This window comes from Harpia harpyja, chromosome 1, assembly GCF_026419915.1.
Source record: "Harpia harpyja isolate bHarHar1 chromosome 1, bHarHar1 primary haplotype, whole genome shotgun sequence".
Lineage (NCBI taxonomy): Eukaryota > Metazoa > Chordata > Aves > Accipitriformes > Accipitridae > Harpia > Harpia harpyja.
The window spans coordinates 72,925,215-72,997,303 of NC_068940.1; the positions used below are offsets into that span (position 1 = coordinate 72,925,215).

Here is a 72,089-nt window from a genome sequence, read left to right on the forward strand (position 1 = left end):
TTCTCTCTGACTCAATACTCCTCTCTCGTGGATGTGAGGGAGAGAGATCCTGTTCCTCCCTTGGTGGGGCTATTTCTAATTCTAGTCCCATTTCATCCTCCTTTGGCACCGTACATCTAATGCACCTCCTTCCAATATCACAAGCTGAACAACAACTCTTAACTTTCTTATTTTCTGAAGTCAATGTCATCACCAAATTGTCTCGACTAATTAACTTGCATTCTTTTTGTCAATCCGTTCTCTGCCTCAAATAAAAGAACAGATCCACATATGGCACTTCACTCCATTTACCCTCTCTCCTACAAAATAACATTAACTGTAATATAGTATTATAACTTAAAGTTCCATTTGTTGGCCATTTTTCTTGATCTTCCAAAACATACAAAGGCCACCAATGATTACAATATTCAATCATTTGATTTTTACGTAAATCATCATGTAATTCACTCCAATGTGCCAATAAACATCCCAATGGTGATGTTTTTGGTATCTTTTCATCAGTGGTTATATTTCCCATACTCTTACTCTTAAATAATTTGGCTAATGCCATTATGCTTATATATCAATTACCAAATACACCAGATATCAATTTTCAAAGTTCCAAATATTAATAACCAAATATTAAAAATATCAAATATCAAATACCAAATATCAAATACCAAATAAATGCAAATGACAATTGTCCCAGATACACAGATGTCCAACACAGCAATAGCTTTCGCTTATGACTTACAGGCAGACTTATCCCAGATACACAGATGTCCAACCCAGCAATAGCTTTCGCTTATGACTTACAGGCAGACGCCTAGGCTTCTCCACAGACGGGTACCCTCTGAGCCCCAACCCTGCGAAGCTTTCGCCGCGCCTTACGGGCAGGCTATCCGAACAGATTCCAGAGAAGAAGTGCCTTACCCTTTCTCCAGGGAACGTTGCGAGGAGCTTTGCGAGTCGAGAGCGATGGTTCCCCCCGAGAATCCCTCGGTGCCGGCTGGAGTTCGATCACCACTCGATCTCGTCCAGTCTCACTCGCAAGGTCCCATCTGGGTCGCCAAAACTGTTGCCGAAATCCGGAATAAAACTCCTTAACAGCAATGAGAAGTTAAGAAGCAGGCACTCCTTTATTGCAGCGCTGGGCACACGGGGGATCGCTCCACCTATCGTGTGCACCTGTCTTGTCTAACGATACAGTTAAATACACACCTGTTATACATATTCACTAGATTTCCGAGAAACATTATACATAATCATTAGTTTTCCGGGAAACTATTAACATATGTAAATGTCCTTTACGCAAGCGCAGTAAAGGTCTTTGGTGGTCTTCAGAAGCCCTCTGGTGGTCTTCCATAGTCTTCCTCACTTGTCCGCTTCTTGACCTCTCAGGTGATTCTGCGCAGTACGATTCTCACTATCATCTATATTAGTTTACATAAAAATGCATACTATGTCTATTCTTAAATTTAACCTTTATATTGATTGGTCCTTCAGTCACACCATTTTATTAATATTCTTATGTTAAAACAATCATTGGTTAATCTCTCTTAACTCTACTGATTAGAATCCTCGATACTCAGATCGAGATGGGAGGGGTAAGGGGTTTCCAAGCAGCAAACTGGTGTCCATGACGGTTTCCTTAGCTTCCTAGAACAAAACACTATAAACCAATAAATCTTTGTCAAAGTTTCTGTGGTTAACTGATTTTAGACAATACTTGTATTCTTATAGTCACATATAGTACATTTCTTAAAGTTCCTAAGTTCCTATGACTACATTTCAAACTTAACATTCCCATACCTAAAAGCAATCATTTTCTACTTCTTAATCAAACCAAACTCTTATATATATATAATTGGATTTTAATTTCTTTATCAGAATATTTTTAACACAGTCACATCAGATGCCTGAAAACTCTTCCAGGATAAACACTACCCTGATTGCATGGATGCAGTGAACAGAAGAACGCTCATTGCCAAGACTGTCTCAACAAGCGAACTGTGAGAGAAGGGACACTTCAGTTTCTATTTACTCAGTCAATCAGTGCAAAGAGTGAGGTGGGTTTCTTTACCCTCTCCTGGTTCAGGATTCCCCCTCGACCTTTGATTTTCAGGCTTCCTGAGAAAGAGGCTAATAGCAAAAATTCAGTATGAGCTAACGGTCTAAAACATTCTACAAATTATATGTCTTCTGGAACTCTTGGCACATCACTCCCTTTAAAAAAACAGTCTGCTTGCATCATACTCTGTGTATTACTATTTTTTTAACACTACTCCTACCAGGGACAGCTGAACAAAAGTAGGACGTATATTTCTCAGAAGTTCACCTCCTTCTGCTGCTTATTCCTCCACCTGAAGACAACTGTGACTAGATCATCATAACTACCTCTGCAGCAGATATGCCAAACAAGCACAGCAGATGAGGAATCAACAGCAGATATAACCTGTATAAAAAGAGATCCTGTTTTCATCATCAGGAACCATTTGTAAAAAAAGAAGAGGTATAAAAACAGCAGATAGGATTTTGGTAACCTCTCTCAAGGGACAAAGTCAGTCCCACTTTGAAGCAGATATCTGGGAGGCAGGGGGGTCCCATATAAATGCTGATGTAAATGCAACTTCCTGCCCAGCCTGATGACAATTTACCAGCGGGCAGTGTCTTATCTGGCAATTCTTCCCCCATGGCTGATTAGACATATAGACACTATACGCTAAATAGAATGTTTCCCCGACAGGATGAGACATCCGTGGATGTTTTCAGCCTTGTATCCAAACAAAGCTCGGTATCTTACTGATCACATGCCCATAACGTTCTGGCCACAAAAGACAGTTACTGCTTGCAGCAATGCATTTGACAACTAGTTAAGGACAACAGGCCTTTGTATAAAATAAATTAAGATGCTTTAAAACTGATTTAGAGATGTACTGAAAAAGACTTTACAATTGACAAAGCCTTTGCTGAAGTTATCCTTGCAGGCAGAACCTATTCCTTCGAGTGCTGCAGGTCTCTGCAAATGTCAAGCTGCCTTTGGTACAGAGCAAGTCATGCACGCAGCTTCCAATAAAGAGAAAAGGCCAGCCACTTTTTAAGCTTCCTAGGGCTGGAACTGTAGACACATCTCGACTGCATGCAGTTAACCTAGGTCTCCTTTCCTTACCATCTGCAAAAGAGGGATTCTGACCCAGGTTTCTAATTTACCCAATTCAAGGTACTCCAAGTTCACACATTTTTTCTTGATGAAACCAACCTACCTAATAGTGATGGCTTAAAGCAAAGTGATACATTAAAAAAAAAATATTACAAAAGACAGAGCCAAGTAGAACAGAAAAAGAGTTATCCAGGCCGTCTTCCACCCCGTAGTAGTTATACATACCTATGTCATTCCTGCCAGACAGTTGCCTCATCTCATTACACTACTGGAGGCTTCAAGCCTCCCTAAGCCATACATTCCAGTGCTTAACTATGCTGAACTAGAATGTTTCTTTCCCTAATGTCTAACCTTAACTTCCTTTGCTGTAAAAATCAACCCATTAAGCCCCAAAGGGCAGAAGTAGTAATAACTCCATTTTGTTCATCTCTGTTCTAGGCTTTTACCTCTTAGAAGACTTAAAACCCACCCTTTCTTTACCCAAGTCTTTTTTTCTAGCTTGCAGATCCTGGATTGTAGACCTTTGACTTTCTCATACTCCTCCCTGAACTGTCTCTGATGTGTTTTTATTCTTCCTTGATGCGTGATGTCCAAGTCTGGAAAAAGTACCTCCACCAAGAGGAAGGGTATCCCCATTATTTTACTGAAAAGACAGATAGCAGCATTGAGATATTTTAAGTCTCCAAAAATCCTGTCTTCTGCAATTGATTTACTATGAAGTTGCTTGGCATTTAAATTGCTGAAGCTAACCTAACCTGGTTTTGAGGCTACTAGGATAATCAGTGCATGGTCAAAAGACATGATTTTGCGTATTATTTAGAAGTGACCCAATCTTGCACAAACTTACGCAAATGAAAGTGAGTTACCATACTAAGATTTATCAAAACAATGGAAAAAGAAGAGATATTAAATGGTGGCTGACAATTCACGGATCATTCCAGAATTAACATAGCTCTTCTAATGGCACAGTTGAACCACTTCTTCACAGAGCCCCTCAGAAAAGAGACATGAGTGAATGAAATGAAAGCTGGGAAGCAGCAGTCCTAGAGGAATCTAAATACAAACACCAGAATGCATAGAGCCATGCACACATGTATAGGATAGTTTCATCTGGCCTGAACACTGGACAGACATGTGGCAGAAGGGGAGCCTGCATTTTACAAAAAACATTTGTTTCAGGGAAAAGTGCCACCTCTTAGTGTCACACTATGATTATATCGTTACTTTATCAAGCCTGTGCCTAGAGGCAATACCCCAGCACTTCAAGCTTATATGACATTTACCTTTAGCATAAGCTTGGAAGCTTAACAAGAACTGAGGATACTGATTTTATAATGTACACCCATAGGTACAAAGATGCTAGTCACGTATTTATATGCCCATAACTTGTTTCTCCTCACCACACTGGTTCCTCAAAAAGCAATAAACATCATTAGAGCAAATTCATTCTCCTGAATAATGCAAGTTCTGATATAGTAATGTATCTACCTACCTATCTATATAAAGACTGATCCTTCCTTTAGAGCTTTTCAAACTTCAAAATGAAGTTAGTAGGTGGCAGGTACTGTTGCTGGCATGGCACCTAAAGAGAGGGGACATTCCAAAACAAATCACACCACTTGAGGATTTTAAACTGAAAGTGAACCCACAGAGAGTAATAAAAAGATTACATTTTCTCTAATTAAATTAGAGACATCAACCATTCAAGGGCTTGACAGTACTTCTGTAGTAGCACTGACTTAACATTAAGCAAATGCTGATTGCTTCCTGCTTAAGTCAGCCCAAGATCGCTCTGTGTCTGTGTATTGATCTATGGTGGTAGGTCACCTTCAGCAAATGAACAAACGCATTTCAAAACAATTTGAACAAAATATAAATTTTAGGTTGAGGTAGCGGTCATTTGATAATCTGAATGGCTTAATCAGCAAGTGCTCCACTGAAGCACAGGAAGTTGTTTCACAGATTTAAGAGGTCAGAGGGACAGATTTACTACGTATACATAGGAACAATCAAACCTGCATTCTCTCTTACGACTGGGGTGAGAAAAGACAATTCTGCCACCTTACCATTGAGCTATTTACCTGATGACACACTAAAAAAAGAAACGAATAGACTTATGAATCATAAAATGATACTAACTGCAGTGGATGATGAAATTCATGACTCAGGCTACTAAGATTACCATGTTCCAAATTAAACTACTTGCATTTCTTTTATTTATTCCTTTGCAGCTAATATAATTTGTAGTTACCATCAATTAAATGACAGTCATAAATGGAACTTCTAAAAGATAAAAAATGAATCGTGATGTTGAGCCAAAAAGCAAATAGATATGTCAAAAGATTAACTTTATAAATGCCCTGAGGCATAGTATTAAGATATTAACACAACATGCCGGTCTGTCAGTATGCTCTGACTAGAAAATGTCTTACATTTTCAATAAAGCAATTTCAGCAGTTTGGCCCATCTAACAGCACTAACAGGTTGTTTCCTGCCACTGTGTTCTTGCAAAGAACTAAAGCAGTAACTTCTTGTAGAGTTAGGACCAGAAGGAAATAATACTGCCACTTACGCTTTGAAATAGTGTATAGGTGGTATGTATAGACACTATCAAGTACTCTTCAGATATACTGCGTAGAACAAGTTTCAGTGCACATTTCTTAAGCCTCCTATCAAAACCTGTCTTCTTTTAGACAGACTTTCACTGAAACAGAAATACCCAGGAAGCAAAAGGTAGTGTTCAAAAACCAAGTCATTGGTACCCAGTAGCTCCCCAAGTTCCCCACACTGTTTCTGTCTCCAGCAGTGGGAGCAGGTAACTGTAAGTAAGAGTGAAATTGTTTAAAGATTAGCTGCTTCCCTAGTAAAACAGTGGGACAAGATGCAAGCAGACAACCAGACAAGGCTGGAAGCCTATTACTAAGTTGGAGAAAAAAGGCTGCTCCATGACAAATCACTACAGCATACCCAAATGATGAGTGTCACAGTTATGCACATTAGCAGTCACGTTACTTGCAAATGGCACCATGAAGTAAGTAACAGTGTCTCCACGAGAACAGCAACACCAAACCATTCTCATCCTCTGCAACAGTGATGTTTGTAGAGATAATGTAAGGAATTAAGTAGTGAAATACAAAGGCTATTGAGTCATAGTGACTGAACTATAAGGCCCTGGTAGCAAAAGACATCCCAAGAATTTAACAGTTTTGCAGATACTTTACTGTAATACAACAAAGTCAAACTCTGGTTAACAAAATATTTCAAAAGAGTATTAGAAAAAGGCCATTAATGTAAACATACTGTCATCCAACAACAACAACTTTGAGATGTTTCTTTCTTTCATGTGATGTGTTGGAAACTGCATGCCTAGCTGCACCTGCAAGTCACATACATTTTCTCCTGCTCCTTCAGCATCCTACGTGACCGGGTACAAATGGCAGAGCCTGCCCAAACAAGCCTCAATTCTTCAGTGCTTTCCAGTATTACAAGAAGGAGGAGAAGCCTCCAGGAAGGTGATGACCACGCACGTCCTTTCAAGAGGAGAGGTTCACAGACCATCCTAGTCAAAAAACTTGCACTATGTTCTGCGTGAAACCATTGGAAAAAAGATGGCATACAAGAACTGTCAGAGGCTTGCCTCTCCCCCATTCCCTTGACAGAAGTTACTACTATCAAGAAGTATTTTGCATGGATAACAGTTGGGAGAGTTGAGCAGCCCTGTGGAGAAGGACTTGGGGGTACTGGTGGATGAAAAGCTGGACATGAGCCAGCAATGTGCACTCAGAGCCCAGAAGGCCAACTATATCCTGGGCTGCATCAAAAGAAGTGTGACCAGCAGGTCGAGGGAGGTGGTCCTGCCCCTCTACTCTGCTCTGGTGAGACCCCACCTGCTGTACTGCATCCAGCTCTGGAGCCCTCAGCACAGGAAAGACATGGACCTGTTGGAGCGGGTCCAAAGGAGGACCACAGAAACGATCAGAGGGATGGAACACCTCTCCTATGAGGAAAGGCTGAGAGAGTTGGAGTTGTTCAGCCTGGAGAAGAGAAGAACCTAGGGAGATCTTACTGAGGCTTTTCAATACTTAAAGGGGTCTTGTAAGAAAGGTGGTGACAGACTTTTTATAGGGCCTGTAGCAATAAGAGAAGTGATAACGGTTTTAAACTAAGGGAGAGCAGATTCATGCTAGATATAAAAGGATGAAATCTTTTATGACGAGGGTGGTGAAACACTGGAACAGATTGCCCGGAGAAGTGGTAGATACCCCATCCCTGGAAACATTCAAGGCCAGGTTGGACAGGGCTCTGAGCAACCTGATCTAGCTGAAGATGTCCCTGCTCATTGCAGGGGGGTTGGACTAGATGACATTTAAAGGTCCCTTCCAACCCAAACTATTTTATGGTTCTATGATAACTTGAAACATATCCAGACACTACAAATTCAATATGCAGGTACAAGAATTGATCATTTCACCAAAAAATTTACACAAAGTTGCAGAGAAAACAGGTAGCCACAGTAGCCAATTGTTGGGCCAATGGAGAAGTTAAAAACAGACCAACAAAAGGTTCCAACTAGGTTTTAGGAAAAAAAAATAAGAAAGAAAAAAAAACAACTTTACAGAGGAAAGGTGACAGCTGGAAGAACAAATGAACAACAGCTCCACCTCTTGCTGACAAGGACAGAGGATAAAAATTACAGGCAGATTGATGAGCTTACAACTGCACACCCACAACATGAACATTGGCAACAACCAGCTGTCCTGGTTTCAGCTGGGATAGAGTTAATTTTCTTTCTAGTAGCTGGTATAATGCTATGTTTTGGGTTCAGTATGAGAAGAATGTTGATAACACACTGATGTTTTCAGTTGTTGCTAAGTAGTGTTTATGCTAAGTCAAGGATTTTTCAGCTTCTCATGCCCAGCCAGCGAGAAGGCTGGAGGGGCACAAGGAGTTGGGAGGGGACACAGCCAGGGCACCTGACCCAAACTGGCCAATGGGGTATTCCATACCATGTGACATCATGTCCAGTATATAAACTGGGGGGAGTTGGCCAGGGATGGGGCAGATCGCTGCTTGGGAATTAACTGGGCATCAGTCTGTGAGTGGCAAGCAATTGTATTGTGCATCACTTGTTTTGTATATTCTAATTCTTTTATTATTATTGTCATTTTATTATCATTTTCTTCCTTTCTGTTCTATTAAACTGTTCTTATCTCAACCCATGAGTTTTCCTTTTTTTCCTCCTCGATTCTCTCCTCCGTCCCAGCGGGTGGGAGGGAAGTAAGTGAGCAGCTGCATGGTGCTTAGCTGCTGGTTAGGGTTAAAGTACGATACCAGCCTTCAAAAACAGGTTGGCATTGCTTTTGTGGAATCATCATTTTGACAGTTATCTTAAATTAAGAGAAGGAAGAAAAGTTGGTATGGAACAGATCTGCATTTCCCAACAGCAGACTTCAAATTTAAACAAAGTCCTATGGGGTTGGGAGGGGATTTTTTTTTCAAATAAACCCACTTCCAATTCCAACAGCCTCCGCCTGCATCTCCCGATATCGAGGTGTCCTGGGTTCAGCTGGGATAGAGTTAATTTTTACAGGAACCTGGGAGGTGGGGGGGCATAGCCGGGGCAGCCGACCTGAACTAGCCAAGGAGCTATTCCATACCATGTGACACCATGCTCGGTATATAAATGGGGAGCGGGCCGGGGGGAGGGCTCTCGACTTTCGGTGGGGGAAGTGGCGGAGCGTCGGGTTCCGGGTGGTGAGCGGTTGCACTGTGCATCACTCCTTTTGTGTACTCTTTTATTGGTACCGTTGTTGTTGTTGTTGTAACTTCTCTTTTTTTTGTGTGTTGTCCCAGTAAACTGCCCTTGTCTCAACTCTCGAGGTTCCGGGTTTTTTTTTTTCCTTTTCTCCCCTCCGATTCTCCTCCCTATCCCACCGGAGGGGGGCGGGAGGAGTGAGCGAGCGGCTGCGTGGTCCTTTGTTACCGGCTGGGCTGAAACCACGACACGAGGTCAGCAGGCTTTTACTTCCAAGTATTCATCCAGCTTTCATCACAGTAGCTGGACCAAAGCATCTTCAATCTATTTGTTCCAAAGGAATTCTCCTGGCTTCTCTCCTATGGAGACTGACCGATTCTGTAAATTGAAACCAATTCTGTAAACTGAAAGTGAGATACTTGTACACAAAGAAATCCTCTGCGTTGTGCTGGCTATACACACTTACACTGTAAGTGACTTTTATGCTGCACAAGGCTTCTTGCATGTTTGTTCAGTGTTTCAGCTGGTAGGACTTGCACAGCTTGCAGGCACCCTGCAATTTACCATGGTTCATGCAAACACAGCATAAAAATTTGAAGTGTGCTAATTACCACTTAAAATCCTTCTACTGAACCTCAAGACACCCACAAGACCAGCTACTGGGTACGTAACTCTTACATTCTCCTTCAAGAACTGCCCCTGTGTCTACTCTACTCCTGCCTTGGCAGGCCGAAGTGGGGCAGCAGGCAATAACTTAACCCACCACAGGGTACATAAGGCAACACTATTAAGAACTTGCATTTCACAGATTTTCAGGTTCCGGTAACACCACAACAGACTGTCTTCGAGAGCAACAGAAAAACATTACCAGAGCGAGGACAGGGAAACCGAAGAAAACTTCTCAAGAAGGTGGTTAGAAAGAAAAGCTGCAGCAATGCATGGAGGACTTGGTAAGTGATAGAGAGGACATTATTAATGTTCCCTCAGCCCTTGGAACTAACTACACGCAACCATGTACTGATTGCAAGGCCGTAACATGCACTTCAACAGCACAGGCATCCTAGGCCATATCTGGGAGAACACACAATCCAAGACACACCTAGTAAGGGCAAAACCTGCTCTTGAGTAATCTATGGGAATAATAACTTGCATCTCAAAGCCCCAGTGCTCACATGCACCATCTTCTTCCACTTCAAACAAGGACTCTTTCTCCAGAGCTGTCAAGTCTGCCAACATCCAGCATACTGACAGCAGGCAGTACAGCTCTTGCCTCTTCCAAAACACCATGCCATAGAGCTGAAAAAGGTCATGAAGAAGCCAGAGGACTGCTGAATTGACAGATTAAACTTGTAATATGATACTCCAGACATGAAAAACTTCTGGTCCACACTGGGACTGTCAAGATGAGACAGAACAGATCCAGTCTCCTTGACCACGCTACCAATCATTAAGATTGCAGGAAAGCTCAATAGCTGGAAGTTCACTAGTGAAGAAACGTGTGTCAGGGAGTTTTGGCAAACTTTCCCAGCTCTGCTGTACAGCAAGCAGAAGGGGGTCCTACCCATAGGCCTCAGGCAGCCAACTGGCTACTGGCAACACAGGGGGGTAACAAATGTAAGCCATCATCACGTCTTCACACAGCAGGGCAAATCTTTTTCTCCCCACCTATTGGTAACATACCTTGCAGCTGTAACACACAGATACCAGACAAAAGGGATAATAAAAAATATTTTTAAAAGTTCCAAGTCAAATGGTTTTAACTTACAAACATGCTTCTATGTGGTGTGATGTTGATGTACTGCAGCCCCTGAATTTAAAGCTGCCAAAACCCAATTCCAACACCTGAGCCCATGTGCCCCCACCCCAGTGTAGGCTGGCACTAGCAGAACAGAATTCCATGTCATAACAGCCAATCTGTCCACAACCCTAAAGGACAGGACAATCTGACAATTGTTTTCAGTATATCTAGCTACAGTGTGTCTGCTGTGAAAAACCCATGTTTCAAGACAACTGCTGCAGGAGCTACAAGTGAAGTGTGGCATGGTGCATAATCAGGATGAATTCATACCAATTTCCTTGTAAGCTGGGGAAATGAAGTGACTGCAGATGAAATAAATTTTTTCCCATTTAGTGGAAGTCCTTGAGGCAGTTGCCTGTCAAGGAATACAATGTAACCTGCAGGCACCATCAGGAAAAAAATTGTTAAAATACTAGTAAGCTAATAAGGACTCCGTTCTAGCAGAAAGCTACTTTGGAGTACAAAAAAACCCACCCTTCTCTAAACTACACAGGCAGAAGTGTTAAATACTAATGGAGTGACCAGCAGACTACGTGGAAAGATGTAGTTATGGATGTTAGGGTGGGCATGAAGATTAAGAGGCAGTGAACAGAACAGCAGGAGTCTCCAGAAGTGACCAGAGGTGCAGCATCCAGAAAGGAAGAGTAGTTCCTACAGCTCCGCCCAAACCCTGGAGACAGAAATGTTGATGTTCTCCCAATCTGCTGAAAGATTTCCCAAAGCAAGCCAGCCCTATCCCAAGTCTGCAGGCTGGGTTAGGTAGAACCAGAGGAAGTGGTTGTTGGCAGGTACGTGAAGAAAGTATTTCCTCTTAGGGGATTTTGTTACCAGATCTACAGCCTAGAAGGCAACTGTAGTAGCTGACTTGGGTATGATGTCCTGAGCAAAAGCCAAGACTGATACCAACACATGACTAGTGGACACCAAGGTGAGGAGTGCAGAGAGAACACAAGTCTGAAGAAGTAACAAAGGTAACAGTCCTCATAAAAGGAAGTTGTCAGCACCAAGACCTGGAACTGCAGGCTTACCTTTAGAGGCCGTAAGAAGATATGAATGTCTAGGCCCATGACAGCAACTGAAGTCCTTACTTCCCAGTGAAGCAATACTCAGCCCCTGAAGGTCCCGCATCAACACGGTCGGTACAAGGATACTGTTCACAACTGCAGAATGCTGGTACCAAGGAAGGGTGCAGCAAGTGAGGAAGGATACAGACCGTTCCTACAGGATCATTTCAACCTCCCTTCTCTATCCTCCAAGTACCCATCTTCTAGCCTGAAGAGATGCAGTTGAAAAAGGTGTGTCAAACTTAACAGCAGGCAGGCCACTACCAAGGGTTAGTATTCAGCTTTGGCAGGACAGCTGTGCAACATGACCCTGAACCAATCTATTTTCTTAAGGCCTCCAGCAACTAAGAAATGAAAAGAAAGCCACGGCTACAAAATTACAATAGGAAAGGTTGAAGTAGAAACAAACAGAACTGGTGACGCTAAGACTGTAATCAACATTTAATTCAAATGGAAAGGCTGTCTCATACCCTGACACTCATATATACCAAAAGGTTTCAAAGTTTTATTGCAGTCTGTTGGATTTTTTTAAATCCATCTCACATGCTACGTTCCACATGTAAAAATTGTATTACTTGCAGCTGGTGAAGAGATTTTTGAAGAGACTGCCATTTTTTTTTAATCAAGCATACACAGAGACTTCTGGTTTCAGAAAATCAAGAAGGTTAGCAATTTGGGGATTTAAGAAGTACACTTTAGGTTGCATGGACTCTGGAGCAGGAAAACTGGGCAAAATTTTATTCTAATATACATGACACAGCACAACACAACCCACCACGTTAGTCTTCTAACCTTTATTCAGTGTTTAACATTAAAATTAAAGTTAGCCTTTTATTAACAGTGAAAGACTGCAATCAGTATTTGGAAAGCATCCCGCAAAATTGCTAAACTGTTTATTTCCATTGACAAAAACCAAGATATTATTCTTCTGTGATTTCTGTCATGAAAATATTTATCACACTAACCAAAAATTCTACATAAAAAAATATTTTTAACAAAGGTTTTGCTATCATCGTTTACATACACGTTATAGAAATTAAAAAATATTTATCATTTAATGAAAAAAAGGATGAAGCATCTTACATGCTACTCCATATAAAACAACTAATTGGTTTAAGGATGGAAAACCAAGTCTAGTATCAGATGTGGATGTGCCAAGGTATCTCCTACCCACTGTGGACCGTATTATTGTACCTGGGGGCTCCCCAATTCCCCTGGTGCTGCTTCTTGCCCATTAGATACTGCATTTTTACATTCTTCATCCAACATGCAGCCTCAATAATTCCTCTACAAAATACTAGTCTGCCAACAGCGCTGTCCAAGAGCAACACCCAGAGGCTAAATATACCGCTACAGCAACTCTGCACTTTTTGACCTGTTTCTTTCCAAGAAGGAAAACCTTCATAAAGATAAGCAACAATTTCCTGTAAAAATAAAGAGCTGACAAAACTCCTTCAATGGTAACATTAACAGCGAAGTATTGCAGGCAAACAAACCCGCTCATGAAAATCACATCTTTATAGCTATTGCGAACAACATGTAAGAACAGATATATACACACACTTAGGTACAGCAAGCATTTGCAAAAACTACTGCTTGTATGTGTATAGTATTTTGGTTAGCAGCAGCGCTGCAAAGGAACAACTAGAAGGATGCCTGCTCTCTGGAAAGCCAATTGCGTTTTTCAAATGCAAAAAGACAGAAAAGAGGCAGGCTGCTCTCCATTTCCTTTACCAGTTGTCAAAGCAGTACTCCCCCCCCCCCCCCCCCCCTTATATCTTGAAGGCAGTTGCTGCGGGAACATGTTGGCTATTCAATAACAAAAAGACTCTAGCAAAAAGGTAATACCCTAGAGCATCTTTAAGAGGAACATGTTATCTGGAATCACAGCAAGAAGAGGGATAGAAAACTGGATATAAACCCAAGTCACTAAAGCTTCATCTTAAAGACCTCTGACATCTAACAAGACTATTCTCTGTAAATTTAAAGCCTATATAACGGACAGAGAATAAGGATGACAAACTAAGAACACAATCAGTAACACCACACTTATACCCCTAAACACTTGCTTAGAATAGCACGTACTTAGAAGAAAACACAGTGAAGATTATGTAATCACAAAACATGACTGCATCTGCCAAACCTTTTATTATTTTGAGATTCCAGATCCGGACAATGATTTCAAAACCAAACAAAACCAGACATCTCAATCAAACACCTGATGGAAAAGTTCATCATCTACTGAGTAGGGCTTGCTCCATTCTCCTCAGTTAATCACATTCTTCTTTCCATCTGTCTTCTCAGAATCATGTTCTTCACATGGCTTATACTCTTCACCTGGTTGTGGTGAAACTAGAACCGCATCAACTACAAGGAAGCAATCATGCCTCAGCACCTGCTCAGCTGTCAGTCTGTTACAGCAGAACAAATTCAGGAGAAGAGATTTAACTTTATCATCCTACAAACAGAGGGAGAATGATTTCATCAGTAAGCAAAACAAACTCAATTACAAATATCAACCAAGTATTTGATAAACACATCTTGTAAGTGCTTAGGGCCCAAAGTCCTCACAAAAGGTTGTACCATAGCATTCCAATGGTCAGCAACATTTGACAGTCATAGTGCTCATTAACAACAAAATAAAAGCAAGCATTCAGCACCAGCTCTGTCAACCTGGTGCCAGCAGATTTCACAGAAGATCATGAGTTATTATATTTTAAAATATCAATTCACTTAACTACCATAAATCAGAGAAATACTGCAGTTGGTCTTTCTACTGAGAAGGAACAGAACAGGTGCCATTCACCTTCTACAACTTCATCTTTTAACTTCTGTCACATTGCTTTATCTTTCTACAAGAGGACAGGAAAAAAAAAGAAAACCAAAGTAACGGGCTCTAAATCAACAGCAGCTCTTTTGCTATTAACCCACCACTTACACTTAGGCTCTTTGGATTTATCAGAAGGGACTACATGCCTAAATGCTTAGTACATTAACAGTGCTGGACTCCATACGCAAAACATAAAAAACACAGCTTCTACACATATTCATGAACATCAGCTGTTGAGTGAGGAAGAGCACACACTGTATTTTGGACAAGGAGACTGCAAGAAAGACAATCTCAAATGCTGATCTAGAAATCTAGATCACCAAAACTCAATGGGAGCAGAATCTTTCCGTAAGAAGGCTTGCTTGTTCAGAGTCTCCAAGCCAGCAACATCTCTGGCCAGGGTCAATAAAACAGCAAAGCACAAGATACCTGTACACCTCTCACCTATCCCCATTTCACCCAGACAGAAGAATCACTGTAATGCAAAGGAATGTACACAAGTAGTCATAAACTTGACAAGACAGAAACAAGCAGACAATTTCCAAGTCTTCCACTAATTATCAGAGTGACTCTGGAGAATTAGCTGCTCCCCAAATAATCTGAAATCTGGGGGAAAAGATGAGATCTGAAAACCATTGATCTTACACGGCATAAAGGATTGTTAAATGTTTATAAAAGTTTAAACGCTCAATGAAAAATCTCTACTTAAGAAGATCCAAATGTGCAATGAAATACAGGAGTGAATCATGTCTACACACTTCCTCTGCAAAATTAAAAGTGAAGAAAGCCTGAGCATTTAAAGAGCTTGAAAAGCTTTGTACTTGCACATTTGCATTTCATGATACTATCAAACGTCTGTCAACAACAAATATATCCCCTTCTCACCATCTTCTCGCACTAAGGAAACTGAAAATTGATTCCACAAGGAATACTGTTGTAGGACAACATTTCATCATATTAACTCCATTTCATTGTGTTTGCTCTTATTTACCTTTTTTTTAAAAAAAATACACAAAACTGGATGCTGAAACACACTGAACACTGAAGGTTGGCATGGCTAAATGAGTGGCTACAAGATCTTATCTCTAAACTATGCTTTTCCTCAACCTGACATTAATATCCCTGTTTTAAAGCTTAATGTTATTTTCCTGTGGCAATTTTACATTTGCTGAAAACAACAAGAATTTTATTAGTTGCAAGTGTGCAATTCCTCTGGGCACGAGACTGAGATGGGAGGGAAATTACCAGCCTGTCAAGAGCCTGCAGATGGGCATGGAGATTAATTCTGAATAAGCCGATTACAGATAAAGCACTTAAAAGCAAAACAGATTTTCCCCAAGAACTGGGACAAGGATTAACAGCCAGGGGTCTAAAAGATTCCCCAAGAAACAGCTGAAAGATATTTATTAGTATTACATTTCTCAGTAAAACCCTTATGTGTGTTCCTGTGCACTGCAGGCAGCACAGATTGCTTTCCAGCGGACTTTGGTGGTTGGTGCACGTGTGTGCACACACATCCAGGATGAATCCTTAAAAACTGCCAACTATGATGTATTGATTAGGATCGTATCATCTGACAAGGTCAAAATCAAATGCTGCTTCTTTTCATCAGGGACAAAAGTTAAAGAAATTTGCTCTTATTAAAAGCTGTAAAATGAATTAATCCCTGCTAAGAACAGTAATGGCTAAATTAATTAATTGTCCTTGAGATAAAGGCAGCTGTTTGCACTTCAGAAGATACCTGCTACAGAAGAACACAGAAGTATAATACCCTGAAACTGGCAGTTTAAACTTTGATTTGCATACTTCAGACCTTATTTATAAAACGTTATCACAGGAGAAATTTTATGGGAAACAGAAGTGAACTAACTCCTATTTTTGATGTCCCAAGAAATCTTTTCTATTTCCTTGAACAATTAAGTTTCTCTTATGCATGAGACAAAGTTAGGTTTTTCAGTATCTAAGGATTATTATGCATAATCCTGAATGCCACAGACGGTTCTGAATGAGGAAGACTGTTCTGTACAAGTTTTGTGGAATATATTTAAAACACCCTTGTTAGCCCTAATGGTGAATCATGAAGTACTGAATCTTGCTTGCTATAGTATTTTGCGTTTCATGACATTCACTTAATTTTTAATGTGAAACCAAGCAACTATAATGAATGATAAGAAACACTATTTACAGGATCACCTCCTTGCTCAAATGGTACATGTTTTATTCTTTCATTTTCCATGGTAGTGTTACACTGGCAATACTTTTGCAGAGGGATTTGGTACAGTCCCATGCTTCATCAGTAATGCTTTCATCACTGGAGAACACTGCTGAAATGAAGTTATTAAAAGGCATAGTGTAGAAGATAAGAGTCATCTAATAAAACAAGATTATTTACAGTACTGTGTTATGCAGTAATACACAAGCTACCCTGCCTGGACACTGGAACCACTACAGCTGTGTTAAGTCTGGTACTGTATCGTAACAGTTTCTTAACCTAAACACAGTAAACAGGATACACTAAGCTCATAATGAACACAATTCTAGTAATTTAGCCCCATGCTTTAATAGTTATCTCCGCAAAGCAGGCAAATCATCAATACACAAGTATAACCAATAAAGAGGGATTTATTATTTGCGTTTCTTTTTCCCTTGACAAAACAACCCAAATTTATCTGACCAACAGCACCTCTGCTGCTTTGTTTTCTACTCTTCTAGAAAACATGGGGATTAACCTCTGACTCTTCCCTATATTCCTTAGGAAATTCTATCCATAACCTAAGACTTCACTTAAGAGCTAAACAGTCACCCACTTGCAAGTTTTTTAATAGTGTAAGGCTTAATTTAAAGAGTTTCATGGCCTCCTCAAATCTAGATAGAGCAGTAAGCTCTCACTTAAAGTAAGATCAACAGAATAAGCATGATATGAGAAGTAGTCCATACAGATTAAAAAACACAAGGGCAATCCACTCAAGGGAGATGTGAGGGACACAGCACAAGAACAAAGCAGTCAGTAACTAGACGGGCAGAAGTACAGCAAAAAATTATGAAGCAGGAACTAGTCTGGGAAGGCTAATGATTTGAAAAAGGTCCATAAACCTCCCAGTGAATTTCTTTAAACTATGTATGGAGGCATCTCTTCTGTTATTCCAACTTTTATAAGGAGGAAAAGGAATCGCCTGTAGCAAAGGTAGAAGAGGTTGAAAGCAGGCAAGAAAAAAGGTCTTAACTCCTGGCCAGAAGGCTAAAAGCTTATGGGAAAGAGATTTACACAAGAAAATAAACCCAAGGAAAGACAAGCACTCAGGTAAATAAGGGACACAGAGAGAAGGCCATAAAATTATCTGCTTATGATTAATATGCAAGAGATAGGGAAGTTAGCAAAGGATAGACTTCAAAGTTGGAGACCTAAGTTGGGGAACATGAAGGCACGCAGCTCTACTTATTCTCAAAGAGTCACTGAGGCACTGGGCAAGGATAAGCTTCAAAAAAGGGACTGAAAATAGAGTTCAAGGTGACAACAGTTGCTGGCATACAGTAGACAGAGAACAACAGTTGAAAGAATGAAAGCAACAACACAAATTCATATCATGCAGGGTCCACTTTCATCTGTGCATTTGTTTCAGAGGCATAGGAAAGTTTGTTTCACACACAAAAAAAAAAAAAACCCAAACCAAAGAATAAAGGGCACAGTATGCTTTTACAACCACGTTTAATTGATTAAAATGGAATTTGGCTGGTTTATTAACGCTTAAGCACTGTGCAACCATTATGCAGAAAGACAGATGAACAAATTCAACTTCCCTGACTTCAGAAAAGATAGGTTCCCAATTCAAATACCTCCTTTGAGGCTGAATCTCAATGACTTATTCCCCAAGTCTGTAACTTGGTGTCATTCAATTAATAGTTATCTGTGAAGAAGTTGCTCCTCCTGAGGTCAGAGTTAAATATTTAAGAAAACTCTGGGGTTTTCTACCTTCTCAAACATCATTTTATTTATGCATGCTACTTAGGATTATCCAAATAGTCAATTAAGAACATTTTCTCAACCCAGCACTTACAATGAAATGTTTGACTTATAAAAAAAAAAAATTATTGATTAACCACCTCTAAACAAGAGCAGTCTAATCATCCTCATCCGACAATTAACATACCATGACAACCACATCTACCTCAGGTGTTCCATCTTCTTTTGTGCTGAACTCCTGGTTTTGAATGCAAAGCTGTAAATGAAAAGACACGTAATGCATAACACCAGTGGGGTTTTTTTCCTTTTAGTTTAACAAAACCAAACATCGGTCAAGGACGTGCCAGGTTTCACATGAAAATGGATTGTTACAGGAAAATGGCAGGGAAAGGCTTTCTTCCTAATTTCACAGTAGGAAAAAACATGCAAGGGGCTCAAGTTCCCCTTACGCAGAAAGAAGGGGGAAAAAAATTAGTATCAAAAGCAACTTTTAGAGGTAAAAAAAACCAGACTTTTAAAAATATGACTCAAAGTCCATGCCCAAGCTGTAAGTTTAATTATATATCCTCTTTAAGAAATGCTGAGGAGTACTCTAACACACAAATACGAACCCTGTACCCATAAACAAAGTAAAATTTCCCCAGTCTTTACTTTTGCCTAGAACCATGCCCCAGTACAGCATTTCCAAAACCCTGCCTGCAGGTTAAGCTGAAAATGCCTCTGCTCTGAACAACTGCATAGACAGCAAAACGAAACGTGTTTAGTTGGTAGTGGGCTGTTGTGACGCAGATCAACAGAGAACTTGGAAAACCACTGTCTCAATTTTAGAAGTGCCATTGCTGTTTAACAAGGGAGAATGGAATTTCACATGCTCAACATGAAACCGGCAACTGGTGAACATAATACTAACACTTGAGCTAGAATTTTCCATCAAATAATCAATACAACACCAAGTCCGAGCTGAAGATTAGTTGCATATGGATTAATTTGAAATTCAGCTGGCAAACTTGGATGAGGTTTCAGAAGCATGTCAAGCTTGCTGCATCCCAAATATTCTCTTCAAGCAGAGTCAGCCACTTGTAAAATGGTCTTTTTTTTTTTACTGTTGTTTTTTTTCTTTTTACTCACTTGTGCTTGTAAAAACCTTTTTTTCTAGAACAGATGAAGATCTGATTAGTGGTACTGAAAGTGTTCTAACTAAACCATACCACATTAATAAATTATAAACATCTACGATATTAAGCTACACTTTACTTCATCTATTTCAGTAGAAAAATTACTTAATTTTAAGCAACTGCTTCCTAAATTAGGAATAAAACATAACGAAAAGTGACTTTTATATGAACCAGCTTCATCTTCTCAGCACAGGTAACTGACAGTGGCTACCTATCAACTTGCAGTTTACATCTCTGTTAGGAAGTGTTTTTAAGATGCCACAGCACAGAAGGGATTACTGAAGCCATCACTGTGCAGCTGATGGAACTGCCAGTGTTTCCCAGGAAGACCCCCATGTACCTGGAGCTCCAACTGGTACTCATTGAACCAGTTCCAACATATCAAGTGCTCATGCAAAGTCACTGCCTGGGAACACCAGCACTTGCTGGGTAGCTTGTGGCTTTTCAGGTCTGGGAGATTTGAAGTTTTCCCATTCAGAACACATGGCACTGACACCCTGAGTTGGGGAGGCAGCAATACAGTGCCAGAAGACAAAAAGGAGATGGAGGAGATGCTATGCAACATACCACTTAACCAGGAAAGTAGATTGCTTTCTCCTCCCTGGCATAACACACACTAAGAAACAAAACACCTAATCTAAGCACTGTTGCCAGCAACAAAACATAGGACAGTCCCATCCTTGTCTTTGTCTTCCCCCTCTTGATTTGGGTAATTCCTCAAGGACAAGGTCACAAAAAAAAGAAGAAAAAAAGAAAAAGGCTCACAACAAATGAATAGGAAGTGCAGTAAGAACTGACAATCCACAGCATGAGGAACAAAAGCATAATTTTTGTTCCTATTACTATACAAATTACATTGTATATTTTACAGAAAAATGCACTGTGTTCTGCCCCTAATCGTAACTCCCATTCGTCCTACACTTACCACTCAGTTGATAATGTGAACACTTATTTCACCAAACTAGTTCAAAGCAGAAGCTGCAGATAACATTCATTGCTCTTTATAAGCCTGCTACAGTTCTGTAACATTGCTGGAAACTCTCCCACAAGCCATTACATACCCAGAACAGAAGGCAGCCATAAGCATACATGTCAGAGGCTGGAGAAGCTGGCTGGCCCATTTTCAGTTCAGGAGAAACTAAGCTCAGGGTACCGACAACCATAGTGTTTGCAGCAGCACGTTGTTCCTACGGGGAAAAAAATTGTACCCATAATTTCAAGCAAGATCAACAGCACACTGAAGCAGATGTGTCTCCCTCTCCCTTTTAACGTGTCAGACTTTACCATAGAGTTCTGTGCTCCATATTAGAACTATTAAGGCTTATAAGGTAGTAAAGAATACAAATTGCAAAACTTCTCAAACTGGGGGGGGGCGGATCACAAATATTGAAAGACATTTGGCACTATTTTGGAGAACTCTAGTTCTGAAGTTCAGTTCTGCCAGCTTTCCTATTTTCTCTTCTCTGCCTTTCTGGTCTTCACCTGAAAATAGCTGCTCCCTCCCTCCTGGTTTCCAGCATATTTTAGGACTGTCTACTGTCAAAATAAAAGCTAGATCCTGAGTTTCTATCCCCCTCCATGACAGCAGCCAGCACCAGCTATAGCCAGACTGGAGAAGTCCACTCTCCAGATCACCAAGAGTACTCAGTAACACACCAGTTACCAGCTCCACTTGTGCGTTTGTGATCATGCAGAAAGTACAAGCACTGAGCAGTACTGACACCCCTATAGAAAAGGCACAAACTGGATCCCGGCTGTGAACCATGGGTAGAACTTCCCTGCTCTATCACACGGGAGCTGCTCATTTCGGCACAGCTCATACCTGCAGGGAGCAATAAAGAGAGGGATAGTCTTCCTCAGCTTTTGCACTTTTCACAATGAAACCATGTGTGCTGAGTATGACTGTTCAGAAAATTCAGCTGTCAAAAATTTTTAAGGCATCTCTCTTTAGCATGTTGAAAATGGAAATTTCTTTCAAGGGAAGCACACCTTGCAGTCCAAACATTTGACACTCTTCATGAGATTAACAGATAATGCATTTCCAAAGCAGAAATAAAGGTTGTCAATGAAACTTACTTTTATATTATGTTTATTATATTAATATAATGGCATATTATTGTAATATATATTACTATGAAAAAATTAAATAAGCATAAAGCAGACCTCTAGCACAAAAAAGTTTTAGCTCAAATGAGTTTAGAAAGTCAAAAGGTTACTACAGAAGAGATACTATTATTGGAGACTTTGCTATGTAAACACAATGAAGAGTAAGAAAATAGCTTGTGTTCTTAAAGAATATTAGATTTTCCCCAAGAACAACTATGAAATTCTTTACTACAGAAACTGAGGACTAAATCAGAAGTACATATAAATTCAAGTATATGTAGACAACATGTAAAATCCTGTTAATTTACCAAATACCGCAACAGATTAAAACACACACTAGAACCCCATTACCTATCAAACAGAAAGGCAAAGACTTCATATAAGCTTGATGAGCCCTTCAAACATGAGTTCTTACCCTCACCTCCGATGATGTTGATTACCTTTAAATACACAAGACAGACAGCCAACAACTACTGCAACTTCTCTTTTTTGTTCCACTGTTTTGCTTAACCAGAGCCCACACTCAGCAATTCCTTTTTTCCCCTCCAAGATTAGATTGTGTATACAAAAATTTCAATGAGACTCAAACTGCCCAACCCTATTCAGAATATGAAACAGCAGTCTCACTGCTAAGCACAATAGATCTTTTAAATTGCACACTCAGCTGTCTGTTTTGATACATAATTCTGACTAAAAGTCACTAAAGGATTTTTTTTTTTTACCTCTGATTTCGTGAAATCAAAGTCTCCAACGACTCCTTGTTTTCGATTCACAGCAAAAACATTATTTCCATGCAGAGATCCATGCACTATATTAGCTCCATGCAATGTTTGTAGACCTTGGGCCACTCCTTTCATCACTTTTAACGCCTCCTAATGATGTAATTTGGGTGTTTATTACAAAGACAGATATGGAAAAAACAAAGCACAGTATCAAGTACGTTTCTATCCAGAACTAAGACTTTTTATTTTTAGGTTTGTACACATTCAGAATTCATGCTAATTCCATTTTATGAAGCATGGATTAAATCCTAGTAAGATTATTATGACTTGCACAGCCAGGCAGGGCAGGGGGGCGGGAGGAAAAGCCAGCAGTCACTGATTAACAAATCACTAACATGAAAAAATATGGGGGGGGGGGGGGGAACATGCAACTTGGACCTTTACAAGTAGGTCCAAGTCAGCAAACAGAAGCTTCAAGTCATCAAACAGAACTAGAGAAAAGACTGTACTGGCTTCTAGCTACTGCTTCTTTGAGAAGGGATGACTATCCAAACTGCCTATACACTGTGTGGGGAAGAGGGAAAAGAAAAGGAGGGGGATGAAGTGAGGGAGGAGAGAGGGGAAAAAAAAAAAAAAAAATTACACACACAGGAGTCCTCTAAAACTTCAATACAGAAAGACCTGCCCCTGAACATCTAACGTGTTCAACTCCAGTACTTTTAAAATGTACTGGTAATACAGCTGAGGCATTAATTTCAATAAATGAAAAAAGTGTATCCAAGCAAAATCTTTTAGAAAGTTATGAACTGCTGCCTGACCGGATGCTAAGAATGCCAGTCAAGCTATCCTGTGCAACCCTGTACAGTCACTGTCAGCCACCAAAGGAAGTACACTGGTGAAACACCATCAGCACCATAAGATACAGCAAAACAGCAGGAGTTCAGTTCAAAAACACATCAACTAAAATGCTGATAGTCTAAGTAGTTGTACTTACTTCTAAAGTTAAAGGTGTATCAGCCTGTAAAGCTCCCAGACTTGCTCCTGGGTAGTACGGGACCATTAAATATACCAAAGGATCAGACTTCAACAACAAAAAAGGAAAAATAGACTGTTTCAAATATCAGGAGTATTGGAATTTTAACATGCATTAGATGTGTGATAAATCAATTCATTATGCTAAGCAGGCAGTTTATCTAAACTCAGAAAGGAACTATTTTTCTCATTCAATACTCCAATTTAAAATATGTTAACACTTTAAGGTCCAACTGCAAGTTTTTCAGCTTAAACCAGAAATCAAGGTCATCTTAAACCAGAAATCAAGGTCATCAATTTGAATCTTGCCTTGCAGAAAAGAAGGAACAACAGTTGTAATAATCCAGATCTTTCCTTCTGTTGATCCCAAGCTCTGTGATACTTGGCAACTCTTTCTATCACTTTGGCTTCTGAGCTTACATCTACAGAGTAGCCCTTAAAAACAAAACAGATACCCAACCTATTACTCCTAATGCCTGTAACATCATAGCATTAAACTTTTTTTAATTAAAGAAATGCATATTGTTAGGTGCCATCAAATAACTTCCTCTTCTGCTTAACACAAAACTCAATTCCAACTGTCACAGACTGTTCCCATATTTTCTTATTAACTCTTAGAAAGGTTGTACCAACAAAACAGGGAGCATGTCTCTAATGTGAGATTTAAATAAGCCAAGTCAAAAACAACAAGAGTATTTACAACTATGCCTCTCATAATACTACATCCCCTCATTTCCCAGTTGCTAGCAGATTGGTAGAGAAGCAGAGCAAGGGAAAAGAAGCAGTTTCTGAAATGTCTCAGTGAAACCATCAGGAAGACAAACCAGCATCTGCAAAAAGAGACAGGATTAATGAGCACGATAAAAGGTCCACCAGATGCCAGAAAGGACAGACAGTAGAGGGGAAGCACTGTTCATTACAGCAGTCCTCAAAAGGGGGGGGGGGGGGGGTATTCAGTAAGCAACATGGAAGCAATCAAAGGAAAACAATGCTTCATGTTCTACAGGCCCCAACCAAAAAAATCTGCCATCAGAAAAGAGATGTTAAACGCAGGGATATGAAAGGAACAGCAAAGTTCACTAAGAATCAGCACGTTAATAAGCCAAGGCCTCACCTACAACGCTAACTGAAAGCCAGTGCCAACGTTACCTTTAAAAGAACCTTCTGGCCCTGAATTTCCAAACACACTAAAGGTCGCTTCGTGCTCAGTTCCTTCATGGGCTCAGCATCCAAAAGGTCTCGCTCCAGGCTGTATGTCAGAAGTCCGCCGGAGTTCTGAAGCACGTGCACACACAGATATCCAGGGTAAGCGCATGGCATTTAACAGCTGCTAAGATTCAGAGGCTTTGACTCCCTCTCCTCAATCAACTTAACAAAGCACAAAATCAGTTGGGACATGTTAAAAAGTTAACAGCATCTGTTACGAAGAGGCTGGTCATGATGAGGCAGCTAATGAAATGCATTCCTTGAACATCTCCCAGAAGAGGGGGAGAAAGAGGAAGACCACAACAAACAACGCTCAGGGTGTATGTCCCCCAAATAGACACAAACTGTGCAGAGCATTGTTGGTGCAGAGCCTTGATAGTGCCTGAAACAATTAACTGACAGTGCATTCAAACACAATCTCTGCTTACCATAAAGTTTAGAATTCCTGCTTCTGGATAAAGAAGCGGTAATTCAGGGAACCATTTCTGTACCAAATATGTAAGCTTCTCCTAAATGAAGGAAACAAGGCCCAAAGTTTCAGGTCACTGGTTTCTGACATATATAAATATACACTGACATTAGCAATGTATACCCAGGACATTCAAATGTAGGTTGACCATGACTGCATCTCCTTCAACATCATTCAAAGTAACACTGCCATTTGCTTTAAAACAAACAAACGAACAACAAAAAAAAAAAAAAAAACAAAAAACCACACCACCCAAAACACACCCCCCCCAAAAAAAAAAAAAAAAAAAGAAAACCCAAATGAAAACCAACACACACAACATGAATATAGCAGTTCAATATGGACAGATTTTTTAAATCTCTGAGGGTGGGTAGTGTTAAGGCTCCAAATAGCTCATACACTATCACAGAAAACATTTCATCTTTTCTACAAGAGGCATTAGTAGGCCTAAACAAAGGAAAACTACTTCACTACGCATAAGTGGAAGCAGATAGAAATCAAGTAGTAGCACAGACCAGGCCAGCATCTCATGCACCTCCAGACCCTACACAGCTGTAACGCTGCAAGGTAACTATTACACACAAATGCTACATCTACAGAGGTAGGTATATCACCACAAATCCTGGTGCCCTTCTACTTACTCACAAGGCAATGGTTTCTGATTCTTCCCTCCACATACACGACAAAGAAAGGGTGATCTCCTTCACTTCAGGATAAAAGCCTGCTTTAACCTAATCATAAGGAAACAGTTCCCCTTCTTGCAAGAAATACACTCTTTTTTCAGCAACTGAGCTTATGCTTTCACCTGCAGCTCTCCTGGGTTGAGAGCTACAGCTCACATTTTTTTCTCACCTCACCCCCTTATGGAGGGGAGAAGGGGGGGAAGGCCTGAAGAAACTGTGTTCAAATAGGGATAAAATTGATCACCCTCCATGCTTTCTCCCATAGGTTTCACCAAAAAAGGACCATCTTAACATTCAACACTAAAAAAATCACATTTTATGTTTTACCCAGAGCACACAGTAAAGCAACTGAAATGTAGAGGTACCTCATACAGGTTTGTTTTACTTGCCTAAGTAGTTTAATACTTACATATTCTTCTTGTTCCTTAGATATTCCCTGAAGAACCCTATTTCGCAGATCAGCAATTTCCTCTTTTATTCTTGTCATTTCGAACTCACTGTAATCATCAGACTGCATTAGGAATAACAAAGTTAGCATATAATTCTCATTGTGCTATTATACCAAACAATGGTAACCTACTATATCAGGATTAAAAAACAACTTCGATATCACAGTTCCAGAGTTGAACATATTCTCAAATGCATATTGTACTCAGTCTCCTTCCTGGAAACACAACAGAATCTCTTAAAATCTAATCATGGAGAAAGTTGTTCTCTTTATTTATGTGACAGACCAAACGTTCTAGCCCTTTGCCTACTTGTTTCCTAAGTCAAAGAGGTTTGTTTTTTTTTAATTAGCTGATCACATATAATCATAACAGCAACATAATTCATCTACCAGCAATGCCAGTTCCATAATTTATTCACTTTTTTCTCCCATAAGCAGGCATTTTCCTCATGTCACCTCATTATGCAAGAACCCTTTTCCCAATGGGTTTCATTAGCGTGTCTCGTTTTAAATCTCTCTTGGAAGCTTACTGCCCCTGTACGATGCTTACAGAGAGACACATGCAGGTTCTTTTTTTTCCTTAAGCATCATCAGATTAATTAATGTACAATCAAACAAACAGCACTGAAGCTGGGGTAGTATTTACATTCTTTGGACTTCTCTGAAGGGAACAGACATTGACTTCTGTCACCAAAGGAGAGGTACACCATTAAAGTAAAAACTTAAGGTAATTACACAACCAGCACAGTAAAAATAGCTGGACAAAACTGTTCATGCTGTGAACAGCAACCGTCACCAGAGGGACTCAGTTAAAAGCACAGTGCCATGGCTGGGGACTGAAACAGAAAAGTGGCTATGTACTGACTTTGGTTTTTTTTTTGTTTTTTTTTTTTTTTAAACCATTCAGGCTTGGTCTCAGGGGCTTGCAAAACTTCCAAAAACACCAACACTGTAACATTTTCATACTTCCTCAAAGTTGTTCTTTTCAACCAGCTTCCACCTTAACTGCGCCTTTAGGCTTTTCACAGTTTTCTTAATTAACAATAAGTTGTTAATATCAGGTCTTCTATTGAGCCATTCCTCAGCCTGTTTCTTGAACTAGGACAAAAAGGAAAAAAAAAAAATCAGAATGTGTTCAAGCATTCTATTTTAATATCCTTTAGTCCAATGCAGTAGAGAAACTGCCTGAAGCCTATTTGAATTCAGCTTTTCAGGGTCTTTCCCCACAGAAGAGGGGTTTTATTGTGTTTCATTTTAATTACTTTAACAACCTTCTGGAAAAACAACATCCTGCTTAAAGCTCAATCCCCTTAGGTTACATACTACTGATTTGTAATGAATCCAGAGATTCCAGCTTCCACAACTTTATTTTTTAAAACACTATCTTTGTATTTAAATGAAATGAAGCATTGGCTGAGGTAATGCACAACTGCAATTCTTAAGGCTTAACCCAACCAATCTCTCATCACCAATATACTCCTAGAATTTCCTTATAAAAAGAGGACATCTTTCAAAAAGAAATTATGTCAGAAAGGATTACTAGTATAGATCAGTGTGACAGAAATAAATAAGGCATAAACTCACCTCAACACTGGCCAAGTATCTGTTCTTTATGACAGTGATCATACTTTGCTCCTGACAAACTTTATGTATAACTTTATTGTAAGCACTCATAATTATTCCCTTCTCTGTTTCATCATACTCCTGGATTGAATTACAGAGGGAGATTAAAGATTGAGAGTTCTTCATTTATGCACACCAATGTTTAAGATCTAAAACCTTCACTATGAAATTCCATTGTTAATGGCAAAAATCATTTATCAGATTTTTCTCTCTCTTCTTAAAGAGATTCTAAAAGGGAAGTTAGCAAGTCTAAGAGTTCATCCAATAGTTTCAACAGAATAAAACTGATTAGCACTTCTATGCAGAAGTCCAATTTCATATTCCACATGCTATGAAAGCATTTTTTTTAAGGATAGCACAGTCAAACAGATATGAGGCATTAAAGCATGCAACCATTCTTCTAAACGAGTGACTGGTTCTATCACAGAGAGCAGTCACAAGCACACTAAACTACTGGTTTGTTGTTAGTATGATGCTGCATCAAAGAACAGGTTCAACTTCTGCTGACATGACCATTCTCTGGCACAGTAGGGACTCTCATTGTAGAGACAATGCAAGCACCTCAAAGAGTTAGCAAAAGAGAATGGAGGAAATGCTTATCAGAAAAGGTAAATAACTGGGAAAAAGGCTAACACAAGCATAGAAAAAGATTACCAGTAAGGCAAGAACACTTGTCCCATGGAAAAATGAAAGTGATTAAAAACTAATAATCTCTTAAGACTGAAAAAAGTAAATTTATCCATACACGTTCACGCCAAGAGGCAATCCCACTATTTTAAACATAAACTTACTTTTCATCACCTGTATTTTCAACACAAGCACCAAAACTCAGTACAGCTCAAAGAAAGCTTCTCTGCACATAATGGGGAAAGAACCAGTTTTCCCAGTATTTCTGTTAAGCTAGTCATACATAAGCTAAGTTCCAGTAACCCAAAGCTGTCCTCTGCCTGTTACCTGGAAAACACATTCTTTTCTCTCTGGAAAGCAACCTGAGTGACTTTCTATCACATCTCCACAAAAAAAGATGCTGCCTTGTAGCAAATAAACTCATCCAATACATTAAGAAAAGCTTTAAACTGAAATCAAAGATGTATAAAATATATAGAAGTCATGACACAGTAGGCATGACTAGAACTTACATGTAAGTCAGTATCCAGTTCTTCACAAATAGCCAACTCAACCTTTTTGAGAATTTCATCCAGATTGCCAACCACTTCCTCTAAATCTGAAGATGCTTCTGACATCAGGTCAAAACACTTCAAAGAGGGGCGAGAGGGGTGGGGGGGGGGGGGGTGGGGGGGAAAAAGTCAGCCTTGCAATCGAAAGTAAGAAGTTAGCAAGCAGACAGCAAAAAAAAAAAAGCAAGAAATACAAAGAGTTAGCACTACTGGAAAACTAAGCAGGATTTGTATCGTATCTCACCTTTAACTGCCTCACACTTCAGTGATATAATGACTTCTATAACTAAGAGTTAAGATTCACCAGGCAAGAAGAAAGTTGATTCTTGCCTTAATCGTGTTTCATTTTCCTAATCTCATTTTGATTTTTTACCAAAAACGGACCAGTTGAAGAATCCCAATCCTTCTCCTGTTGAGTTTCATGTCAAAAATCAACATGTGTGCTGCCCACACAGTGATACCCAAGATGCTCAATATGGCACTTTCACTGTCAAGTGAGCTTTCCATTCCTATACAGTACTACCTGAGATAAAGAAACATCCTGGAATCTATTTCACAGTTTATCAAGTGTGAAATAAGGTTAAAGATTTCACCAGGAAACACTATGTGTTTTCAGAGAAGTCAGGAATAACTTAGCTTCAAGATAGAAGATACAGAAGGTGCCAGAGAAAAATCAGTAGGATAAGCTTATAATTACATTGAATGTTGTTTTCAGCAAAGTTTTATTACTCATATCTGCAGAAGAAGAGATATTACACTGGCAACCAGAACTACAATGAAAATACGGTCCTGTATTTAACATGCGCAATACGCAGTCATAATAGAAACCTGCAAACTCCACCTTGTTCACTTACCTATCAAGCCTGTGTATTCCACTAAAGAATGTGAAAATATTTTATTGCCTTAACCTTAAAGGAACTAAAAATAAAAACGTTAACAGCGCAAGTTCAAACAGTATGTTGCTCCCCAAAGCTTGGAGTTACATACGGGAAAGGAGCCGTCCAGTCTCTGAAAATTTCCTAGTCTGTCATTGACCCATTTCCTATTGTAGATTCTGATCGATGCTACGCGAGATTTATTGGGATTCAGAAAGAGAGGAAAAGGAGTATCTAATTAAAATAAAGGGAAGGGAAACACTTCAAAGAAGCATTTCCTCTACACAATTGCTCACACTTTTTCTTAAAAAAGGAGGTAGAAGTTAAATTGCAACAGAATAATTGCATATCAAAAGCTGAAATGGTTAAATGATGGATAAATGAAAATGTCTTCCTTGGTCTACCCAGCAGCACTTTACCAACCCATGCCAAAAGTCTGTACATTTCCTGTGTCTCTGAAGTGTTTGCAGAAAAGTTCAGATTTGAAACAGGTAAACCAAAGTTCATTACTACGCTAACAAACTTTAGTCACTTTCATACATGCAGAATAGCACTCTGAATTGCACCCAACAATCACAGAAACCCACCTGCCAGTATGTTTGCCCCCTCTAATAACTGACATGATTATAAACATCTGCAAGTAATTATACTCATTAACATTATACTGCACATGACATGCACCAAGTCTACACTACTGCTGAACAGCATTTACCATCAGGTCAAGGAACACTGTTACTCATAACATTATCTGGCCACAGTAAATGCTCTGGGTACAATGAAATGCAAGGGCAGAAAACCTGTTCACTATGAAAGCGCACGGCCCTTGTGGATTATGTACAATTCACATGGGCAGGAAGGTTATGCTGACACAAACTGAGAACATTTACACACAAGTGCAACAAGATGAAGGAAGCTGGGCCTACAGGAATGGAGAGGAAGCAGCTTACAGTCTTTCCAGAAAGATTAAGAATCCTAAACTGAGCAAGAACATAGATATTAAGCACAGAGTCAGGAAAGCTGCAAAGTTACCTCCCTACTTTGCACTTTCACTACAAGCAGAACTCAACGGATGGCAACCCACTTTCACCATCCATCTCCTTTTAAGACAAATAACACGCACTCAACTTCAGTGCTCCAAACCTCCTACAACTCAGACAGAAAGACAGAGCATCAGAATGGTATTCCAGAAAATATTGCAGGACATGCAAATAGAAGTGGACAATTTATTTGCATAAACTCTCCAAATTCAGCATTTCAATGAGGGAAAAAAAAAAAAAAAACCTATTATATATTTCTCTGCAACCTGTACCTAGATCATGTCCAGTCAGATTGGCTTATTCTTTGCAGTGATCTTTCATCACCTCTTTCAGCAGCATTTATGAACTAGAACCTTTTAAAATCTGAAGTCCTTCTATCCAAAGGCCACTTCAAAGGACTAATTAAAGCATTTCAGTCACAAAATGAACAGACAGAGCACACCCATACAAAAGTTATACTTGCATAAAAGTACTGATCTTTACACAAAAGATGTCCTTTCACAAAAAAGCATGAACTCTGGCTCACCACAAAAGTACACTAAGAATACAGGTAAATTAACATTGCGTTCCTCAACACATTACCTTTCCCTCTGTATTGAGGCACTGTCATTTAGAGCCACTGTTCATAGGCATAATCTCCCTGCCATAGCTAGTTGTCCCTACTAATGCCTACTCCTCACGAGCTTGGTTAGACAGTGTCATACTTCATCTTTTTCACCAACAGGAAAAATTGACTGTTCACCTTACCTTTACAATGCCACTGAACCAGTCAGCAAGAATTTGCAGAGCTGTGTCCGTATCATTTCTGACACAAATTAACTTCTTCATTTTAACATTCTTCCACTTAAAGAACTGTTGAAATATCTCCTCGGAGTCATCTGCTTCAGAACCTTGACCATACACCATCTCCAGTGAAGCAGACAGTTCCTGTGCATTGAGTGAATCAAACAAAACCAGGTTTGCAATCCGGAAGAATTTTGTGACCGTATAATATCTATAAAAATCAAGATATTTAACACAGAAAAAGTTAGCACTACCTGCTGTCATAAAATTATTTCTACTGTGAAAGCCTCTTTCTATATCCAGTGAAGTATACTTTATATTCCACTTTCCTCTCAGATCTAGTGGCAGTATGTCTACCAGAAAATGCAATGCAGAAAAGGATCTCACACAGAGATAATAGTGTTTGATTTTTCCCTTCAAAATATGGAAGGAAAAGACACCACAAAAAGCTTAACAGCTCCTAAGAAGTCATTTGTATTCTAGTTTCTTCTTCCCTATGGATTGGACTTTAAAGTCATACTCATCAGAATAAAGAGCAAAATAGGGTTCAATTTATAATGCTCCTCATAGGACTGCTCAAATTCAGAAAGCAAAGTGAACTTGTACTAGGAAACAAGGTGAGCAGCCAGACACCCAAGGAATGCTTCTGGACCGATCCCTCCCTTCAAAAGTCACTAGTCAAATCTCTTCTGATGCACCTTCATCATCACACTGATGCCCAGATGGAACAGCAATTACCTACATGCCTGATACCTGAAGGCCCTCTGAAACGAGTTTTACAGTCTGGAAACTTCTATTTCTATCTAAAAGCCAAGTATTCTGCAAGTATATGAAGCATACGGTCTACCTCCTTTTGACTTTTATTGGAAAAGAAACTGAAGTGCTGCACATAAGGGAAAGGCATTGAGGCTAAAGCTCAGGGCAAGCAGAAATCACTTTTAAACAAAGGGCAGTCTGTCAAATGACCTGAAGAACAAGCAGGGAGGAATGTATCAGTCAAGTACCAGTGGAGAAAACATCCTGACAGAAAGCAGCCTTCCTTGCACCTGGGTAGAAAGTCCCATGATGAAAAATACTCGAGAGCTACATTGGTGCTTGCAGGCAATTTGCTGTAGTTCAAAAGAGAAAATTCTCTCTGAACAGTGGGATTTGACTGGATAAACCTGTGCTTTTGTAATAAATAGCATCCTTCAGCTTTCAAAATCCATCATTTTACTTATCCACATCATTCCTGACAAGACGACTAACGAAACCCCAAGAAAGGCTGCTGACAGTTTGCTTATACACAGTGTTTCACTTTTTTTCTTTTGTCAGATCCCAGAACATTTGAGTTAAATATCACAGACCTTCACAAACACCACCTAGGTCACATAAATGAAGAAAAACACCAAAACACCTCTCTCTCCTCCTCTCAAGAGAGGTTTTCATCTTTGCATCCCTTCAGATGCAACAGCCAATACCATGGAAAAAGCAATATGACAGAACTTAAAGTCACTTGTCAGGAGGCAGCAGCAATGGCCTCCCCTTGCCAAGGACTGCAGGTAGTGCAGAGGTGAAGAAGTGAGCTTGACCAATTTTGTAGAACTACACATGATGATGCCACAACCCGGCCCCAGCTCTACAGACACAGCACAGCAAAAGTTCAGATTGGGGCCAAAAGCATAACAATTTCCTCACATTATAACTAACTAAATACAGTCACACACACACACACACCCCCCACCAACCCAAAACAAACAACAACAACAACAAAAATCGACCAAACAGTATCTTATGAAAATTGTAAAACCACTTTGATAACAATTGTTACTACAATGAACAGCATTCATTCAGTACAACAGATTGTTTAAAACGGCAATTTCCAACTGAGCCAAGTGACATGAGCTTTGAACAAATATGCTTGTCTATAAGTAAATACAAGAAGGAAGTTCATGCTAAATTTATGGAGGCTATTTAAATCACTCAAGTGCACAACAGATTTTTCTTGTATTCTTTTTTAAACAGCTGTAACTTAACACACCAGGATACATGTGGATAGAAAATGGCATGGCAAGGCTTTGAAGCCAAGTTCAAATGGAACAGTCTGAAGGAGGGAAAAAAAAAAAATCACCCCATTTAACAGCAGCCAGAAGTGGGTAATAGAGCTGAGAAAAGTGCTCAGTAACAGTTTCATATCCAGTATCACACTCTGTTTACAAAAATAATAGCACTAGTCACACCAGAAGAGTATCTGCATGCATTCCATCAGGCTGTCCTCAAGGAAAGAATCCTGTAAGTTACATCCTATTTCTTCCCATTTCTTTTTCATAATACAAACACACTTCCCTAAAACATTAGCAACTTCACCAGCATATGGATACAGAAGCAGGCTCCAGAAGGATAACAAGTTACCATATGAAGACAGCTCAGTGGTATACAAGAACTTGTCCCAGTTGCTATCTCTAAGCTCCGTAACTCAAAGGAAGCAGAACAAGCTACTACACACTATCCATGGGGCAGAGGAAACATGCTTACAGACAGCTAACACAGAACAGCTGACCAACTCTTCAGCTCACACCCTAGCTTGCTTCAGAGTAACTTATGTGTATGCCCACACTCTCAGCTTCCCTCTTCACCAATGCAGTGTTATCACTTGGAAAGCATAGAGCTCACTGTTTATTTCGGTCCTAGCCAGTTGGACCAACTGCAGCTGAAGCTGTTTGAATTTGTCTGTAGTTGAGGCCAACAACAATTCTCACCAGAAGGTATAAAACATAAGCCAGAAGAGATGCATGATGCAGAAGAGAGGTTTGCAATACACAGCCTCAGTGAGAGGGGCATTAGCTCCCAAGCTCCTGTTCTGAGAGACAGTGGAAAAAGACTTGTTATCTAGGACAGCACAGCATGACCTCTTCAGCTCTATAAAACTGCAACCAAGGTTCTCGCTGATACTTGGTAAAAACTTATTTCTGTTTCCCTACTTGGGAAAACTGTTTCAATCTTCTAGCTCCTAATACAAGAGAGGACCATCAACACAGTTAAGCTAAAGCCCAAAATTCACTTAACACACCTAGCAGCATTTCAGTACCCCTTCAAGTATTTTCAAAACACTATTAAAATTTCACTGCAGTGCAATTATCTAGAAGATGCTTAATGCCTACCACCTAGTGGATTAGCACAGCATAACCTTTAAACACACACCAAAAAAAAAAAAAAAAAAAAAACAAACCCACCCAAAACCAACCACAAAACAGAACCCCCCTGCCCCCAACACCACACCACAACTCTCCTCTGTCTGAAGGAGCCGGATCCACACAGGGCCTCCAGTGATAGAAAGCCATGAAATGCCAACCATCCAACCTCTTTTTGAATTAAGACACCAATCTGCATATCAGACTAGAACCAAAAAATAAGTGTATCAAAACATTTTTTTGAATGGCATTGAAAAATAATTCCATTAGAAATTGAGTAAGTAATTCCATGAAAATTTGAAAGCTTTGATTTATTAATGCTGCTCTAACCTTAAACAAACTTATGTGCAGCCTGTAATCTTGGTAATTTTTCGTAAGAACACAATTTTATACATGTGTGGATGAATACATCTCTGGAATTTGTACAGACAAGCTGTCAAACTACTGCCAAACTTTTTCCCCTCTCCACACACATTTGCACAGTCAAAATAAAAGCAAGTACTATTTCTGAAGTTAAAAAGAAGAAAAATTATTTCTAATAGCAAAGGCCAATAACACCAGCTCGGTAATATTTCTGTGGGTAAAGTCCTCTTCAAAAGTTCTCACTGCCTCTACAGAGCCTATTTCCCCATCTACTTCCCCACCTTCTTATGTTGGGTTGACGGAGAGGGAGAGAGACTCTTGCTATAAATATATGCTTCTGTGGTGTTTAACTCTCACCTTAAAAAAAAAAAAAAAAAAAAAAGCTTAAAACATTTTACACTTTGCTACACTAGTCCAAACTACACAGCCACCTTAATAGAAAGGGCTAGGAAAGCGTATAATCCAACCATAAAACCCACCACCACAATTTACAGGACAACTGCATTGACTTTTTAATTGTAGGTTCTCGCTTTAACACCTTGTCGTGGTTTAACCCCAGCCAGCAACTAAACACCACGCAGCCGCTCACTCACTCCCCCCCACCCAGTGGGATGGGGGAGAAAATCGGGAAAAGAAGCAAAACCCATGGGTTGAGATAAGAACGGTTTAATAGAACAGAAAAGAAGAAACTAATAATGATAATGATAACACTAATAAAATGACAACAGTAATAATCAAAGGATTGGAATGTACAAATGATGCGCAGTGCAATTGCTCACCACCCACCGACCAACACCCAGCCAGTCCCCGAGCGGCAATTCCCCGCCCCCACTTCCCAGTTCCTGTACCAGATGGGACGTCACATGGTATGGAATACCCCATTGGCCACTTTGGGTCAGGTGCCCTGGCTGTGTCCTGTGCCAACTTCTTGTGCCCCTCCAGCTTTCTCACTGGCTGGGCATGAGAAGCTGAAAAATCCTTGACTTTAGTCTAAACACTACTGAGCAACAACTGAGAACATCAGTGTTATCAACATTCTTCACATACTGAACTCAAAACATAGCACTGTACCAGCTACTAGGAAGACAGTTAACTCTATCCCAGCTGAAACCAGGACACACCTGTCTTCTACTAAATATTCTGTGCTTAGTGAAATCTTGTTAGTCACTAAACACAGTACCATAAGAGAAAAGCTGTTGCTCAAATCCAGGATCTAGATCATGATTTCCCTAGAAACAAAACATCTAGGAGACCAGGATCACAAGTAACACTGAGAACTACAGGTGTCAGATGTACAACTTAACTTGGAAGTGTTATCTAAAGCTTCATCTGCTGCTGTCCAGGTCTCCAACTATAAAATGTGTAACATTTAAGAAACACCCTCCACAGGTTCTCTGTTTCAGAATCAATACTGATAAAAGCAACCTCCTTACCTGTAATGTTCTTGAGCGCTCAGAGAGGGGCAGCTGATCCACTTCCAAAATTAATTCTTCCACTGCTGAATACAAGTTCTGCTGCACCTCATCCCTCTTGGTAATCAATTCATCTCTTTCATCCTACGCAGAAAGAAAAACAAGTCAGCAACTCACACCCAAACGCCACATACACAACGTGGAAAGTGATACAAAAAAGCATTAATCCTTGCAAAGTATGAATAACACAATACATGCCTGACTAGGAATGAGTGAAAAAGCAAATTTTGTTTTTAAACTCTACTCCTATGACACGACCGCCTTGCACAAATACAGCATCCTTTACAGTGTAAAAATATGACATTATCAGACAACTGAAGAAACAGTTTCTGCATGACTGTTGATAACAGTGGGAGTCCTAACGGCCCCTGTAAACTTAAAATGTCCTCATTGTCCTGCAGTTTTTGATTGTATTACAGAAATTAGAATTTGGATTATCCACACTTACATACATGCCAAATTACATCCACAAAGTCAGACTGAAAAAGATTTCTTGCTGGAGAAGAATATTCTAGAATAAAAAAAAAAAAACTTTACCGATTTTTTTCCTTTCCTTCTAGGAAAGACAGGTGACTTGTAAACTCCCTACTGATTATCTGCAGTAAGATCATTAAACTAAAAATAATTTTCTAGAAAACAAAGTTTCTCTTGGATGACTGGCAGGATTAGTTCTGCTAATGGGAAAGGAACCCCACATTCATACCAGACAAGGTACCTAACAGACTCACCAAACCCAAACCTCTCGAAATGGATGAAGGAAGTTAAAAATCTATACTCAGAAGCACATTTGCAGTGTTCTTTTCAGTAATTTAATGCAACATGCCCACAGAAATATGAAAATATATATGTGAACATGGAAGACCAAACTACAGCTTTACAGACCTGCTGTAAATATTTGCTGCTTCTATATTTCCTTCTACATCCATCTCCAAATATAAAAAAGTAAAATGATTGAAGGAGCTATAACACACTGTCCTGACACATGTTCCCTTCCCCACTCTGCCCCCCCATTTCCATTTAAAGAAATGGAAAACAACGGAAGAGTTAACCATGGCACTAATACCAGTTTCACATGGAGCCAGAGAGGAGTCAAATGAATACTTCCTACTAACAAGCAATATAGAATATAAATGTATCTGTAATATAAATATGTATACACAAACACAGGTTCAAGAGTGGTTTTAAATTTACATTATCCAGTGAAATCTTAGAAGTTGACTTAATCAGGAGTTTGTAAGTATCCACAGAAGACAGACTAGAAACCTTTTGCCTGTAACAGACAAGGACAGAATGAGATCCCATGGTTGGAAACTGATAGGTGGACAAACTCCAACTAAAAGTAAAATCCCAAGTTGTAGCATACACTGCTTTAAAACTTACATTAACAATGGAACAGATGTTGTCATTCAGCCAGACATTAGTGGGCTGGATAATAAAAATCAGTGGATTAAGTTCTATTATAAAAGGTGAACACAACATACTGCTTCAGCATTTAAAAACATGAAACAACAACAACAAAGAGATTTAACAGGCAGTTCTGCACTTCTTGGGCATCTTGGGTAACCAAAAGCACAGACAATTTTTACAGACTTCCTGCTGGTTTTCCTGCATGAGACAGGATCTAGTTTGTAAAAGAATACTGTAACACACTGCATAAAAAGGATTAAGGACCCCTTGTTATAAAGAACACTTTTCAAGACAAGATTTCTGCAGAATATTAGTTTAAAAACTAGAGCGATGGAGACGTAGTGTAGTAGAAGATTCAGCCAGGCAACCAAACTCCAATTAATACCAGGTTCAAGCAGTAGAATAAATTTAACAGTCTACACATGACTAAATGACAATCCAGGAACTCAACAGACAGCTCAGGAGCCACAGGCCAAGTCTCCTTCCAATGTCTGCCATTTAACTGGGTACATGTGACAGTTCATGGCTCAGATAATGCCTGTTAAGTAACAGTAACTTTAGAGAGCATGAAGTACACAGGCAATATTTTAATAGTCTGCTTTACAAAGATGTAAGCTCATCACAACAGCAAACAGTAGAATTAAACTCCTTTAAAACAGGCTAAACACTTCTCAAACTACAAAATTTAGTTTATTTTGGGTCTGGTTCATCTTATACCTCTCAAAAAAAAAAACCCCAAACCCCAAAAAACCAACAAACTACACACAACCAACCACCAGACTCGGTCATACCAAATGCCAAGCTAGCTTACCATCTTGTTTCCAATAACTATAGCAATGCTTACGAAAGTCCGTAACAGCAGGATATGTATAGTGCAATCACCTCATCGATGTATTCTTGCTTTAGTGTGATTTAATGACCTCATAAGCAAGAGAAAAAAAATTAATCCCCCTCCATGGATAAGTTCTAATCCATTTTTAGAGCTTATTTCTACTTTCAGCCCCAGTTTTTGGCTCCCTTTAGTGTAAGTTACTACTTCGCAGTATACGAAATAGCTAAAACTAGCTCTGGCATCAGCATCCTCATTAAACAGCTCTATTATCACACCCTCCCCCACTTCTTTTTTTTTTTTTAAATGAGCAACTGAAGAGTTCTTTTTTAAACACTGGCATGATTACTTTTAAATCCTTCCCACAAAAAATGTTTTGTATGTACACTACAGTCTCCAATAAAGTAAATCGAGTAAGTTTCTAAATGAAAATCAGAAATTAAGCAATACATTCATAAAACACTATCTACAATGTCTGAAAAGTCAGTATTTGTATTACACCCTATTACTATGAGTATCTACCTACATCGCAATCAGGGGAAGTTCTAATTATCCCTGGTTTTTTCATCTGTAAAGCTGCCATCCTCTCAGTAACTTTTCATAGTGGTGCTGATCACTTAACCAGCTCTCCTACCTTCCTATTTGGATGCTGAATTTACATGAAACTCTATGATTAGTTTTGAATATATTTTTAAGCATTTCCGCTCCAGAAGAACCATCTTTGTCATTTTCATACACACCATGCCCCAGTACTACCTCAGTTCACTGATTACCTTCTTATGTTTCCAAGACATACGTTACACAAATACCTTATTAAGAACAAATGCTCCAGTCGCCCATCTTCATTGTTGGGACAGTATCCAGGAGAGACCCAGTTAAGCCAGCATAAACCAACTAAGAAAGCACAGACAATGGAAACTGAAATAATGCCATTTACTCTGCACTCAAACTTTACTGGGTTTACTCATGCCTGTGATATTTGTTTAAGATGCATTAGGTTTCCCCCAAAGCAAGACAAGATGTTCACTCCCAAGAGCTTACAAACAAATGAGGCTTGTGACAGCAAGAGAGGGCATCAGCACTGCAGGGAGGTTAAAGGAAGAGCACATTGCTTCGGCAACCAAATAGCAAGAATTAACTTAGTAAAACAAATTTTGGCAGCTAGGTTGACAGATTAAGCAAACAGAGTTAAACAGTCTGCTATAGCTTAATAGCCAGCTATTTCATCCATCTGTTTGGGTTCACTGGGCTTCCTGTACGCTGGATTTAACTGTACCTCATCTTAATGAAGCAGGAAACAAAGTTAGTGACATTAACATACTTGTTAGCCCATCTACAGTCAGTATAAGTTAAGTAGGGATGACAGGCAGAATAACAAGCACACCCTTTTACTGTGTGCATCCTGAACATTTCTTGTATTTGCAAATACAGTAGCCAAGATTCTGTGGCATGTGAACAGCACATAAAATACATCTTTAAAAATCAAAATGATTCTCAGGAAAAAAAAAAGTTAAGTCACTACACTGCACATTGAAACAGGATAACCTTTGTGGTACTGTAGCTCTAGCATGATGCCACCAAAACTCTTGTTCTGTACCCTTCACCTGCCAAAGTCTTCAAAATACTTGAGACAAATTCCACAAGAGCCTTGCGATGTCCTGCTTCCAGCTGCTACCAATTCATCTTGAAAACTAAATTAATTCTTCAGGGAGCTCTGCAATTCCACATGCATTCCCACTTGCATACCCTTTGCGGCACTCGGGCACTCTGGGGGATACGTGACATCTAGCAGAACTCCCATCTTCTTTATTTTTCCTTGTTTAATAAAATATTTGTGACACTACCATGACAAATCATCTCTTCAGATAGCAGGAAGTTTAATAAAATATTTGTGACACTACCATGACAAATCATCTCTTCAGATAGCAGGAAGTTTTTTTACAGCAATGGCGTGCTCTTGAAGGTCGCAAGATTTCTTGCCACCGTTCATTTACACCTTAGCTTAGGCAACCAGGAACAATGTCAGAATGGGGTGGGCGGGATGGGGACGTGGGGGCTTGCTGATTTCTGAACAAAACAAGTTCTGAAGCCATGTGTGAGGCCACACCTTGCCAACACAAAACAGAGGGCTACACAAACACATGTGGAGCTACCAGAAGCAGCATAGTGCTGTAAGCTCATTTCAGGTGTATTTTGAGTATTTTGGCAGTGTAACACGCTGCAACACATCATGCAGACGTGACTTCATTGTTAGCCATTCACAACTGAAACGGGTGACAATGTCCAGATTGTCTAACATATTCCAACAAATTAGTCCATCAGAAAAACCTCAAGCACTCTTCAAGAATGAAACCTCTTTCATGATATTTCTCATGAAAAAATGCTGCTTGCTGGGGCTGGCAACTCAAAACAAACAAACAAAAAAAAACAACAAAAAAAAACAAACAAAAAACCACCCTAAACCTCACACACACTGCCACCTGAATGACAGCAAAGCAACCATCTCCTCTATTGAATAAACAATTTGAGACTCACCAGTCACACCACTGTATCTGCATCTGTCCTAACTCTTGTCCATGTTAAGAGTTTTCTTTCCCTCTATCCCCAGCCCAACTAAGTCAAAGCAAAACTGGACGACTGTGGTGGTGCAGGCACCTCCAGGCCACATTGGGATGTCAGGACCAGCCAACATTTTGTTCTTGTGGAGTGAGTTGGGACAACCTGGTACCTTCTTATCCTGGCTACAATACAGTGAGTTAGGATGAATAGGCATTCCCTAGCCGTACATGAAACTCCTGCCGCCTGGATCATGGCCCACCTTGGAGGGTGCCAGAATTACCCAACAAGAACTATGGCCAGAATGGAAATACATTGACCAAAGTCACCTATACATAGTGGTCCTATGCAAGACCCTTTCAGCTCTCCAGGATCGCAGCAGGCTGTGACCCAGTATCTCCCCCTGAGTTGGGACACCTCTCAGGGTAGATTTCATGAGGATTTTAAGTAGTAGATATTGTGAGGATTTCCAAGAGTAGATTTCACAAGAATTTCCAAGATTGTCTGCTGATAGATGCCAATAAAGAAGAAGGGGTCAAAGACCATCTGCTGACAAATGTTGACGAAGGAGAATAGTGAGTAATTTGCTAGAATTTGATTCTGTGAGGTTTTTAAAAATCATTTGGTATCAATAGTTTACTATAATTGGCCAAGAGAGAAAATCTTGATTATAGGTTAACCTCTATATCTGTGTGTGCGTGTGATTTAAGAAACTCTGTAGTGCTGACAGCAAACTTTATTAAATCACTCTGATAATTGGCTGCTGATTAAGCATTGTTAAAAAAATCATTCTTCTACACATTACTTCCCTATACAAGATGCAATATTAAAATGTCATCTGCTTGTTAACACTTATCTTAATGTTGCCACGTTTAAACATTTGACTTAGTTTTTAGTAAACAAAAGAATCTCTTTTCACCTACAGCAATCAAATGTGTGCCATGCTATAGATGTTTTAATACTTTTCCCTGCATAAGCAACAGAAAGAGAACTTACTTGGATTCTCCTCATGGCTCATTATTCTCTAGTCCATTTCACGAGCTGTTAAATTCAGCGTAATACAGCAATACTTCTTAAGCAAAAATGTTTAAAATGTTTTAGGTTATACTTGAAAATAGTCACAAGACGTTTGCTGTCGTTCTCCCAGATGCACAACCACCATCCCTTCCCTGCCTTACCACAATGCCTGCCACAGACCCGGGAACCTTCCCGTTTGCAAAAGCAGCATCGCTGCACTCAAGAGACGCAGTACATAACCATCCTTATCAACACAGCCATGCCTGCATACCCAGGCAGGCTTTTTCAGATCTGTGGTTGCAGAGAAGTTGCACCAGATGGCAGCTTTCCCCTATACAAGTCCATCTTCCTCTACAACCGCATTTGCATACCGCTCTCCCTACGCCTCCCCATGCAAGGGAAGCATATGCTAAGTAGTGGCATGCTGCTTTAACAAAAGATTTTGAAGACAGACACTGCAGCTGCACAGTCGAAGTGGTTTCTAACTATTACAGAGCAGAAACCTTTTAGCTACCATGTTCTGATTTCCTTATATTTCTTTACAAAAATCAAGGGTGTCAAAAAGTCTAGGTTTAACACAAAAAAATACTCCACAAATACATCAGTTGTGGCAAAGGTAGCAAAGCCTCTGACCTTACCTAGCAAAGGAGAGATGTTTCCATGCTGTGCTCATGCTATCCAGCTATGCTTGTAAGACTAAAATACTCTGTCAATAGCTGTTAAATTATAGCTCTTGAGAAAAAACATAATTCCAACCTACCACATTTCTGCATAACTGAATCTTCTCTTGAGCCAAGTCATACTCTGTCCAAATCTTCTGCAATTTTTCCAATGAACACGGAACAGTGAGACAACCTTCTGTGACCACTTTTATGGCTTGTGAGAGCTGCTCCCCAAAACAACTGTTCTTACTTGTGTGCCTAAGTTGTAAGGAGGAAACAATGTTTTACCAGTATTTTTTTTTCCAATAACTCAAGCAGTTTAAAAATCAAAGCTATTCAGACCCCTTGAACATACAAATTTTGAGATAGCACCTGCCTAATAACCTAGGTCCTTTCAAAAGGTAGCAGCAGCAATTTGTCTCATTCAGCTATTAAATCTTTTTTTGAGGAAGGACCAAGAATACATTCATTATACCTCACTATTAACGAGGCTGTACGTGGAAATTTCTCTTTTGTCCTATTTCCCCCCTTGTTTTTTTGTTTGGTTTTTTTTTCACCCATCTTCCACAAACACATACACCAATATACACATTCCTTCTTAAAGGAGCTCATGGTCATTCCTATTTCAAGTCTTCTTCCCACTGCAGTTTTGTCCCTTCCTTTAAAACCAGAAGGGTAATTTGGGCTACCATAAGAGATAAACCTCTCACAGCAATACAGATACCCAAGGAACTCTGACTACCCAGTTACTTTTAACAACTAGCTGCATTTACTAATTAGCATCTTCCTTGAAGATGGAATTGAAAGCTCTTCTTGCAACAGCTACGGTAAAGGAGCAGAAGTGAATTGAAGTCATCTGATAAACATTGAGAAGCATACAACAGAAATTCCAGTGTGAGCTTCCAAAAAGCTCAGGTTTCACCCTTACTTTTGGGCAATACTCCCCTCTGTATACAACACTACATTTTTCTTAGAAAATTAACAAAACAAAACTTTTGGGGAAAAAAGCATGCAAGACTTCAAGAGATAAGCAGGGCAATGATAAATAGTACTATTTTAGAAAAAAAATACATACCTGACTTCTTTCAATGCCTTCACCATAGCAGCCAAACTTCTCATTTTTGTTCCAATGTAAGTACGTAGGGTTTCCTCAAAACTTTCAGCAGTTTTCCTGGATGCTTCCTTCTCTCTCTGAATTATTTATCGTTTTTGGAGCAGTGTTTCAACAAAGAGAAATAAAGATAGAACAACAGTCAGCCAGGGTTACTAACCTGTGGACCACAATTTAGACTTTTGAAAATTAGAGATAAACACACACATATGCATGTACACACACAGAGCTGGCCCTCCTAAAAACACTAACAAAATGCCTAGAAAGACATACAAACCACTGAGAACAATTTTATTTTCTTTAATAGCCTCTTAAAGGTAACTGGTTCATTTACTTCCTCTCATTTCAGTAGTGATGTGTTCAAGTGTATTTCTTCAATTACTCCCTATTTGCTAGCAAGTCTTCAGACAATATGGAATTTTTTCTTCCCTTGCTAAAGAACTCCTACCCATTAGTTCATGGAAATCAAGTCCAGGACCTCACTAAGCTCCTTACTCCCACCACTACAACACCTCAAAGTGGTGCAACAAAACAAGAACTCTCACTGTACGTACAACCATCCTGACATTCCCACAAGGAATATTCTTAAGACAAAATAAGGAATATTCTTGACCCCAAAAAAGCCCACACACCACATCAGGCTATATCCCTCAAGAGGCAACCTAAATTTAAAAGCTCTTGCTCTCATACCACAGAGATGCTTTTATAAACTCCACCTTAGGTAATGAAACACAGTCTTTAAACGTTGTTAGCCTTTCAGACTCATTACATATTATATTAAAAAACCAAAAACACCAAGAAACAAAAAAACCCAAACATAGAATGATTTAAATAGTTTTGTATTTGCAGATAAGCATCCAAAGTCTCATGACTGCAGGGTGTTTTGGTTTTTTTTAAGTGCCTCTTAAAGCCATCACCACACATCACCCTTCTAAAACAAATCATTGCCTACCATAGTGTTTTGAGCAGGGAGCAAGTATTTTCTTACTTAAAAGAATATCCACAACCTTTTCTTTTAAAGCAGTTTACTTGCATTCAACACAAAATAGTAATTAAAATTTGTAGAAATCAGTTTTTAAAAAAAAAAAAAATCATCAGATTATATGTAAGAAATGCTTCTAGGAATTCCTTGCATTCAAGTATTTTTTCTTAGCTGCAGACATGTATTCTGTTGCTTGTTAATTTAGTTTGCATAGAAATGCACAAACATCATATCTTCAGTGGACAGAGAATCTGTGCAGTGACAGGTTAGTATATGTAGAAACACAGGTGTTCTAGGTAGAGGTAACCAAGTAGCAAAGCTGGTTATGAGTAGTTTTATTCTGCAAGAGAGAAAAAGGAAACAGCTGTTCGCAAGTTCAGGTTTGGGAGTGTCAAAGGGTTATACACAACAGCAGATTTTCCTTTCGTATCTGTAGAGATAAGAGTTTGCCCAACATTTTTCTGAGTTCATGGAAACATAACAATCTTTCACACAATCTCTTCTTACTACTGCTGTTTATCACACTTAAAAACATTCACAGCATTTTTAAGTCTATCAGTAACTATTACTAGGTACTGTGCTTCTCAGATAGTGCTAGGAACTTCCCCTGGAAAGAAACATAAGCACCTTTTCTATTAAGCAGCAATTAAGGAAATAATAATTTTTATCCAGTTCTAAAATTCCACAGCTGCTATGATTCTGTGATGCTTAGGAATTTTCAGCCCAACACACAAAAAGCTCTTTTTCCCCTCTAAGTGAGTGAAAAAAAGGCAAGGATTACATCCTTATACACAAAGCATGTTCTTAATCACAAAGTGCAAAACTCCACGTTCAAACTGAACACCTACAACCAAACCAGCAGTTGCATCAAGCACGGCGGCAAGCCAGTATGTACACCAAGGAGAGCTAGGGTCCAACCTGGACTGCAAACATGTGCTAGCACACATTGACAGCATCTCCCTGCATCAGGGCAAGAGAAGTCTTCACGCAACCAGATAAATCCTGCTGTATTCCAAACAACAGTGCACAGCTGAACTGCAGTACGATGAAACCGTTAAGACAGAAGCATTGTCAGAAACATTCGCAACAAGGAGAGAAGCATCCTCTTTGCATTTCCACATACCTGAAGTTCACATTTCAGCTGTTGAACCTTCAGTTCTAGTTCCTTCTGCCTCTGCAAGAGATTTACATTCTCCCTTCTGAGAACTTCTTTCTCTTCAGACAGCTTCTGATCTGGTCTTATATCTGCCAAGCTGGTGTCTGACACTGAGGTAGAAGCTAGCATTTTTTCCCTTTTCAAAATGAATTAAGAGGAATTAATTAAAAAAAAAAAAACCACAAAAACAAAACCACCCACAACATGCATTCTTTCATGCTATTGTAATTTCAGTAATGACTACAGAACACCACATCAAAAAGACTATAGAAGCACCTACGGAATCATGCTTTGCTTCTTCAGAATTTGTATCCCTCTCCACACCAGTCTTTACAAGACTGTTACACAACACTATGGAAAAAAATACATCATTTGAAGACAACCTTTTATATGTTTTCATAGTCACTAACGCAACAGTCTTTCCCATCCAAAAAACATCTTACGATACCACACTGCAGACCCAGAAAAGTCAAGGTCTGTTGTAATTCGTCTTCTACCTACTAAATAAGCCAAAGCGCTTTAACGTTAGTGTCTTGGATCTACACCCTAAAAGTTATTTTTATAACCAAGAATAGTGATGCGAAGTTATCTGTCTCAGAGTACTGTGACAGTACTGTACAGTAGCAAAGCTCCACTAGACCCTACATCAAATTCATCCTCAGCTGCATGGCTTTGGTTACAGCCTAGCTTCTTTCTTTCTCAATTTCCTTTGCAGGCATACCACCCCAAAAATGCCTGCAACACGCAAAAAGTTAAAGGACGCCAGAACATACAGAAATAAAATAGTGAATCTGCTGGCTGCCGGCTGCTCAGGCCAGTCAGGATAGTGTTGTACACAAAAGTATCTCAATGCTGCACGCCACCAAAAAAAAGCTATTTCTTTTTTTAAATTAGATTCAGAGCGTATCTGTAACTCAGAAAACAGTGCAGATGAGACTATCAAAATAATTCAGGATGAGGCACTTTCCTATAAATTTAGACTTTTTTGAAGAGCACTTCATTTCATCTTAGTATTTGTTAACAGCTTAGACTTGCCTAAATGATCTAATTGTAAAACAGATTTGGATACCATGCCAGTATGTGGAAGGGTGTGCCCTTAGGTGAGTCATTGAAACACTGGAGAAGCTCAAATTATGGAACATTAGCAAACCCGAAACAAGGTTTTTGGAGAACATTACTTCTTACACCATCTCAACTTTCTGAATGCCAAGTACCATCTTTCCCACCCACAAACATTTTTCTCAGCAGCCTGTTACCATGGCAATCCTAGAAACTGTAGGACAAGTCTCTTTAAAAAGATTTCTGACAACAACTGTAACCGCCAGCTTACCATCACCACTTGTCAATGTAATTACAAGCTGCAGAAACACCGTTATCCCCCAAAGCTTACTTCAAACAGTGATTGCTGGCTTTACTTCTTATAAGCACATTGTTACATTCCTAAACAAATAAATCAGCAAAGTATGTTTGTCCTGCTAGGCAAGTGTACTTTTACATTCCACATCTGCATCCAGTGAGTTTTTAATAAAGGTACAAAAAGTCTTAAGCACAAGCCTATGGAAATTACACAGATGCTAAAACGAACATCATTGCATTGCCTATCACTGCAAAATCTGCTAGTGGCCCAGTGTCCCACAACCTTTGCTTTCAGTTAAGCTTTCTGCTATCTTCTCCTTTGCTTACTAGCTGCTACCCCTTTCTTCTTTTTCAAAATCTTGCATTAAGATACATAAGAACAGTTTGTCTCTGGAAATCAAATGAGGAAAAACAGGATATCAAACTAGCTGTCCCAATTCCCACCATCACAGCACACGCGCACACACATACACACACACACACGCTTCGCTTCCATTGAGTACCAGTATTACTTGCTGCTGGAAAGACAGAAATTGAACCTTGTATTTTAGATACTTCCCCCTCCATCTTTTCATAAACCCACATCCCACCAACTAAGCTAATCAGATCATTCATACAAAGTTTTCTATGACATCCCACTGCCTTACTTTGGGGCAAACATACGGTTTCCAGTAAAATTCCGATTCCTTGTGCTGGCAGCTACTTGGTCAAAGTACCCTCTTGAGGCACTGTACAGTGTGTGACCAGACCTGTTTATCAACAGTGGAACTGTAAGTTTTATCTTCCGACGCTGGTTTTGAACGACATCTGTTTTTTTCTCTTCCGCATCTTTAGTGTTTCCTGGAGATGTGCATTTTGCAGCAAACCCTGCCTTGGCCACCTCTTCCCCAATATCTATTTTTTCACATTCTGCCTGGGCAATAATGGTACCATCTTTGTGCTTGGCTTTGTGATGTATTTTTATTTCTTTTTCAAAAACTAGGCTGCTCAAGAACTTCTTTCCCTGTAAAAAAAAAATACAATGAAGTTGTATACTGCACACTCTGAACACTTTTGGCTGAAATCAGCCATCTTTCTTTTAAGAAAAAGAGGACATGTTTAATACCAAAACCCAAAGAGCTGAACAGGTAAAGCCTATGTTTAACACATTTATTCTGAAACAATGCTGTATCTGTACAGCTACAGCTGTACCTGATCTAATCACTGTCAATGCCAGACTGGACTTCAACACCAATAGTTCTCCCTCTATGTTCAGCTTTGAAGAATTCAGTATCATTTATAAGTGACAGAAGTTCCAAGTCCCATCAACTCTCAATAGAAGCTGGCAACTAGGTTATCCAAGTCTTTTCGAGGATACTAGACCAACTATTTAACAGTATTATACAAAACAGTATGAAAAAAATATTCTGATTCTTACATTTTTTAACAGCCTTTCAATAAGTGGTCCAGAAGTTGAAATAGAACATAGTGACGAATTATAACGCGTATGTATCTACCTTACTGAAACTACTAATTTAGAAAGTGGAAAATGCCAAAATTGGCAGCTATCAGTTTCATCAGTAATATCAAGGAAAAACAACTTTGAAAGACTGGGGAATACACTCAAGACCTTCACAAGACATCTTGGAGGAAGTTATCTTTTATTAACAGGGTTTTTTTCTTTTTGCCCCACCACTTCTGAAAACAACCTGGTTTTGCTGAAAATTAAGAACGGAGGGGGTGGGGGCAGAAAAGCTACACAGAGCAAGCAAATAAAGCTTTAGCTCAAGGAACAAGAACTGTTTAAAGAAAAACAAAAACAAACAAACAAAAAAACAAAACAAAAAAACCCCACACCACCACACAAACAAAACCCCAGGGAATTGAGAACAGAGATTTTCATCTGTCTTAAGTGATCACATTAAGCAATGTCACTAGGACCCCAGGGACGAGACCATACACAAGGGGTCTCAGGATCTCCTCTAAACGATAGAGGGATACAACAAGGCAAGCAGGACAGCCACCTCCTGCCTCCTCCTCCTCCAGCAACTGCTGCTCCCAAGCCACCGGCTGGAGAAGCACAGGCAGTGCCAGGGACAACCCTCGAAGCAGCATGCCGTTAAGACTGTAAGTGGTGTCCCAGAAAGGGAGACCGCCACTAGTAAAACTCGACCAAGGGTCACCAGTGCCACTCAGAAGGGCTCAAAGATTTTACCAGTCCTGTTGGCATCAGCTCCTGAGCTTTTCACGTTCATTGCTGGCCAGGGACGAGAGGGTTCCTACTACCACTCACATTCACCTGCTATTCTCCCTCTCCTCACCAGAAGTTTGTACAGCACCCAGGCACACGGCGTTCAAGCAGCTCACAGATGTAAGTGAATTTATTGCAGTTTCTGTGACCAAAGGAGGTATTTTTCCCGCTGAAGGGAAAGAAACAGAGGTACTTTGTTTCCTCAGTGCTAGAACAAACTCAGGTCAGTCAGAAATAGGCCTGAGGCTCTGAAGATGACAAAAGCATACTCTAAAAATCACCCCCCAGCATAACCTGAACCATTTTTGACAAAACCATTTTAGTTTCTAGAGTATGTTCAGGGTAAGAGATCAGACACTCCTTCCCAGCATGCCCTGCCTTCACAGTTAAACATCCAGCTCTTAAAATACTCCTCCTGGTGACACTGTGCTGATACTTGGCAGCACCTGTTACAGATCCCAACATCTAAATGCGTCAAAATCTGTTACTCACCTGGTCAAACATGTTTAAGTTCTGATGAGTTGGTATCTGCAGTCCCCAGAGCGTGTACTTCTTGGCAACACTCGGACATTGCAAGTTTGGTGGAATTTCAACTATGTCTGATCTATTCAGAACCTCAGAATTTCCATAGTCAATGTACAATACCTGACACTGCAACAATAATATAAATCAGCAGAGGTTGCACAAACCTCCCACAGAAATATGCGCTGACAGCTACTAGAATATAAGCATTTTAACACATATGCATGTTGCAGAGATCAGAATCTTCTGTACTAAGCCTAGACACCCTTCAGAGGAAGGAACCGAGTTAGAGAAATCTCTTTAAGTTGGCACCTGTCTAAAAGCTTAGCGACAAAACTTTAAGTAACAAAACAGATCTTTGCTGGCAATTTTGGTTTTCTCTAAAGGCTATGACTAAGAAGCAATACAGAAGACTTTCTTCAATGGACATACATGCAATCTAACGTTTTCAAGCCAACCAGCCTGTTTCGAAATTATCATTATAAATAGGAATTATTAGCCTTCTTTATCAGTCACTGAATGCTGATTAACAACTCTTTCAGGTCATTTGCATCAGTGCTAACATGTCACACGAAGGCTGCCATTTTCACCACTCAGAAGTTTTGAAATTAAATTACATTGCTTAACAACATTAACTACCACTCATCGTATCTCTTGATAAAGAGATTCAACTGCACTTCGCAAGTATGTCATGTTTTGCCAGTATTTTCATCAGCATTTTCCAAAATTACGGGTCACTTGGAAGTCACGTCCCACATGTTAATTTCACTGTTTTTAAATGCATTCACACAGAAAGTTTCAAAAAGAGGAGGAGTTGCATTTATTTCTATCATCCTGCAGGTAGAACTGATACGATTAAAGACTTAAAAAAAAAAAAAAAATGGTTCCTGCCTTTTCGTTGTTGATCACTTGCTGTACCATACATCTGTACCAACATCCATCTTCAGAAAAACACCCACCATAAATCTGGAAATTAGGAAAAAAAGATCAAGAACAGCATTCTGAAAATACAAGCATACCTCAAAATGGTTATTTGTAATACATTACAAATCTTATTTTCACACTCTCCTATAATTATCCCAACAGCGGTATGAAAACAAAGTAATGCATTTGATATCCTGTCTCTCATAACAATATATGCTAGATGCTTCAAAAACATAATCCTCTACTCCAAAAACAAGAGCTCAAAGAAAATTTTGCAACTAGAAAAACACCAACATTTTACACAGCAGACTCCCATGGCTTTTCTGTTAATGTATTGCTACAATATTTTATTGACACTGGTGGCTCAGGAAGCCCAACAAAGGAAGAAGCCAGTCACACCACAAACATGCTGGGTTTGCTCTTGGTGCATTTTCTTCCTTTTCAAGAGGAATGTAGAAGGTCCTGCACACACAAACAGTTCAAACAAATCGTTTTATTTAAAACTTACTTTGCAATAAGCCATCAGTAACTCACACACAAAAACAAAAGTTGCCATTGCTCTTTGTATGCTTCTCATAGAACTGCTATTAAACATGTCCTTGTTAAGAGTACTCTTAAGAGTACTTTGTCCAGCACATTTAACATTACAGGTTTTTGTAAGATCTTCCACACTTCTTGAGATGGAGCAAAGAATCACTTCTCTGAAAAAGCATTGCTCTCTTGTTAAAGACAACCCATAATGTATACTGGACAACAAAAGAGAATTCAGCATTCTGTGTATTACCTTCTTGTAGTATTTCCTGAGTGTTAAAAACCAACTATAGTCGCATCATTTAGCTGAAGTCTGAAGTGCAGAAAGATTTAAACTTGCTCACACAAAATAAGTGTCTTTAGGAAAGCCAGCAGTTCTTAAATAGGTCTTAACAGACTATAACCCACAGCATAATCAAAGATCAAGAAAATACCCAAGAAAATGGTTGCACAGAATTAAGGCTTTTACATCTAGGTGAAAAACAAACTCCACATACACATGACCTACTTACCTTACTAAAATCAGGTGTGCCAAAAACTGCATTAGCCCGAGGACAAGCTTCTGCCAGCGCACAACTTAATTTCAAGAGGTCATTACATCTACTGACATTCTAAGTGTGGAGAGAGGGTATGAGTTATTAACTGTCAGTTTTAATAGATACTTGATGGCTTTTAACAGCCAAAAATTAAATCAAAACAGTTGCACTGCTATTGAGGCAAGTAATGCCCCACCTTAAGCTTTCAATCTTCATGATTTTAGTTGCATTTGTAAGCTGCTCTCATTTTCTTCCAAAAATTAATGAAATGGATCAGGGGCAGGTAAGGTACCCCAGAGAAATAGTTCGCAACTAACGTTTCTAACGGTTTAATTACCAGCTTCTGCAATCAGTATGCAGATCTTACTTATCAATTCTTCCTCACAAATTTTAGTACGTATTTGGTGTTCTTTTTCTTTCTCTCCTTAATACAAGGAGACAACAGCTCTGGCATACCCCTCACTCTCTTTACACGCAAGACTTGGGTTTTGGTTTGGCTGAGAGAAGCAGTGTCCTTCCAGTTACAACTTGGTATCTGAACCACTGTAAGGCTGGGTCAATTCCAGTAACATAGCATTTATTAGACAACATTCTACTCGTAATTCAAAGGAAAGGATCCAGAACTTAGAGCAGGAAAGAAAACACTAGTGCAACTAAACATTTTGTTAACCTTAGAAGTACACTCCTAACTTTTGTACCTTACAATATTAAACAAAACACTGTGACTGAGTCTGAGAATGCCAGGATACTAACATAAAGGAGAATTACCTATGACTATTACATCTAAAAATCCCTTTATCAGAAGAAGCTATTCCATAAACAGAATGAGTAAAGTTTGGTTCCCCTCCCCAGATTCCTATTAGGGACACGACAACCAGCATTACCGCCTCCAACTGGCTCAAAACTACACACGTGTTGACTAATATGCACACACCAATTAGCCCACAGACCAAACAGAAAAGGCAAGCTTTGGTACTCCTGATTTTCCCCTCTCCCTGCTGCACCCCCCACATCATTAGTGAAAACTATTCACTGTTTTGTTTTTTTACTTTTCCTCAGTCCTCCTGTCCAACATCCTCCTGCCCATCTACACAAAACTTTAAAGGACCTAGCGTCTTTGAATCATCTCCATGTCAAGCTTCATTAAAACTGCCCCAAATGCTCAGCTGTTAGAGTAGGGGATCCTGCCCCTGCAGGGCTCCACCTGCCTTCTACAGTATTCTTCAGTCAACAGCAAATATTTTAAGCCTAATTTTTTTTTTTTGGCGTACCAAATATTCAAGAAAACCCAGCTACAATTCAATGGATGGATGGATGAACAATTCTTTTTGACATTTCAGAAAAGAATAACTGATTTCAGTTTAAAAGGGAACAATAATACTTGCAATTCTGAAATCCAAATTAACTATTTTTCCCCCAACATCAAATGCTATCATTTATTCTTACTTCTACAGAAATCTGGGTGTGGGGGGGAGGAAAAGATTAAATATCTCAGTTAAAATCAAATAGTTCTCTGAATTCACCTGTGCCCAAAATGTTACAGCATCTTCAACGTGGCAGCCCACAACATCTTCAACTTGAGGGGAAAGAAAAGAAAAAAATATTTAAATCATTATCAGATGCAATTTAAATTAAGATTATGGGTTGCGTGGTCATTATTTTTTTGTTAAACCGCCTCGCTTTACCTTTGCCATAGTCTGCGTCTCCATCCATGACAGCGGATTCTGAAACATTACAAGATATCTACAGTTAAAGGAGAAATTAAGGTTTTCTTCCAGAGGCCCGTGGCGCGGGGAGGCACACGCACCCGCCTCGCAGGCCCACGCGACTTCTCCCTGCCCCGAACACGATGAGACAGGTTCGCTGCTTCGTGGACTCCTGCCCTCCTACCGCCTCACCCCCACACTTCTCCTCAGCCCTTCTCCCCGCCAACGGAGAGGCACCCGTTTCTCAAGCGAAAAATGCTTTTTTATGCGAAGACGCGCCGTAAGGCTGGCACGGCCGCGACTTCCCGCCAGCAGAGCAGGGTCCCCTCCTCACCGCGCAGCCCCGCGCCCCCCTGGGGACCCCCGGCAGCGAGGGCCAGGCGCCGGCCTCTCCGCGACGGAGCGGCCCGGGCGCGACCTGAGGCGGCCGGCCCTGCTCGGAGGGGAACGGGCCCCACCGCGGACCGCACGTGCTCCCGCCGCCGCCCCTCACCGCCCGCCGCCGGCCCTGCGCATGCGGCCGCCGGCCCGGCCCGGCCCCGGCGGGTTCTTCAGCGCGGCCCCCGCCCGCGCGGTGCCTCCCCTCCCTCGGTGGCGGCCCTCGGGAGGCGCGCCCCGCTTGCGCCCGCGCGGGGAAAGGGGCGCTGCTCCCGCCCGCCGGCAAGCCCTCGCCCCAGCCCCAGCCAGCCCACCCGGCGCAGGGGCCGCGGATGCTCTTCAGAGCTCGTAGGCACCAGGCTTTGCCTACAACTCCGTGACTGCGCGCCCCGATGCGTCCCTCAGCGCACAAAAGGGCGGCGATCGGTGCGTGCCGGCCCTGGATTTGAAGCACGAAGGAAGCAGCAGCAGGGAGGCTCCTGCGCGGACGACGCCCTCGCCGCCGGCCTCCCTGCTCCCTTCGCTCGTGCTCCTCTGACTGCCCTCGTCCGACGCGTCGGTGCTCGTCCCTGGGTTTCGCATACAGTGTATTGGCAGTTTTCCCGTCCTAATACGAGAATGAAAATGGACGAAGCCATTAGCGAGGTACGGGTTGCCAGCGCCACGCAGGCGGCACGTCACGGTGGAGTCCGGGGCTTTCCCTAGGGAGGTGACCGAAGGAGGACGTGGGCTCAGTGCCCAGCCAGGGCCGACCGGCACAGCGAGTGCAAAATCGGAGCTAAAACCAGTGTACAGCCGATAACGATTTACTCTACCAGAAGACAAATGCTAAGGGCTCCAAAGCAAGAGTAGGCTTCTAGACAAAAGTAGTATCTTCTGTTACGAAAAAAAAAGAAACCCAAACAGGTACACCTGTGCAAGGTCTTTTAGACTGGAAAAGCTTTGTTGCTGTTTTCAATTATATTTGTGCTAAGAAGAAATACTATCGCTGCCTGCAAAGTTGTCTCTTCTTAGGCCACCTGGCTACAACAAAACTACAGCTAGAGGCTCCAGGGACACAGAGACACAAGACCTGGAAACCATTTAATATGCACAACATGTTGTAAAGACACTGACAACTTGACAAAGTAATTCCGCATGGATGCCGTTACTGGCTGTGAATTCACACATCACATTCCCCTTCCTCCCAAACCTGAGACAGACAGATGCGTTTTATATTTAGTATCAGAGCTGCACAGAACGGGAAGGAGCCCCTTGCCCTCCACTTAGGATCACTGACCAGTCTCTACTGCCATAAATGGCCAAGGTACACCTAAGCCTTTTCCTAGGATGATTAAAACTAGTGAAAAAAAATGATGTTCTACACTCTAGAACTGTTACAATAATGGCAAAATATTGATTCGAAAGCCAGCTATTTAAAAAACGAGACGTGCTTAAGCATTGCCTAAGACCTATGCAATTAGGCTTTAACAGCTTAGAGCACTCGTGTGTATGACAACAAACCATTTCCCCCGTGCCGGCTTCCTTGGATTAGAGTCAGAAACGGTTAATACATCTAGCTGAACGACAGATATACACCCACAAATAAATCATACAGATGAACTGATAACTTATCTGTCCCATGATATTATGTTCAAAGTTCACGACTGCTCTCAGGAAAACAAGTCATTGACAAGTACACCTTAAACTGAGCTCTTTATTTAATGACCACTGTTAATGGCAAACATAGTAGCATTTGGTCTCTGCTTTTACCGTTACAAAAAATTTCTTTTTTAATAGAAGTATAAAGAGATTTCTCAATAGAATTGGAGGTTGCAATTTTGATCCTACAAAATGATTTTTTTTTTTAGGGTAAAAACAAGAGTAATTCCAGTTAAGTACAAATTTCACTTAAGACATAACATCAGTGTCCAGTTTTCACAGCCAGCAACATTATGAGATATATTGTACCTGGTTTTTCATGTGTAGGTGTGAATAAAAATTCTGCAAAAAAGTACTACATGAATACCAAGAAGTCAAAAGTATGCCTTCTAGTAAGGAAAGTAGGTTTCTTTTACTTCAACATCATCAACATGGGCAAAAAGTGGTCAGAACTCCTAAGCAGTATTTAATGCAGTTAGTATTTTTAGGATCCCACCTGTTTTCCAACTAAAAAGAAAATCATAAAATAAATGTAATAACTTTTTCATATCATTTAAGTGGAAATGTTAAATAAGTTTAAGCACAGAATAAAATTTTTAAAAATTGACTTTGATAAAACCAGTTCATGATGATCAAAGTACAATTTAGTAAGACTGAATTTGGCAAACACTTAAAACTGACAAGTATTTTTAACTCAAAATGTCAATAAAAGCACAATACATTATTTCCTAAAAGCAAAAAGTTATGTTATCAGTATAAATACAAGTTTTTTGTAACTATTAAAACCTCTGTCTATAACAATATTTTGCTGTGAGTGTCCTGGTTTTGGCTGGGATAGAGTTAATTTTCTTTCTAGTAGCTGGTATAGTGCTATGTTTTGGGTTCAGTATGAGAATGTTGATAACACACTGATGTTTTCAGTTGTTGCTAAGTAGCATTTATACTAAGTCAAGTACTTTTCAGCTTCTTATGCCCAGCCAGCCAGAAGGCTGGAGGGGCACAAGAAGTTGGGAGGGGACACAGCCAGGGCAGCTGACCCAAACTGGCCAAAGGGGTATTCCATACCATGTGACGTCATGTCCAGTATATAAACTGGGGGGAGTGGGACTGGGGAAGATCACTGCTCAGCAACTAACTGGGCATTGGTCGGGGAGTGGTGAGCAATTGCATTGTGCATCACTTATTTTGTATATTCCAATCCTTTTATTAGTATTGTCATTTTATTATTGTTATTATTATCATTATTAGTTTCTTCCTTCCTGTTCTATTAAACTGTTCTTATCTCAAACCACGAGTTTTACCTTTTTCCTTTCAATTCTTTCCCCCATCCCACTGGGGGTGGGGGGGGAGTGAGTGAGCTGCATGGTGCTTAGTTGCTGGCTGGGGTTCAACCATGACAGTGAGAAACCTTGTCTCTGAAATACACACATACATTTCTGGAACTGCATTCCCTAATGGGTATAGCCATGGGGATAAATACGAAAGTAGAATAAACTTCCGCTATTAAGCTTGCAATAATGTCTCTGAAGACTGAAATTAAAATATTTTTTCTATATTCTTATCTACCCTTTTTTTACCAATGTTATTTACATTTGGTTTTTTCTTGTAATTCTATTGTGAAATCCCCATTTACTTATGAGACCAAGTAGAGAATCTGTAGAAATGATTGCTTATTAGGACCAGAAGAGGGAGCTCCAATTAATATTTTTATTTATTAAGTTAAAGCAGTATGTAGCGGTGTAGAATTTAAAGGTAAAGGTTATTTTAAAATATTCATTAACAGTTTGATATATTACACCTTTAAATTAAAGTAACAGATTAACCTCTCCGATTGGCATCTGTAGTAATGGCAGCATACGTCAGAGTTAAGGTAAATGGCCTTTTTTAATCTTTGAATTTGGGCAACTGAGCCTTCCATTCCCTTCTCACTTGGATTCCAGCCACCTCCATCAGTCACTGTACGACCTGCATGCAATCCCAAGAACTCTCTTTCCACACCTGATATCTGAACAAAAAAGCAAGTTGCCCTGCACCAAATGCCTTCAACCTCACCTCTTTTCCTCTGCCAATCAGGCACATAGAGGCATTCTCTCTGATGGGAATCAGAGCTTTGTAAGCTTCTGGCAACTCTTGCTATACCATCTCAGTACACACATACCACCTGAAAAGTCTTCAATCCCAGACATCTTCAAGTATTTTTAAGCACAAACTGACTTACACCTCTCTGTTTTCAAAGGAGACTAACAAAGTTAGCTCAGGCTCTGCTTTTGCCTCCTAAGCTGCAGCCTCTGACAGTTATTCTGTACCAAGTTCTTGCTGTGCTGCTTCGCAGATTTAAACCACCACACAAAGTTACCGAATTTTAAATTTTCCTGTCCCCCACCTTTAACACAACATATGCTGCCACAGCTGTGAATATGGGCAAAGAATACAAAAGCACATCTCCCTTCTTGAGGAAGTCTGTGTGATGGATTAGACATGATGAAAGAGTATCTGTTGGATATATAAATTGATAATAAAGCCATACAATTATTTGTTTACATGCAATAAATAGCATATCCATTTCCACTTAATGTTTTCAGAAGTTTAGTGTAATAGAATCATTGTTATGGACAGTATCAGACAGAGAAATCTGGGATAAAGTATACAAGCAGGATCCCTTCAAGTAGCTAGTAAGGATGTGTGGAAATGGGTTTACAGGCGTACAGAACTTCACATATAAAAAAATATTTATACTTTGGCAAGAACAGAGCCTAGAGAAGCATGAGAGAAGGGTATGTTTGAATTTTATGTAAAGGCGATGAAACCAACAGAAAGAAAAAAAAAAAAGATTTGAAGGAAAGATTAAAATGTCAATATTAACAAAACGAATCCTACCAAGTAAAAATCCATGAACAAGATGAGTCCTAAGGACTCTACAAATAAAGTGCGCGCGTCACAGGACTGTAAGACATGTATTTTCTTTGCCCTACTACAATGAAATATTTAAATACATGGTTATTCTCTCAGATCTTAAATAACAGTTCTGTAAATCTCTAAATATGATTTTCCATCCTCAAAGGAATATCTATGTAACAATTATGAAGATTACAAATGCATTGATTAAAGTACCAATCTTTATTACAAGAAGATAATTAAAAATTTAATTTCAGCAATAGAACAAAACAGCAGAATAAAGAAATGAAGAAATACAAGCGTGCAGGTAGGGACAGTGAAAAATACTCTTCAATACAACGATTAACACTGTGCCATATAATAAGTATTTATTAATCTCCTGGCTTCTTTGATGGCACTGGACTTTTTTCTTTCTGTTTAGCAGCCTTCTCCTTTTTCAGCTGTAACAAAGACAGACACCAACAGTGGTTCAAGAATTAATTTGCAAGTCGGCTAGCAATGCAGTATTAAATCTCTACATCCACTCACAAATTCACCAGAGTGATAGATGCGGTGGAGCGAGCTACAGATCATTATTAGCCCAACCTAGTATCGCTTACTTTTGCACCACAGGACAAAGGAGTATTTCCATAGCTCTGCAGCTCCTCCCCTATTCAAACCAGCGCTGCCTTTATCTCTGATAATGGCAATCTAGGTATTTATGTATCCCTCAAGTCCAAAGTGCCTCACAAATGTTCATGGGTTTATCTTTATGTCAATGAAAGGTAAAGTTTTATTACAGACAAGTAACATACACAGTTAGACTAACCAACATGCACAAAATCACATAGGAAGTTTGTTGCTGAGGTAGATGCTAAACCTCCGTCTCACTGTCTCCTCACTGACCCACAAGGTCACATCTTCCTCTCGTAAGATTTTTTTACACAGGTAGGCTCTTGCAGCATGGTATGATTTACCAACACACATACATTTAACTCTGCCATTTTGTAGTAAGACTATTAATCCAAACAAATATATCTGTTGTTTTTAGAAGCAACGCTTGTTCGTTCTCAAGTATTGTTACATTAGTGAATGAAATTCTATTTAGAGCAATTACATAAAAGGGATGCATGGACTTTTGCATCTCATGTAACATAAGATAATCACGTTGCTATCAAAAATGCAAGGAAAAATAAAATAATATTTTTAACATGCTTTTTTTCCTCATAAAATAGTGTCAAAAGGAAGCAAAGCCCCAGCCCTGATTTGGATGTCTACAAATTAACTCACTGCTAAGCAATCCTGTTGTTGGTCTACACAGAAACTAATTTTAAAATATTCTTCCCTATTTGGAGGCTTGAGGTTTGTATCTGAAATTCCTACTACCTTTGGCAAAGAAAATAAAATCTTACGGGGGGAGGGGGGGCAAGAAATGCAGCAATTTGGATTTGGTGGTAACATATTTTCTCCTATAAACTGATACTGTATTTGTAACATCTTACCATATTTTGTGATGATTTCCAAAATAAAGAAAATTATTTAAAATTTCACAAAGCTAGAACAACTTTCTCATTAACAAACACCTTTTTGCAAGCAGCAAGCGTAACAGCAGTTAAGATTTTAAAAGTTAATTATGCAACATTGCCTTACAAAAGAATTCATGAACAGTCAAGACATACTCCCAGCTGAGATGGTGGAGCTAAGGAGGTAATGTGGGGAAAGAATAAGTATTTAAGCATCTAAGTAACCTACACCACAGGGCATTTAAATTTAAGATAGTAAGTGGGGTGGAGGAGGCACCTCTAAGGGGGTGATTCAGGTCATATAAGAAAGACGCACCAGATTTAGCCCAACTACACAGACATTCGTAAGGAAAAGAACATCATAAAGTTTTATAAATGAGGTAGCAAACACATTCCTAAATGTCACAGGGAACTCTTCTGTAAGTCTGCTTTGTTGTGTCTTTTTGTCACATAGTAAAATATTTTGTTGTTCTGTAATGGAGAGTTACCTCAATAAAAATCTGTCCAGTTAAGACAAATACCATCATGACTAACCTCTGAAATCCTGCAATAGCTCATAATTGTATTTAAAACTTTAAGAAGCTAGTGTTTTCTCAGGAAGAGAACAAATTATGTACTGCATTTATATGCCACTTAAACCTTACATTTATCTTTTTTAGACATCCTCTTGTGAAAATATATTTGAATTAAGCAATAAATGTAGTAACTTGCCCGTTCTTGGTAACGTTTTTCAAAGTAAGCCATGTCATCATCTTCTGAATGCTTTCCATGAGAAACTTGCCTTGTGGCACTAGAACCACCTGAAAAAAACCCAAAACCAAAAACAAACAACAAACAAAGCCCAAAACTTTTTTCATTGATGATACTTGCTATTCCATTAGGTATGTTCTACATTTGGCAAAACACATTCAAAGTGAGAACTCACCTTTATAGGCAAGTAACAAACCCCAGCAATTGGGACCAAAGAGTAAGCCCTTTAGCGTAGGCTAGCAGCTATTATAGTCTTGGAGGAGTTCAACAGTTATATTAATTGCTAAATTCTTATACTAAATAAGAGACATAAAATAAGCATAACTGATTCCATGCAGAAAAGACTTTCTGGCAGAAGGCAGTTTCACAGGATTGTGCTGAATACATATGATCCATTCAGATATGATGAGCTTCTAGTAGGAATTAAAAATTAGAACAACCGATCCAATGCATAAGTGACACAATTAATAGGGAAGATACGAAATGCTAGAAAAAAATCATTAAAGTTAAAAAGCACATCATGAGCAAAATTAACAAGACAGTTACTCTAAGCACTTCAAGCACATGAATGGTGTAGTAACTTTTCACATAACAAGGCTTCAACACTCATTTAAATTTTTAACTTTGATTTTAGCCCTAAGCATCCTTCAACTCATCCATAAAACCAATTAATTTTATATTAAATACTTCTTGTAAAACAGTATTATCCTACTAATATAGCACCTGCTATCTGTGAGATGGTTTGAGCAGAACTAGAAGGTCCTTCAAATGCTTTTAGAAATGGATGATCCATGCTGGTAACAAGGGATTCTGCAAGTTCAGCAGGAGGAGTCCCTGTTATAAAATAAGTTGAATGAAAACAAAAATTAATTTCAGGAGATATATTAAGAACATACCAGACGGGGTCAAAACAAGGCTACAGATTCATATCTACTATACTCAGTGCAGACGCCATAAACTCAAGTTAACAAAAGCATTACAGATGGCTTCAAAAGAAATGAAAGCTTTGTTTCTTTAATTACTATGGCTATGCTATAGTTCCTAAACTTCAGACAAATCTAGGAAACCAGATCAGAATTTAAAAAAGAAATAATGAGTACATGGCAATAATAAATAAAACAGTATTTCAGGACAAAATGTGACCATTACTAAATGACACAAAATCACAGAGCAACAGAGGTATCAAGGCCAACTAACGTGCCTGTCAAAAATAAAGATCTACAAATGACTCCTGTTTTTTTTATGCTGAACAGCTATTAACCTTGGAGCTTGGGAAAAAAAAAAAAAAAAGCTGTAACTGTATAACCAAGAAACACCTGGGCAGTATTAGGCTAAAGGATTAACATAAATATAACATGGAATTATTAAGAGAAAAACAGAAGTTACAGAGTCCTTTCTAAAAGATACACTCCACTTCAGCCAGAAGCTACTGGGCTGAACACCATAATTGTTGATAAAGAGGTTTTTTATCAGTTCACTACAGGAAGCTGGACAAGATGGTCATAGTGGTCTCTTCACACCTAAGGACTGCTGGAAAAAAAATATCTGTCTTAAATCTTACTCCTATTGATCCACTTTGCCTTCGAACTTTGAAAATCTATGTTGAATTACTACTTTTCAAAACTACTTAGTTGGAGAATTAAGTTTCATCTCAGGTCAGCTGCACTTACCTATTCCACTGTCATTGAGTCTCATGTAGCCTTCTGCTAGTGAACTAAAACCAGTCAGTCCTCCCATAGCAGCATAAGGAACATCCTGCCCCACAGGCTTTCCTTCAGCTAAGCGCTCTTGTTAAGTTTCCACGACTGTTTCATGAGCATATGTTGGCTGACCACATGCACAGGTAAAGCAGCTATGAAAGCCCAAACACTTGGAACCTAATTAACAAATAAATAAGCGTAATGAGTGAAATTATAATGGAATTTATACTTTACTGCAGCCAAAATGGTGTTTTCCTAAACTGATCTCATCAAAAACTAGAGCTCCTTCACTACAAAAGCATCCAGCTATGCTTTCTATTTGGAAACACGTACGTGATTTTAGGCAAAGCAATCAGCTATCTTTGCTGAAACCTTTTACAGCCTCTTTTCATCATGGTACGAAAATGCTGTATAGAACAGGAGAAAGGATGAAGGTGGGGATTAGATCATAGGGGTCGTCCAGTCTCAGGGTCTCATTCAGTCAAGTTTTGAGTACCTCCGAGGATGGAGATTCCACCTCTCTGAGCAGCCCAGACCAATGTTGGTCTTCTCCTGGAGCAGACATCTCTTTCCTAATATCTAACTGGATTTCCTATGTTGCAACTTGTGTCCATTTCCAATACTAACACCCTTCTCTATCCCTCCCCTGACAAAAAATAAAGAGAAAAAATTCTGTCAGTGGGTAAAGAAGACAACCTGCCAGAATTTTGGCAGTATTATCTCCAAAGGTGTACAGCATGTACCAATGTTGCACGGCCAGAAAACTTAGAATCTCAATTTATGACACAAATCACAATTTAAATGTCTCTTAAAACTAGCAAAATTATCTGGGTAGTAAACAGAGGCTGTGGCAACAGCAAAATAGGTTCTACATAAGAGTACCATTAGACTGACTTTCAGGGGGCTTTTAAGCTTACATAGCCACAGGATGTAACTGAAATAGTTACACAAATGACATGTGACATTCAGAAACACAGACTGAAGTGAAGTGATATATCTGCCTAAGCTACAGCTAAGACTGTCATCAAAGCCCTGCTGGAGCAATGATGTGAAGAAGAAATTGAGGAACTGATTTTGCAAATATTTCATTATACAAATTACCCTGCTTCCAACTCGTGTTAGAGTTCATTTTGCAGGGCACCAAGAAAGAATTTTTTTAAGTCTTGTGTAATATGTAGAAGGATCACATTCTTGGAAATGTTAAAGGCTTTTTCATATAATTTTGGGCACTCCTCAATAACAGAGCTCTTACTCTGGATACAGAATAAAGTATATAAAACATATAAAGTGCAACAGCAATATTTTTTCAATTATAAAGAGAGTACATCTCCAATTTATCTATCACATTAGATTTATACAGCACCAGGCTAGACTAATACCAGTACATTAAAACAACAAAGTCCAAAATAGGAGCAAGTCTTGGCACTTCTCTGTGTAATCTCTGAAGCCATCAGAAGTGTCAGGTATTTTTGAGAAACACTAGAAAAAGTGCATAAGGTAAATGATTATTAAAAACACTGTGTTCTAAGGATTCAGTCTGAATCATCCAATTGCACATTTAAGACTTTCATATTACTTAGAGCAAATTCTTGAAAGACTATCATATAACTATTTCATGTTTTATTCTGTGGGATATGATTCTCATCCAGCAAAAGCTGTTTATGATTTTTCCTGTACAAATTACACGGACTTCATGAAAGAAATTTACTGACAGTACGGAACTCTAACAAAAAAAGCTTCAGCTTACTTAATTTGAGGTTTCAAACTAAAACATCTTTATGCATTATTTAGTTTTTATGGTTAATAATTCCTGCTGTTTCATTACAATAACCTCAAACAACTGAAGCACAAAGCTTCCTCTTAATGCCTTCTCAAACCTTTTGCTTGAAACTCCATTCCCATTTGCATTTCTGGACCCACAATCTGTATGCTCGGGAACTGCTTTGTTAGAGTGCTAACTATTCGGGAACAGAGCACTACTTCTTATTGAGTTGAGAAAAGATATAAAAATACATTAACATTATATTCAACCAGGCAATAGAGGAACAGAGATCAACACTTCCCTCTCTCAAACTACCAAGTTCAAGTAGAAAAGTCACGTGCATGCAGCAGTGGAAATGACAAACTGCAAATTGGGTGCTTTCATACTGCCTAACTTTAGGCAGCTGTCTCCATATGCACCTAACCGAATCATTCAGAAACTTACTCTCCTTCACAGAACTTGGGGAACCTAAGGTTGTTGTTCTAAACCCTCCTGTGCAAAAGGTGATGTCTTCCTTCCCATTTCCCATCCTTCTGCAAGGACCAAAATACGCATCAGTGACAAGTGCAGCACGTACCTAATACTCTGGGCAGAATACAGATCCCTAACGTACTGTTCCTGTTAAGTTTCCTAGCAAAGAATGCTGCAAGACCATCAGCAACTTGCAAGAGTTACATGAAAATCCAGGTGCTGCACTGTGCTGATCAGCAAAGTGTTTGCATCTACAACGGATGGGCTATGTGCCATTTAGAGGGACATAGTGATAGGACTGGCACTGACAACGGCTCACTCTACAAGGCACACAAATAGGACAGTCTTTGGGAATCACTTCATAGTCCGTTTTGTGTTGCTTATACCTAAAACAGGCAAAAATAATAACTTTTATAACTTTGTTAGTATTAACAGAAAACTAACTGAAAGGCTTTTTATCTTACAAGTTCTGTTTTGAAATATCTTTAATTATATTAATTACTGTTGTTAATTTTCAATTAAATTCATAATATCAGGTGCTTTTACATCCATTCATTATGTAAATATCACAGATCCTTATGTTTCATTTTGACAGCACTATCAGAATCAATCTGATCTACAATAACTCATGCCTTAAAGCTGAATTTATTGAAGACTACAAAATCATTTTGGTCTCAAAAAATGTATTGAGATTTAGATTAAGAACAGTTCTTATGATTTAAAACCTAATTTTCTCAACCCTTAGACCTTAAATTAACTTGCCTATACTGTACTGTAATGTATCTGAAAACATTTTACATTTCCCTCATTTTAAAAAATACAACAGTGCAAAAAAAGAAAAGATACCTACCGGTGAGTACAAAAGCACAGTGTCTCTGGTCCCACAAGCTTACAGTCCATGCCAGTTGGTGATCTCCAGCTCACATACAACCTGTTCTGTAACCGAATTGGTAATACTTTTCTTTTGTACTCCTCATATTCCTCAGGGGTAAAGAGCTTTCCTCCATCGTCATCACCTACAATTCTGTAAGCATGTCATAAAAAAAACCCATAAGAACATGTAAGACAATAAAAGTAGGTTTCTCGAGATATTTTTTTCAAATAATATATACCAACACTTTTGCTGTAAATGCAAAATCCTATCTTTCATAGTACTGTTCTAGTGATACACAATTAGCAGAATTATAGCTGAACTTTAGAGAAATTTTGTGAATAATGCTCTTTTAAAAAATTTGCTCTGACGGACTGAAAACCAGCATTGTAAGAGAGAAGGAAAAAGTAAAGCCAACTACCAAGCCCCTTTTCATACGGCAGAAAAAGCAATGGGCATCAAGGGTTGTGTAACCAGCCAGCTCTGCCTCAGGCTTCTTGAATGACCTCTGGCAAGTCACTTCACCCATCTACACCTAACCTTACTGCAGACTTGTATCAGGTTATCAAACCTTAGCCTAGCCTGAGGAAGATTATTCAACTGCAAGCAGGTAAGCACACTGCCATTAAAGTAACAAACACACATCCAAGCAGTCTTCTACTTTGCAAGAAGTCTATGCTAGTTTCTGCACATAATGTTGATCGCAGCTGTATCCCACACCGCAGACAGGCCCATTTGTTTAAGCTATCACTACGTTCAAATTCAAGGTCACTGAAGAGCGGGAACTCTGGAGCAGCATCCAGATTCTACATTTATGGAGACAACTGAAGACAGTAAGTAAAATCCGTAAAATACAATTTAGACTTAATTGCAGCACTTACCTATGCTGAAGGTTAGTTTATTAATGTCCATAAATATTTCAGTTATTGTTACTGTTGTTAATAACAGTATTGTTCAGTTATTGTTTAGGGTGTGCTAAAACATACCGAATGAGAGATTCTTTGTCAAATATTCTGTGGATTTGTACATTGCCGATAACGTACAGCACCAGAATAACATGTCAACACATCACTGTCATTTGCATGTCAATCCAGCTGACACCCACTGAATCTAGGGCATAACTACCTATGTAAGAAAAACCACCACGCCTACATCTGGTGTTTTACTCAAGGTTTTCCTAGGCTAAATTAAGACCACATTTCAGCGTTAACGATCCAGTTCGCGTTTATTTTTGCTCAAGATCCACTCTTCAAGAGGAGCGCTGATGAGATTAGCAAAGACACGTAGGAGTATGAGGGCAGGCGTCCATACGCTGCAAAACTTAATTCACGATGCGCGAAAGCCCGTGTTTCCTGAAAAGCGGTGCCGTTGGCAGATTACCCTCTCACACCACGCCGCACAGACGCACGGCCGGGCAGGCTGGTGCGTAGGCTGGACGTCAGAAAGCGATGCGTTACTTCCCTTGCGGGCAGCCAGCGTGTACAACGTGCCTTCACACCGGCGAGGCGTGCAGGCCTCCCGGCCCTGAGGCCTGCCTCTTCACCGCAGCCGCTTCAGGGCAGGGAGATGCTCCTCCTCCGCAGAGAGCCGCTCTCGGCCACCTTCGCGGAGTCAGTCAGGGCACGTCCCGTTTCGCCGATAAATGGCGGGGGAAGGGTTGGGAGGGGACGTGGTGACACAACGAAGCCGCCGCAGACCCCGAGGAGGCGGCCTCAGGACGGCGGGACCGCCCGGGCTGCGAGGATCTGTCTCCTCAGGGGAAACCCCGGGCCGCGGGCAGACCGCAGGGGAGGGAAAACCGCTGCCACGGGCCTCCCGCCCCAGCGGCCTCCCCCCCCCACTCCCTCCCGCCGCGCCGCCCCTCTCTCCTCCCCAGCGACAGCGGGCGCGGCCCGGCCCGGCCCTCCCCTCACCGCCGGTACTCCGCGTACTCCTCCAGGGCGGCCGCCTCCACCTGCAGCCGCTCCATGCCCGGGCCCCGCCGCCGTTGAGCCGCCGGCGGGCAGGGCGGCTGGAGCGCTGGGCGCGGAGAGAGGAGGGCGAGAGGCGGGCGGAGCGGCTGCGGGCCCACGGCAGGTGGAGCGCGCCGAGCGGCACGTACCGCAGCCGAACGGCGGGCAGGCGGCGGCGGAGGAACGTGCCTGTGAGGACGAGGTCTGTGCCAGCGTGTATGGGCGCGGCAAAGCCCGCGGCCAGGGCACGCGTGGGTGGTCACACAGCCTCCGCGGGGCGGGGGGGGCGGTCACCCCTCGCACCCTGCTGTCAGAGTCGGAGGAGACGCGCTCGGGGCACGCAGCGGTACACGCAGGTGTGGTGCCTCAGAAGGGGCACCGACACAGCCACCCACCCGCAGCACCAGCCACCCAGCAAAGCCTGGCCACCCCCAGCCCTCCTGGCGCCCGCCCCTGCCCCGAGCTGCCGCCGCCGTTCAGGCCTTACCTTGCACCACCGCGTTTCTGGCGCGTAGGTGAGGGGTGGTCGTGGTCGGTCGCTCGTTCCCTGGCACTCTTCCATTATAAAATACAAGATACGCTCCATTATAAAATACGTGTTTCATTATAAATTACATGCTTTGTTCATAGTTCAAGACAAAAGGAGGCCAACTTCGGGAAACGCTTGTCACCGAAGATGGCTCTTAGACTGGCAACCTGCAATTCCCAATTCCTCTCCATGTGCCACAAACGACGCCACCATGTTGAAACAACTCCTCCAGCGTGTTTGCAGGCTGCAGTAAATAGAACCATAGAATCATTTTGGTTGGAAAAGACCTTTAAGATCATCAAAATAGACCACGGGCTGCTATTTCTGATACTGCACTGTGTAAATTGACCGCTTCCACTTGATAGAAACATACTGGTCACATCGTGACTGAACAGGTGAGCAAAAGATGTATGTTTTTCTTACCTGAGCTTTAGGAAATTGATATTTAAATTGTGCTCTGCGTGGTAGCATAAGCTACGAGCCCTCAGACTGTCAAAATGAGACCCAAGAGGGTAGGCTTTTTTCCATACAATAACATGACAGGTGCCTGTCAAAAAAGGTACAGCAATTCAGGGAAATCTCCAGATTGTTTTGCACTGGGCAAGCCACCAGCAACAAAGCAGAAGGTGAAGAGAGATGTCACAAGGACCAAGACAGCATTTTGCCAAAATGTCCCCCAAAGAGAGATGACACAGCAGGGAGACTCTCAGGTTTCCACCAGTATCTAAATAAGGTGATGGAGCATATGGTCTGGGCATTTGTCCTGTGGCTATGCCACATGTATAAGAAATTTCACCAGAGCAGCCAGCACTGCAGTACAACACACGTGTTCTGTCACACTGAGATCTGAACACAAACCAGTCCCTCCTAAAGGCAGAAAAGATAGGGGTGCAAGTCATCACTGCAGTCAATACATCTTCAAGTAAGCTAGCAGAGGAAAATAAAACCACACAAAGAAGTCAGGATTGTTTCTCCAGGGAAAAGAAAATTTCTCCTGTGACTAGAACTTCAAAAAAGAAACAGATGGGTGGAGGGAGAGCTTGAAAGCAGGACAAGCTCTGCAGGCAGGGAATTCGAATGTACTGAGGAACACACTGCTGCACAGGAACTGCACAGAACCAAAGATCTTTGAGATACCTTATCTGTATGCACATTTCACTAGTGCCAGAGATCCCAGCACTGCCAATAAAGCTGGGGGGGAGAGCTCTGGCAAGCCTGGTTCACGCAGAATGAGCAGAGCTGCTATGTCATGGGTTGATGGACCTCATCTGTGCAAGATCTTTGTTAAAAACAGTGCTCTGAAATACAGTTTGGGTTTGGAGAGCAGAGCCATGTTTCTGAATAAGGCAGCTTTTGGTGAGGGCTACAAATGTTAGTCTGGATTATACTTTAGTATCAGATTACCTGTGAACAGTGAGTAAGAAGGTATTGAGTAGGAAATAAAAAGTTAATTTTTTGTGGGGCACCTGTTCTGTAACTACCTTCCACCTTAAAAATTGAGGACTTATTCCTGGATTTGATCACAGCAAGTGTTTTCTGCAATAAAGAGACAGTGTTCAGCTTATTAGCACCCCAGCATCTACTTGGATCCAAATTTGTGCTCATAGACTTACTTGGGAACAGATATAAAAGGTGAAGGACTTTGTAATTAAGAAATTGAGTTCTTAGCTAATAAAGCTATTTCAAGCACCCATTGTTTTACTGTCATAGCATGAGCATTGGAATACATTTTGGATTCAGAAAACCCTCTCCTGTCTCGCATCCCTTCTAAGAGATTATTAATGGACATCCAAAATAAAATTCATTAAAGACTGAGTCAAACCAGATTTTCCATGGCAAACTATCGAATAATTTTGAATTCCGGGGGGGGGGGGGGGGCGGTGGGGAAGGCTTTCTGCTACTGTGAAGAGGCTGTGCCACAAGGTAAGTAAAAGGAACAGAATCCAGATGGCAAGTTTTACCTCCTATGGCTGTGATGTAGCATACGGACGCTGCTGGCCCAAGATCTCTGAACACTGATCAAAGTGGGTTGAACATATGGACATTCGCTTACAGTACAGCTCTGTGAGACCTAAGGTGCTGCCTACACATCAAAGGCAACAGCTTAATGCTGCACAGGGTGTTGACAGTCTCTCTCAACACCCTCTGTTAACAATAAAATGTGTGACCCTTTAAATGTTTAAAAATCCTTACAAGTTTGACATGTGCTTTAAAATTCATCTCAGTGAAATACCTATGTAAATTGAAGATCGCCACTTCATTAATGCAGGAATAAATAATTTAGAAATAACTGGTTTAATATTTTAGACCTCAAGTCATCATTTTGAAGTAGCAGTTAGTCACTCTATGCGTTTGGTTAATGACTATCTCTAATTAGCTATTTTGAAAACGAGAAGAATTGAAGTTGTGTAAAGAATAATGGAAACAGTTTCCATCAAATTTTTTCCTCCCTCCACATTTGTTATCAATATTCTGAAATACTTCAAATGTAAGCAGTACTGACTTATTATAAACTTCTAACCCTGACCATATATTGTGCTACAATAAAATTTAGTTTGTGTATTATTAACCTAGTTTACAGGCATTTAAAAATGTCAACATGTTTCTCTTCGGGTTTGCTATCAGAGAAACAGAACATGAATAGATATCTGCTGAACAGAGTAAGCTGATGAATGCCACAGGGAATATGCAAGCAAGGGTCAATAAATAATGAAAGGTTTTTGCTGGAGGTACTGACAAACATAGTTGGGAAATTTGTAGGAATTAAGATCACTTACAGATAATTCAGTAGCATGTGATGCCACCAGTGCTTAAATGATATGATTTCATAATGTGTGTAATGGGAGGCTTTTTTCGTTAACTTGGGCCTCATTTTAATAACCTAAATGATACTTTTAAACAGATACAAATGCACATGTGCATCATCCTAGACAAACTGAGATTTTGAGAAAGTATTTTCTAAAAGGTTTTTAAGAAAACATAATAAACTGGGAACTTAAATTTTATGCAGTCATTTTTCTAAATAGACTTCTTGTAGAGCTTCCTAAAATTACTCTGCTTCTGCATTCCCACGCACAAAGGCTGCAACAGCAGTGATTACCCCCAGAATACATACCTGCACCACAGGAGGCACTTGGTCACTTAGGCAACTTGCACACATCACAGACATGATGCAGTTTGGAAACCTCTGCATTAGCAAATATTTTCAATTAGAATTTAGATCT

At 40.1% G+C, this 72,089-nt stretch overlaps 2 protein-coding genes across 2 annotated transcripts; both read right to left on the reverse strand.

The window, feature by feature from the left end:
- Nucleotides 1–12,567: 12,567 nt before the first annotated feature.
- Nucleotides 12,568–54,486, reverse strand: STK31 (serine/threonine kinase 31). The gene is given in 24 exon segments (XM_052799979.1): nt 12,568–14,025; nt 14,027–14,214; nt 18,735–18,803; nt 20,784–20,909; nt 22,551–22,700; nt 23,545–23,631; nt 23,892–24,017; nt 24,732–24,857; nt 25,217–25,297; nt 26,350–26,451; nt 27,355–27,486; nt 27,973–28,092; nt 29,151–29,267; nt 31,849–32,028; nt 36,851–36,973; nt 43,459–43,618; nt 44,436–44,551; nt 46,577–46,745; nt 48,613–48,968; nt 50,688–50,846; nt 51,609–51,683; nt 52,685–52,783; nt 54,232–54,284; nt 54,394–54,486. Coding segments are annotated over 24 exon segments (2,973 nt in total). The 5' UTR covers nt 54,422–54,486; the 3' UTR covers nt 12,568–13,994.
- A 3,640-nt stretch (nt 54,487–58,126) lies between these two features.
- On the reverse strand, nt 58,127–68,423 carry FAM221A (family with sequence similarity 221 member A). The gene is given in 7 exon segments (XM_052799989.1): nt 58,127–59,768; nt 61,542–61,630; nt 62,304–62,414; nt 63,251–63,457; nt 65,709–65,899; nt 66,364–66,537; nt 68,298–68,423. Coding segments are annotated over 7 exon segments (897 nt in total). The 5' UTR covers nt 68,354–68,423; the 3' UTR covers nt 58,127–59,699.
- Between the last annotated feature and the right edge of the window lie 3,666 nt (nt 68,424–72,089).